This window comes from Cryptomeria japonica, chromosome 8 (genome assembly GCF_030272615.1).
Source record: "Cryptomeria japonica chromosome 8, Sugi_1.0, whole genome shotgun sequence".
Lineage (NCBI taxonomy): Eukaryota > Viridiplantae > Streptophyta > Pinopsida > Cupressales > Cupressaceae > Cryptomeria > Cryptomeria japonica.
The window spans coordinates 732,787,237-732,859,325 of NC_081412.1; the positions used below are offsets into that span (position 1 = coordinate 732,787,237).

General features: G+C 37.7%; 1 protein-coding gene and 1 long non-coding RNA gene across 3 annotated transcripts; one reads left to right on the forward strand and one right to left on the reverse strand.

Annotated features, from left to right (window-relative positions):
• Positions 1-46,083: 46,083 nt before the first annotated feature.
• Positions 46,084-47,447, forward strand: LOC131028514 (uncharacterized). Its single transcript, XR_009102599.2, has 2 exons — positions 46,084-47,107; positions 47,229-47,447. It is a non-coding gene; the product is annotated as an uncharacterized LOC131028514 (long non-coding RNA).
• Positions 47,448-50,075: 2,628 nt separating this feature from the next.
• On the reverse strand, positions 50,076-51,880 carry LOC131028506 (feruloyl CoA ortho-hydroxylase F6H1-1). Of its 2 annotated transcripts, none has more exons than XM_057958788.2 (4): positions 51,601-51,880; positions 51,048-51,292; positions 50,639-50,951; positions 50,076-50,557 (listed from the first exon to the last, which is right to left on the reverse strand). In XM_057958788.2, the coding sequence occupies exons 1-4, from the start codon at positions 51,817-51,819 to the stop codon at positions 50,309-50,311; spliced, it is 1,026 nt and encodes a 341-aa protein (XP_057814771.2). In that variant the 5' UTR covers positions 51,820-51,880; the 3' UTR covers positions 50,076-50,308. The 2 variants fall into 2 exon arrangements, with proteins under 2 accessions (XP_057814771.2, XP_057814770.2); XM_057958787.2 differs by having other exon boundaries at positions 50,076-50,560.
• Positions 51,881-72,089: the final 20,209 nt, after the last annotated feature.

Sequence of the window (72,089 nt, forward strand, 5' to 3'; positions counted from 1 at the left end):
CCATGATGAACTCCATTTCAATAACTCCTCCCTACATATTTACACTGTACATAACCATTTCCCAATAGGTCGTGATGGTAGCAAGGAGGGATTTTATGGGGCAACCATTTTACAAGAACTTGCTATTTATAAGCCAAAATTGGTTGTTTGGAAACAAAACAATGAAAGTACTAACACACCCTATCTACAAAGAATGAAATGAAGAAAATAGTACTAGAACACACCAAAGAACTACAATCCAAAACTAGATCAATGGATTCAATCCACTAGTGTTCACATTTTATGCAAAAGAAGACCAAAATAGTGATAACAGTCCGAAAATGAGTAGTTTCAGATTGTCAATTATACAAAAACAAACTTCCAACCTTGGTAACCATGAAAGAGGAGGTTTAAATAGTATTCCCCAAATGTGGAGGCATTCTAGGTCAATATGCTAACCCTAACTCCACCGCTAAGCACTTTTAGGACCAAAGTTGTCATGCCAACTTTCAAAAGTTGTCATGACAACTTTTACAACTTTTCACATTTTTTCTTTTCAACTTAAGCAGCCTATTACAAGTCATTATTCATGAATTTTTAAACATTCCTAATAATATTCTAAACCTCTCTAATTCTCATACCAAGTTATGCCTCTTTTGACCAACAAGAAGGCCATTTACCTACTCAAACTACCACCTACTCACAAAGATGCAAACCTAGGAAGAAAACTAACTCAAATAGGCCTACACTTGACTCAAAACAAACTTTAATCACACACCTTGGACCCTCCTAGAGTCCTTATTAGGAACCTGACTTGGCTAAGGTCAGTACAAGCTAAAATTGAGGAAGGACTATGAGGCTAAGTCCTAGTTGCTCCTGCACCATTCTCCCAAACAAAAGAAAACCAAGTCACCTCTTTGGGGATCATATTCTAATCAATGCCTAACTTCTTAAGCTCTATCTCAAGCACCCATGTAGCCTCAACATCATCCATACCCTTCCACTTCATTAGGTTCTCCCAATAAATTTGATGCCTTGTCTTCTTAGAGATCCTTGAACTCAATACTTTTCATCCTTTGGACTTGGTCTTGCTAGTACTTGAAGGTTATTTACATCACCTGATACCTCTGAGTGACTGTAATCTGAACCTAGAATTGGCCCTTTGTAAGCAACTAAGTCTGCTATGTTGAAAACTGGTGACAATCCTATTTCACTGGGTAGGTCCACCTTGTATGCATTTTCCCCATACTTGGCTAGGATGGCACATGGACCCAACCTTCTCATCTGCAACTTATTAGGTACTCCTTGCTATAGCCTTTCTTTGTTTAGATGCACCATGACAAGATCGCCTACTTGGAATTGTAGGTTCTTCCTTCTCTCATAAGCCTTTTTCTTGATCTTACTTGTGTTCTCCATCAATGCTTGCTTGACTGATTCATGTACCTCCTTCATTGACAACAAAATCTTCATCATATCCACTCCTTGTTGCTGCATTAACTAAATCCCTTAACTCCAATATACCCCTTGGGTGAAGACCATAGACCACCTCAAAAGGATTTTTTCTGGTGGTTCTATTTATTGTGTCATTGTAAGCATATTCAGCTTGTGATAGCATTTGATCCCATGTATGAACATACTCCTTGGTAAGGCACCTCATTAAGTTTCCCAAGCTCCTATTCACCACTTCGATCTGCCCATCTGTTTGTGGATGATAGGCTAATCCAAAAGATAGGTTGGTGTGAAGCTTTTTCCAAAGTGTCTTCCAAAAATGACTCATGAACTTTGAGTCCATATCTGAAACATTACTCATGGGTAAACCATGTATACTTATCACTTCCTTAAAGAACAACTGAGCTATATGACATGCATCATGAGTAGTCTTGCAAGGTACAAAGTGGGCCATCTTACTAAATTTGTCCACTATGACATAAATATTGTCAAATCCCTGCTTTTTCCTTGGTAATCCTACTACAAAGTCCATACTAAGGCACTCCCAAGGTCTATTTGGTAAGGGAAGAGGTTGGTATAAACTGACATTTGAAGAAGTTCCCTTGGCCTTTTGACAAACAATACAAGTCTCCACATACTTTTTCACATCTTGATTCATCCTAGGCCAATAATAATACCTTTGAACTAACTCTTGAGTCTTGTTGACTCCAAAATGACCACTAAGACTTCCATTTTGCTTCTCTTGTATGAGATTTTCTCTCCTCTAGGCACACAAAGTTGTCCTCCTCTAAACAATAACCCATCTTGCAAGGTAAAATCTGAATACTCACTATGAAAATGATTTTGATACTCTTTTCATACCTTGTAGGCATTTGAGAAGTCTTCATCATCCGGGTATAGGTCTCTAAAACTATCAACACCTATACTTCTCAACTGAATTTCTTGGACTGTCAAGAGTCTTCTGCTCAATGCATTAGCAACCTCATTTAATTGACCTTTTTTGTGCTTGATTGTGAATGTGTAGGCTTTCATATACTCCACCCACTTCATGTGTTTGTGACTAAGTTTTTCTTGTGAGTTTAGAAAGCTTAAAGCTTGGTTTTTGTGTAGACTACAAATTCCTTAGGAAGGAGATAGTGTCTCCATTTCCTCAAAGCCTACACTAAAGCATATAATTCCAAGTCATATGAGGATTATTTCCTCTTTTCATCACTTATCTTCTCACTATGGAAAGCTATGGGTCTTTCTTCTTGGCTTAGGACAACACCTACTGCAACATTTCTCGCATCATATTCCACTGTGAAGAGTTTCTCAAAAATAGGCAACACTAACACCGATTGAGTAGATATATTTTCCTTCAAGGTTTCAAAACCTCTATTTTCTTGTTCATTCCACTAAAACTTTGCCTTCATTCCACCTCTAATAGTGTCCAACATCGGTGCACATACAACACTGAATTGCCTAATGAACTTCTTGTAATACTGAGCTAGTCCATGGAAGTTTCTCACCTCTGTTGCTGACTTAGGAGTAGGCCAATTTACTATGGATTCAACCTTTCTAGGATCCATCTTGAGGTTTCCTTGAGACAACACAAACCCAAGGTAAACCAACTCCTGCTTAACAAATTCACACTTGTCCAGGTTCATGGTTAGCTTTTCTTCATACAATCTTTATAGCACAATTTGCAAATGATTAACATGATCTACCCTATCCTTACTGAAAATGAGAATATCATCTAAATATACCACCACAAATTTACCTATAAAGTCCTTCATCACCCCATTCATGAGTCTCATGAAGGTTCTTGGAGCATTAGATAAGCCAAATGGCATTACAAGCCATTCATAAAGACCCTTTGTTGTCTTGAATGTTGTTTTCCATTCATCATCCTCCTTAATCCTAATTTGGTGGTATCCACTTTTAAGGTCAATCTTGGTAAAATATTTGGCTTCCCCTAAACAATCCATTAGGTCTTCTATTCTAGGAATTGGAAACCTATATCTAATGGTGATCCTATTTATATCCCTAGAGTCAATGCACAATCTCCAAGTGCCACCTTTCTTTGGGGCTAAAATGGTAGGTACAACACAAGGGCTTATTATTTTCCTAATTAGGCCTTGATCTAAAAGCTCTTGGATTTGTTTAGCAATCTCAACATTTTTTGGGGGAGTCATCTTGTAAGCTGCCTTGTTAGGTAAGGATTCTCCAAGAATAAAGTTTATTTGATGGCTTATGGCTCTTTTAGGAGGTAAGGTGGCTGGCTGTCCATCACTCACTATTCCTTTGAACTTTTTCAATAGGTCTTGAACCTCTATTGGCAAATCTGGCTTCTCTTTCTTGTCTTCCTCTTCAGGCTTCATTACTAATTCAAACCCTATACCTTCACCTTCCTCAAGTGTCTTCAAGAACTATTTTTCACTCACTAAGAGGACATTAGGACCTGCTGCTCTTTTTTCACCTTCCTCAAGGATAGATTGGATCTTGAATGTGACTCCATCTTTCTTGAATGAATATGCATTCTTGGCTCCATCATGAATATCTTGTCTATCAAATTTCCATGGTCTTCCCAATAGAAGAAGGCATGCATCGATGGGTAGGACATCACATAACACTTTGTCCTTATACCTCCCAATGGTGAAATACACCCATGCTTGCTCATTGCCTAGGACATGTTGGCCTTTGTTCAACCAAGTGTCCCTATATGGGTTGTTGTGTGGCATTCTTTGCAATTTAATCTTACTCACTGCCTCTTCTAACACAATGTTGTATGTTGACCCTGAATCAATGATCACTTTGCAAACTTTGTCCATAATCTTGAATTTGATCCTAAATAATGGCCTCCTTCGGCTAGGCTCTTCTCTGACAGGTTCTTTTATCAAAGTTCTTCTTATCATCAAGTTGTCACCTACCTCTGATTCTAAGGAAACCTCTGAATTCTTGCTTCTTGAAGTGTCTTCTTGGTGCAAGATAACCCTTCTAAGGGCTCCCACCATTTGTTTTTGTTGTGATTTTGCTTCTTCATGAAGCCTTGTAATGTAATAAGAGCCAAGAGCTCATTGGTTTTGTTTAGGTCCTAGTTTAGGTCCTAGGTTCACAAGTCTAGGTTGAGTTTTCCCTTGGGGTTCAGGGAATGGGGGCCTATTGATGAGTTTGGGGTCCTTTTGGCATGGTTGTGTCCAGAGGATAGCCCAATAAATGCCTAAAAGCCAAAAAAAGCAACATTGCAAAAGTTGCTTAAAAGTTGCAAAAAGTTGTCATGCAACTTTTCAAAGTTGTCATGCAACTTTTCCACCAAATTGCTCATAACCTTAGCCTAGAATTAGGAACCCTAACTTTGGCACACAAAATGAGGCAAAGACATTATAAATTGTTGCAAACCCTAAAATGACGGGTTAGATGTCAGATTGTACGGCCAAAGGAAGAACACCTTGACTGTGACTGTGTTTTTGTTGCCAGTCGACATAAATGGAGCATTAAAGGATTGATAATGGATTGTTATAGAAAATAAACTATGTTAAGAGTCTTGTATAGTGTTTATACTTTCATTTTGAGCATTTAGATTAGGTTATGTTTTGCAGGTGTTGTGTGTTTTGTAAATATTTTGTAATTACATCTTCACTGTCCAGTTTTGGACTGTTTTGACAAAATGGGTTAGTAACTCCTATCCCCATCGTGGCCACACCATGAAACCATGGGGTATAGGAGTAAAGACCCTTTATAGTATCTTAGAGGAAGCAGGGCCCTAGAGAATGCAGGAAAACCTTTCAAAAACCCACTCCTAGGCGAGACTGGTCTGTGCCAGACTAGGAAGGGTCAAGGTTGCAGAGGTCCGTGAGAGCAAGGAAGGACAAGGAAGGAGGAACCCTTTGGAAGTGTTGAAGAGGGGTGTGTGGAGAATCATTTGTGAGAAGGAGGAGCTTCCACCAATCTAGACAAGGTGGGGAAGACAACAAACCAACTCTGTGACCCTGGCAGGCCTAAAAACCCTTAAAAACCCTTAATTTCACCTAGGGCAGTATACGGACACTTGGGGGCCCAAAACCAGGAAAATCCTTGAGCCTTTGATAAATGAATAGCAGTCCCTTTGGGAAGTTTTACAAGTTTTGGAATTGTTTGCAAGAGGAAGCCCTAAAAGTCCAGAATGGAGACCTAATAGGGGCTCATTCCTTGTAGCCCTATTTTGTAGGAAAAAAGAAAAATTGTGAAATTGGTAACAAGAAGGAATATCAAAACCTCTTGGGGGCACATGAGTGGTTAGAGAAACATGTCAAAGACTTGTCCTATCCTTTCTAGGACCTGAGAAGGTGTAGGAAGAGTTAAACCCTTATGAGCCTATGTAAGGGTTTTTGAAGCTTGTGAGTAAGTCAGAGATTAGGAGAAGAATCACATGTTGTTGGTGGGTGGATTGGGAAAGGTCAGGGAATCCCAAAGGAAAGGGAATACCTAGAGACCCTAGGGTGTGGTTGAAACTCCTGGTGATCCAAGGAAAGGATCAAAGAGCATAGACTAGGCTAGTCTATCTCATTGCCATTCCCATCAGATTGGTATCAGAGCCAAGGTAAAGATTTGGTGGACCGTGCATGTCTTTATATTCTGGTGAATCATTAGGGGAGAACATAATGGTCACTAATGTAGAGCTGGCTAGGGAGGTAGAAGAACAAAAGGAGAAAAATAGACTCCTTGAAGATGCTATGAGTGAGATAAGGAACAAGTTGTAAGAAGTGGTTGATCAGAGAGCACAAGAACTCTAGGGTGCGGACACCAATGATAGAGGCAAGAAAGCTATTGATATAGATGACATCATACCTGAACCAGACCCCTTAATCAATGAAGAACCTTTTGTAAAGGCCATTAAGGCTTTGAATAAAAAATCTTTTGAAGGATTGCCACTTTTCAGTGGAAGGATGGATATTGACACCATCATGGAATGGATTGAGGGTATGGAGAACCATGTTGAGTGTGAAGGTGTGACAAAAGCCCAAAAGGTTAAGGTTTCCAAATCAAGACTAAGGGGAGCAGCCTTGACATGGTGGAAGTACTTGCAAGAGGAGAGAATTAGCATGGGGATGCTACCTATTGCAAACTGGAAGGCCATGGTGAGTAAGATCAAGGAGAACTACTTGCCAGAGGATTATGAAGTCCAACTTCATAAGAAGAGATAGGGATTGAAGAAGAAATATCTTGATGTGGCCTCTTACATAGAGGAGTTTCAGAAGCTTTGTCTTAGATCCAAAGTCTAAGAAGGGGAATCTATCAAGGTGGTTAGGTATCTAAGTGGCCTAAACTGGAACATCCAAGAGGAGATAAGCCTATGGACTCCTACCACTATCCAAAAATGTCATCAGCTTGCTACTAAGGTGGAAGAGAGGAACAAAAAGAAGGGAGACTCCAACAATAGGGGTAGAGGTAGAGCTAGAGATCAAATGAGTCATCGAGGTGGTTACCAAAGCAAGACAAATGAGAAAAGGAATCAAGGAGAGTCTAAGTTGACTGAGCATAACAGTGAAACCACTCTCAAAGGAGGCCATTCTAGAGGAAGAGGTGCACAAGGGGGTCCAAATAGGGGCAGAGGTACTGGCAGGGGTAATTCCTACTTTCCAACCATGAAATACTACAATTGTGGTCAATTAGGACACTCAACCTATAGATGCCCTGACAATCCTACCTCATCAAACAGTGGAAAGAGGGTTGCTTATGCCCATGAAGACACATCAAGTAGCAAAACACCTAAGGTTGACCATATTGAATCAGAAATTGGAGAAAATCTGATGTTCAATAGGGTCTTGATAAGATAGTCGGTTAAGGATGAACCTAAGCATAGGAGAGCATTGTTTAGGGTGAGATGCAAAATCCTTGGTAAGGTTTGCTAGGTGATAGTTGATTTAGGGTCAACTAATAACATCATATCAGATGAGGTAGCCAAGAAGTTGAAACTCAAAAAGATACCCCACACTAGTCCTTACAAGGTGACATGGTTGAATCAAGAGCAGAGTGTGCTTGTCAATGAACAGACTTGGGTGGAGTTTTCTATTGGAGGGTACAAGGACAAGATCCTTTGTGATGTGTTGCCCATGGATGCTTGTCATCTGCTGCTAGGTAGACCCTGGAAATTTGATAGGAAGGTGATCTATGATGGAGAGGAGAACTCCATTTCCTTCAAGAAGGACAGCAGAACGTTTAAGATTCAATCTCTGATAGAGAATGATGAGGGAACCTCAAGAACACCATAGTGTCTTACTTAACAATGGTAAAGAGTTCTTACACCTGCTACATGAAGAAGAGATAGTGGGATGTGCCATCTTTGTGAAGCCAAAGGAGGACGAAGGTAAGTTGCAGACAGAGGTACCTAAGGAGGTAAAGCAAATGTTGCAAGAATATAAAGATATAGTGAGTGATGGAGCACCTGCAACACTTCCACCAAGAAGGTCTATAAGCCATCAAATAGACTTTGTCCCCGGTGCATCTCTGCCCAATAAAGCAACATATAAGCTCACACCTGACCAAAATAAGGAGGTGGAAAGGCAAGTGCAGGAGTTGTTGGATCAAGGACTGATCAAGAAGAGCATCAGCCTATATGCAGTCCCAGAAGTGCTAGCAACAAAGAAGGGAGGCAAGTGGAGACTTTGTACTGATTCATGGGCAATAAATACGATCACCATAAAGTACAGAATCCCTATTCCTAGAATAGAGGACTTGATGGACTATTTAGGGGGTGCCATGTATTTTACTAAGTTGGACCTTAAAAGTGGTTATCATCAAATTAGGATTAAGGAGGGTGATGAGTGGAAGATCGCTTTTAAGACCACATAAGGGTTCTATGAATGGATTGTGATGCCATTTGGACTTACCAATGCCCCAAGCACCTTCATGAGGTTGATGAATGAGGTGTTGAAGGACTTCACAGGCAGATTTGTGGTGGTGTACTTAGACAACATACTCATCTATAGCAGAACCAAAGAGGAGCACCTTGAACATTTGAGGTTAGTCCTAGAGAGGTTGCATGAAGAGAAGTTGGAAATCAACTTAGAGAAGTGTGACTTCTTGAAGCAAGAGTTAGTCTAATTAGGGTTTGTGGTGTCTAAGGGAACCTTGAAGATGGATCCAAGCAAAGTGGAGGCAATCTTGAATTGGCCTGCCCCTAAAACAAGGACTGAAGTTAGGAGTTTCCATGGTTTAGCCCAATTCTATAGAAAGTTTGTGAGGAACTTCAGTGGTATATGCGCACCAGTACTTGACACTATAAAAGGAGACCTTAAAACTAAGTTCAGATGGACTGAACAAGTTGATGAAGCATTCCAATTATTGAAGCAAGAAGTAGCCACAAAACCCATCCTACTCTTACCTACTTTTGACAAGCTATTCACATTGGAGTGTGATGCAAGTGGAATTGCAGTAGGGGGTGTATTGAGTCAAGAGGGAAGGCCTGTGGCATTTTTCAATGAGAATCTTAATGAGGCAAAGAATAGGTATTCAACATATGATCTAGAGTTGTATGCACTAGTTCAGTCTCTCAAGAAGTGGAGGTATTACCTACTCCCAAAAGAATTTGTGGTGTTCACAGATAACTAGGCTTTGAGTTACATTAACACTCAAGAGAAGCTTAGTAATAGACATTTGAAGTGGATGGAGTACCTCCAATTCTTTACCTTTACCATCAAGCGTAAAAAGGGGCAACTCAACAAGGTGGCAGATGCTTTAAGCCGGAAGTTATTGACTGTCCTGTAGAGCATAGGGATAGAATGTTTCAAGGATCTTTATGAAGAAGATGAAGACTTCTCATTAGCCTACAAGGTCTGCAAGGAGTTTGAGAATCATTTTCATGGTGAGTATGTAGATTATACTCTTCAAAATGGTCTCTTGTTCAAAGGCAATCAGTTATGTGTGCCTAGAGGATCCATGAGAGAAAATCTCATACAAGAGAAACACAATGGAAGCCTAAGTGGACACTTTGGAATCAATAAAACTTTGGATCTAGTATAGAGATATTACTATTGGCCTAGGTTGCCAAGGGATGTGAGGATGTATGTGGAGCAATGTGGTGTGTGCCAAAGGGCAAAAGGAGGATCAAGCAATGCAGGCCTCTATCAGCCATTACCGGTCCCAAATAGGCCTTGGGAGTGTGTGAGCATGGACTTTGTGGTAGGACTCCCCAAGACAAAGACAGGTATGGATAGCATCTATGTGGTGGTAGATAGGTTTTCTAAGATGAGCCACTTCATTCCATGTAGAACTACTCATGATGCTAGTTATATTGCACATCTCTTCTTTAAGGAGATTGTAAGGATTCATGGACTCCCATTAAGTATTGTTTCAAATAGGGATAGCAAGTTCATGGGCCATTTTTGGCAAACCTTATGGAGAAGAATAGGAACTAATCTATCATTCAACTCAGCTTACCATCCAAAAACTAATGGTCAAACTGAAGTCATTAACAGGGTGTTAGGCAACTTGCTAAGGTGTCTAACCAAGGAGTATGGCCAGAATTGGGATCTAGTTATTCCACAAGTTGAGTATGCCTACAATGATAGTGTAAATAGGACCACTGGAAGGAGTCCTTTTGAGGTTGTCTATGGCAGACATCCTAGAGGGGTGTGTGAACTAAGAGAACTTGGTTCAATGGAGATGAATAGTGGGCAAGCAGAGGACTTCACTCAAACCATCAAGGAAGTACAAGAACAGGTCAAGAGATCCATCCTAGAGTCTACTCAAAAACTGAAAGCTAAAGTGGATGAGAAAAGGAGGGAGGTTCAGTTTAAAGTGGGTGACTATGTGATGGTCCATTTAAGTAAAGATAGAATGCAAAGTGGAAAGCCTACTAAGCTGCAAATGAAGAGGGTAGGACCTTGTAAAATTCTATCCAAATATGGTGAGAACGCCTACAAGGTGGATCTTCCTTTAGATTTGGCTATATCACCAGTCTTCAATGTTGCTGATCTGATATTATACAAAGGTGAAATAGCAGGGCAGAGTGAGAATCAAGCCAAGGTACTACAGGACTTAGATGTGAATGCCTTGCCTCAAGTGAAGAAGCCCATAACAGAGAAGATCTTGGAGTCAAGGGTGAAGAAATCTAATAGACACTAGGTCTACATGGAACACTTGGTGAAGTGGGCAGGTCAACTTGTGTCTGAAGCTACTTGGGTTGAAGAGGGCAGGTTCAAGAAACTTGGTATTGACCCTGGCTCTCATCTCTCCCCTAGTTCCTTAGTTTTGTCCAGAGGGGGGAGTATGGTGTAGGAGCACCCTTCTAAGGGCTCCCACCATTTGTTTTTGTTGTGATTTTGCTTCTTCATGAAGCCTTGTAATGTAATAAGAGCCAAGAGCTCATTGGTTTTATTTAGGTCCTAGTTTAGGTCCTAGGTTCACAAGTCTAGGTTGAGTTTTCCCTTGGGGTTGAGGGAATGGGGGCCTATTGATGAGTTTGGGGTCCTTTTGGCATGGATGTGTCTAAAGGATAGCCTAATAAAGGCCTAAAAGCCAAAAAAAGCAACATTGCAAAAGTTGCTTAAAAGTTGCAAAAAGTTGCATGACAACTTTTCAAAGTTGTCATGCAACTTTTCCACCAAATTGGTCATAACCTTAGCCTAGCATTAGGATCCCTAACTTTGGCACACAAACTGAGGCAAAGACATTATAAATTTTTGCACACCCTAAAATGATGGGTCAGATGTCAAATTGTACGGCCAAAGGAAGAACACCTTGACTGTGACTATGTTTTTGTTGCCAGTCGACATATATGGAGCATTAAAGGATTGATAATGGATTGTTCTGGAAACTAAACTATGTTGAGAGTCTTGTATGGTGTTTATACTTTCATTTTGAGCATTTAGTTTAGGTTTTTTTTTGCAGGTGTTGTGTGTTTTGTAAATATTTTGTAATTACCTCTTCACTGTCCAGTTTTGGACTGTTTTGACAAAATGGGTTGGTAACTCCTATCCCCATTGTGGAAACACCATGAAACCATGGGGTATAGGAGTACAGACCCTATACAGTATCTCAGAGGAAGCAAAGTCCTAGAGAATGTAGGAAAACCTTTCAAAAACCCACTCCTAGGCGAGACTGGTTTGTGCCTGGCTAGAAAGGGTCAAGGTTGCAGAGGTCCATGAGAGAAATGAAGGAAAAGGAAGGAGGCACCCTTTGGAGGAGTTGAAGAGGGGTGTGTGGCAAATAATTGGTGAGAAGGAGGAGCTTCCACCAATTCAGACAAGGTGGGGAAGACAACAAACCAACTCTGTGACCCTAGCAGGCCTAAAAACCCTTAAAAACCCTTAAAAACCCTTAAAAACTGTTAATTTCACCTAGGGCAATGTATGGACACTTGGGGGCCCAAAACTAGGAAAATCCTTGAGCCTTTAATAAATGAATAGCAGTCCCTTTGGGAATTTTTACAAGTTTTGGCTTTGTTTGCAAGAGGAAGCCCTAAAAGTCCGGAATGGAGGCCTAATAGGGGCTCATTCCTCGTAGCCCTATTTTGTAGGAAAAAAGCAAAATTGTGAAATTGGTAACAAGAAGGAATGTCAAAACCTCTTGGGGGCACATGAGTGGTTAGAGAAACATGTCAAAGACCTATCCTATCCTTTCTAGGACCTAAGAAGGTGTAGGAAGAGTTAAACCCTTATGAGCCTATGTAAGGGTTTTTGAAGCTTGTGAGTAAGTGAGAGCTTAGGAGAAGAATCACATGTTGTTGGTAGGTGGATTGGGTAAGGTCAGGGGATCCCACAAGAAAGGGAATACCTAGAGACCCTAGGGTGTGGTTGGAACACCTGGTGATCCAAGGAGAGGATCAAAGAGCATAGACTAGGCTAGTCTATCGCATTACCATTCCCATCACTTCTTGAAGGTAGTTCACTCTCCTTTCACTATTATGTGATGATGATCCCTTCTCTGGACACCTATATGCTGGATGACCAAGTTGGTTGCAATGGTAACACTTGATTGAGGCAAAATATGAGGAACCTCTTCCTTGTCCAGAAGACCTTCCTCTAAAACCACAGTTTGACCCCCTTCCTCTATTGAATCCTCCTTTATCAGTGCCACTTTCTTACTGCTCAATGAGTTTAGACTCACCTTGTGTTCTTTGCTCTAAGTTTTTTCCTCCAAATCCTCCCCTGTGGCCTCTATTTTCTTTTCCTCCACCCCTGCCCCTATTACTACTTGAATCATGTTTTCTTTTCAGTTTTTCTTCCACTTTAAGGGCAAGATGATAGCTTTTATGAACTATTTTTGGGCTCAGGCTCATTAGGTTGATTTCCTCTTGGATGTTCCACCGCAGTCCATTTAGGAACCTAGCAACTTTGAGACTTTCTTCTTCCATGACATGAGATCTAAGACTAAGTTTGTGAAACTCCTCTGTATAACCACTTACATCAAGGTCTTTTGTCTTAGGTTTTGTCTCTTCCTATGAATTTGCACTTCATAGTCATCAGGGAGATAGACTTCTTTTATTTTGACTAACATCCTTTTCGAAGAAGAGATGGGTGTTTTACCCATTTTCTTTCTCTCATCTTGCACAAATTTCCACCATGTGAGAGCTGCTCCTCTCATTCTAGACTTGGCCACTTTGACTCTTTAAGCTTCAGTTATGCCTTCACACTCAAAATGGTTCTCCATGCCCTCTATCCATTATAGAACCTGTTTATGGTGAAAATGGATAACAATAATAACAATATTGAAAGGCTAAATGAATTCAACCACAAAACCCTAGCCTAACAACAACAAAGATCCACCATAACATATTAAGATTACCTAAGACAATGCAAATCAAATGAAATCACAAAGATTATACCATCACATGTCCAATAGGGTTTGGATCTCCATTCTTCCTATCTCCATTGATCTTGCTTGATATATTTTCTCTCAGATTTTATGTGCACAAGAGCTCAACAAAGAACGGAATGTGGTTGCAAGTAGGATCGCATATGAAGGTGCAAAGTGTAGTGTAGTCAATTGATCAAGTAGTTAGTTAGGGTTTGATAATGAAGGAAGCATCTCCTTATATAGAAGACACAATATGAAATGGAGGGATAAGATTGAGAGGTGTAAAAGGAGGTCGGCTATTATTAGAGGGTAGGTAAAAGAAATAATAAAATAATGAAAGGGGTAGGTAGTGTATGAATTAAGAGATGAATGACGTGTCATGGGTAGAAAAGGTTAATGAATTAATTAAATAAATAAAGATTTATTTAATTAATAGAAGAAATGGGATCAATTAAATAAATAAAATATTTATTTAATTTAAGAAAAGGATAATTTAAATAAATAAATGTATTTATTTAAATGAGAAATAAGGCTAGAAGAGGATAAATGAATTAATTAAATAAATAAAGATTTATTTAATTAATAGAAGAATTAAGCTTAGATAATTAAATAAATAAAATATTTATTTAATTAGACTGGACAATTTTGGGTGTCTACATTTTGCCCCTCTTTGAGACAATGCGGCTTGTCGCGTTGTTTCAAAGAAGATAATATGAACTGATACAAAGTTGCCCCAAGATGGGAATGATATGCCCCCTCAAGAAATTGGATGAAAAATGTCTGGAAAGATCGCAGACAATCTCTCGATAAGAAAGACGGGATAGAATGGACTAACCGGATAAAGTGACAGAGTCACGGGATAATGAAGACTGACTCGGGAAACGAGGGCTAGGGCAATCTATAAGATAAACCATGAGGGAAATACATCCTCATTGTCATCCACACATCCAAGAGATCAGAGTGCAGAGTGAGAATAGAGCAGCAACAGTCAGCAGCAATGGCCTTTGTTCACAGATTCAACCGCATTCGCCGATTCTAGAGACCAGCAGAGACAGGAGAGCCGGTAAGTACCACAAAACCTCCTTGTACTTTGTTGCAATAAATGTTGTCATTAATGCATGCTAGATAGTGTAATAAATGCACTTAGAATAGGGTCCAAAAAATGTCAAAAATGCCCAGGCGCGTCTGTGTTGGTGCCAAGCGCGTCTGTGCTCAATAGGCACGTCTGTGTTTGTGCCAGGCGTGTCTGTGCTGTGTAGGCGCATCTATGCCAAGAAGGCACGTCTGTGTCGCCCAGGCGCATCTATGCAGAGTATAGGCATGTCTGTGTTCTTCAGGCGCGTCTGTACAAAATAGGTGCATTTATGCAGTCTTCAAGCACGTTTATGTCAGGAAAGTGCGTTTGTGTCAAAAAATGTGAATTTGTGTCTTCTAGGTCAAATTGACAGTTCTGTGATGAACATACGCTGTCGATTGGATAAGCTGCTGAGAGGATACACTCAAGCAGGTCCTCTAGGGAAGACTAGAATAGATCAAGGCACTTTGTGATGAACAGGGAGTACCAAGATATAGTACTTTGTGATGAACAGGGAGTACTAAAATATGAGCAGCACTTTGTGATGAACAGTGAGTGCAAATGTGAGGAGCACTTTGTGATGAACAGTGAGTGCCAAACATGTAGTACTTTGTGATGAATAGGGAGTACCACTAGGATAGAAGCAAAACTTTGTGATGAACAGTGAGTGTCACTAGGATAGAAGCAACACTTTGTGATGAACAGTGAGTGTCACTAGGATAGAAGCAACACTTTGTGATGAACAGTGAGTGTCACTAGGATAGAATACCATATGCACTTAGATAAAAAGTAGCATTTTGTGATGAACAGTGAATGCCACTATGATTGACATGATTGATTTGCTTGACTGCAGGAGTATTTGCCTATGTTGGAATCACGGGAGAGATTCCCATCGACGCAGAGATTGCGACCTGAGTTGATAGCCGAGGACCGAGCTGCGATTGAGGCTATGGGTCTGAGACATATTCTGTATGTGCCTGAGTTTCGAGCAAACATGGGACTTCTATATGTATGTATGAAATGCTTATATGTGGTAATGCAGGTGCAACTACATGAAATGCAAATATTTTTGGTGTGTCATTATACTCAGTCATGTGATAGCAGGCTACGCAGACTCGAGAAGGACGATGGAAGTCAATCAATAAAGGGGGATGGAAGACAAAAGATATGAAAGTGAAAGAGCTTCTTGTGCATTATCATCATTGAGCTTTATTATGGCAAGTAGGTTATGACAATCAAGGCATATGTTCGACCCAGAAAGTCATTGTACCTGTTTGCATGGAGATAAGACAGTCTCAAACAAGGAATGCCCCAGTTCATACTAGACTCACAATGTCCTCATATCCTTGGACAAGTCATAGCATTACTAAAAGACAATCCACAGACAGCAAATACAAATAGGTGACGATACTCCATCCTCCCCTTTCTAGTCAAAGACATCCTAGAGATAGAATCTCTAGTCAGAGACATCCTGAAAAAGCTAAAAGACATGTCACCAAAAGATAAAATCAAAAGAAAACCAAGACTCGACACCAACATCCACTGTAGTCCTCAAGTTTAGTGTCTCTTGTCACCTGTATAAGTCTTATTTGATTGTGGTCACAATGTTTACTTTCACAAAATGGATAGATCGCACTAAACCATAATGTTGTCTGAGTCTATTGAAAGATTTGATTTGTTGAAGCCCATTGTTGCTGCTGTGTCTCATCTGAAACTAACTGAATCCATGAAACTGATACTTTATTGTGGAGAAGATGAAACTTTATTGTGGATCTGTGATGCAAATGTTGCTTTATTGCGAATTATGCGTGGATAGACTGAAGGAAGCTGGAAGAAACTGTACTCCTCGAAACATGTGATGTTCTCAGTTCCACACCCATCACTAGACGTAGGATTTACCTTAGCCACAGATAGGATCTGATTTATTATGGATGGAAAGGAGTGAAAAGGGGGTTTATTATGAATGGCTAACCAATCTTGGGTAGATCAATAACAAGCCATGATGGGAATGGGTAAGTTTATTATGAACGAATAGGTTGTGAGTGTGTGCAAAGTGAAAGGATGAAAGTGAATCCTGAAGGAGGGAAAAGCAATGTCTCTACGCATGGCATTGGTGACCCAGTTTTCACCATGGTACTTGCCCAGGGTGCCACCGAAGTGGTTTTCACCGTTGGACGAAAATATTTCTCTTTACTTTTTTTGATTTTTTCAATGTTTTTGTGTCACAAGGTGCATGTTTGCCAGGTTTTCACCAAGTAACGATTTTTTTGTTTTATAATTTTTTTTGTATTTTTGAATTTTTTTTATTTTTTTGTATTTTTTGAATTAGGATATTCCAAAGAGCTATGTGTAGAACCTGTGAAGGTGCATGCTGTTGATAGGATCCTCCAAAGGTTCACCTTCTGTAGTTGAGAGCTGATATGCCCCAGATCCATATGCTACTGTAATGATGTAAGGACCAAGCCAATTTGGTTCAAACCTGCCCTTCTTCTCTCTGTCTTGCTGATTTTTGGGGTTTTCTCTGAGAACCAAGTCACCTACCTCAAATGTGCGAGGCTTGACCTTGTGATTATAGCTGCGACTCATTCGTTGTTGGTAAGCCTTGAGATGATTAAAAGTAGTTTGTCTTCGTTCATCCAGTAGTTCAAGCTCTTGTAAGCGAGAGACCCTATAGTCTTCATCACTGATGATGTTTTGCAAAGAGATCCGTAAAGAGGGTAGCTCGACCTCAATAGGCAAGATGGCTTCAGTGCCAAAGACAAGTGAATAGGGTGTAGCTCTTATAGGTGTGCAGACACTTGTGCGGTAGGCTCAAAGTGCAAGATTAAGTTGGATATGCCAATTATGGCCAGTGTCGTCGACTGTCTTTTTGCGGATTTTAAGGATTGTCTTATTAGACGCCTCAGCTTGACCATTACCTTGGGGGTAATATGGCGTGGAGAAATGATGGGAAATATGGAAGTAGTCACAAAGTTCACAAACATCCTGATTTTTAAAAGGACGCCCATTATCAGTGATAATGGAAATAGAAATACCGTATCGGCAAATGATATAGTTGAGGATGAACGTAGCAATCTGTTTTCCAGTGACTTGTGTGAGAGGTACAGCTTCAATCCATTTTGTGAAATATTCTATGGCAGTGATAATGAATTTATGACCATTGGAAGAAGGAGGGTGAATCTTGCCTATGAGATCGATTCCCCACTGACAAAAGGGCCAAGGAGACGCAATTGGTTGAAGTTCTTGTGCTGGCGCATGTATGAGGTCTCCATGAATTTGACATTGCTTACATTTCTTGACGAACTGATATGAGTCTTTTTCCATATTGGGCCAGTAATATCCAATCCTGATGAGTTTCTTAGCCAAGGTAGGACCACTAGCATGTGGACCACATATCCCTTCATGTACTTCCCGTAATGCAATTTGAGCTTCGTAACTTTCTAAACATCTAAGAAGAGTGCCATCTAGACCTCGCCGGTATAGAATATCAACTAAAATGACATATCGAGAGGATTGGCGAATGAAAGTGCAATGTTGGTTATTTGATAGATCAGGAGGTAGGGTATTGTCACGAAGGTATGTGAAAATAGAACCATATAACTAGGACTCGGGACCAACAACACATATCATCTCAGTAGGAATGATCTCATATGAAGGAACCAAAAGGTTATCCACCAAGAACTCATAGCGGGTCTCATTTGGAGGTAGATCGATCAGTGAAGCAATTGTAGCCATGGCATCTACGTCGCGATTCTGCTCTCTTGGTATCTGCTCAAAATCTATCTTTGTGAAGTGTTGTTTCAGGTCATCCACCATTTGTTTGTAAGGCATTAATTTTTCATCTTTTGTTTGGTAATCATCAGTTGCTTGACGGATTACAAGTTGAGAGTCCCCAAAAACACGAAGTTCCTGGATCTTCCACTGAATTGCGATCCATAATCCAGTTGTTAATGCCTCATATTCTGCTATATTGTTAGTGCAAGGAAATGATAAGCGGTATGATTTTGGTATATAATCCCCTTGAGGAGTTATAAAGAGGATGCCAGCTCCTACCCCATGCTGTGTGTATGAGCCATCGAAGTACAGTTGCCATGGCTTCGCATGTGACATTGTTAAAATGGATTCATCTAGAAATTCTGAACTTAGAGGAACATCATCTATCATGGGAGCATCTAATAATTGATCTGCGATGGCTTGTCCTTTTATTGCTTTTCTGTCAACATACTCAATGTCGAATTCACTCAGGATCATTACCCATTTAGCCAGTTGCCCAGTAAGTGTTGCTTTATTAAGAAGGTATCTCAGTGGATCGATTCTTGCAACCAACTTATTCTTATGAGTGAGCATTTAATGTCGTAATTTCTGTGAGGCAAAGACCACGGCGAGACATGCACGCTCAATTGGTGTGTAGTTTAGCTCATATCCCACAAATGTGCGACTGATATGGTATACTGCTTTTTCCTTGCCCTCAACAATTTGTTGTGCTAAGAGTGCCCCCAGTGCTGTTGGAGTAGCTGATATGTATAGTAACAGAGGCTGATCTGGAACTGGTGGCATCAGAACTGGCGGATTCAGAAGATAATCTTTGAGTGTCTAGAAAGCCTATTGACAGTTATCATCCCATTTGAACTTGATGTTTTTATGTAGCAGGTGCTGAAAAGGATTACACTTATCTGCAAGTTGTGCTATGAATCTTTGTATGGACTGGAGTCTACCTTGTAAAGACCGAAGTTGACTGATATTTCTTGGTGGTTGCATCTCTAGGATGGCCTTGACTTTTGCTAGATCAGCTTCGATTCCTCTTTTGGATACAATGAATCCTAGGAGCTTCTCGGAGGTTACTCCGAAAACACATTTCTTGGGGTTTAATCTTACTTTGTATTTTTCCAACCGATCAAAGATGACTGAAAGTATGTCCAAATGTGTATTTTTGTCTATTGATTTACCCAAGAGGTCATCGACATAATCTTCCACAGTTACGTGCATGAGATCATGAAAGATAGTAGTCATGGCTCTTTAATATGTAGCACCTGCATTTTTTAGTCTGAAGGGCATGACATTCCAGCAGAAGGTTCCCCAAGGACAAGTGAATGATGTTTTATGTTGATCCTCGGGCGCGATCTTTATTTGATTATAACCAGAGAATCCATCCATCAACAATAACATTTCATGACCTGCTATGAGATCGACAATCAAGTCAATATTTGGTAATGGGAAGTCATCCTTTGGACAAGCTTTGTTGATGTCTCTGAAATCTGTACATATTCTGATGTTGCGATCTGGTTTACTGATAGACACTAAGTTGGAGATCCATTCAGGATAATCAATTGGGCGTATGAATCCAACATCCAATAATTTCTCAAGTTCTGCTTTGACTAGTAATGCAACTTGTGGATGCATCTTTCTTAATTTCTATTTCACTAGTTTTGCCCCCAGTTTAACTGTCAAATGATGCATTACCAAATCCAAATCCAATCCAGGCATATCAGTGTATGACCATGCAAAGTTGATTTGTCGATCTTTGAAGAAACTTATGAATTTTGACCTTTCTAACTCCGTCAATGATTAAGCCAGGAATATGTTGTGTGGAACCTCTTCTGTACCAATGTTTGTTTTGACAGTCTCTTCTACCAACATGGATGACTTTTCCTCATATGATGCTGGGAGAATGTCGAGCCTTCCATCTTTGGGTGCCTCAGAGAGGTTTTCGCCCTCAGATACATCCTTTCTTTTTACTTTTTTGGGGTTAGACAGCACCACAGTGTGGTTTTCGCCATAAGACCCTTGGTTTGTTCTTATTTTCACATTTTTGCGACTGGAAGGTCCAACACCCTCACCAAAATATGCCACGCTATTGAGTTCTATAGTGTATCCCACTTTATGGTCCCCAGGAGGAAGATCATCTCGTATGCCAAGATAGTTAATAAAAGCTTCATAATTTTGAAATGTGTCAAACTGTGCAGGTCCTTCATGATCCCAGTCAATGAGTTGGTGGTTAACAAGGGGAAGGCCTTTAATGTCTTCGAAGTTAGCGGGGCTAAGAGTGAAGATGTCGTTATATTTGGGTATGTCAAGGTAATTATCGAGGTCATCGATGGCACTCTCCTCATTAGTCTCGATCACGAGCAAATCCAAATTATCATCACTGGTAGTGCATTCTGGGACAGGTGTTCTCATCCTATGTGATTTCAACCTAGAACCTTGAGATAAGGACTGTGTGGAATCCTCATGGGTTGTTTCTTGACCAACTTTGAATCTTTTATAAAATTCCTCTTCTTCTGTGGGTTCATCTGGCTCTCTGAATGTTTTGGTGAGCTCGTAGTCATTGGAGGATTTATCTGAACCCCATTCCCATTCATTGGTGTCTGTGGAATAGTGATCCTCCTATTGAATTTTGGCAACTTTGATTTGTAAGGCTTCTTCTGTCCTTTGAGTGTGGACCTTGGAAGTCAGGAAACCAAGTCCTTTCGAGCGTTCCTTTTTGAAAGTCAATTCAGGTTGTAAAGGTTCAATGATGCCTTCCTTTCATAACCCAAGAGGGCTTTTTCCATCATACCCAAATTTTTGTAGAATCTTGAAGCCTTTGCCATATTTCTCACATGGTAGACTGATGTGATCTTGTGTATCATCTTCAATGTCTTTGTAAAGCATTTTGTATAAGTCTTCCTCTTCCAGTTTGCCCCATCTTTGAAAGGTAGTAGGGTCCCATTTGAGTACCATGATGGATACTTGCTTGTTAGGATGTGGTCTTCCGTATTCTTTTGGTGAACTCATGACTTGTTGTAAGTACATGGTTTGATTTAAAGTGTATTCCCCCATGCCTTTAAGCTCACCTTGTTTTGATGTCGAAGGTTTTAATGACTCAGGATCAATGTATGCCGAAGAAGGAACAACTTCGCGATTACTAGGAATGATGGTCTTAGTTTTTTATCTTAGGTTATTGCAGTATATGAATGGATTAGGATCACCGTTAATTGTTACCTCCACTCCATTGTGAGGAAACTTAATGCATTGGTGATATGTAGATGGGACTTCCCTCATTTCATGAATCCAAGGATGTCCTAGCAATATGTTATAAGTGAGATCTAGATCTAGGACTTGACAAACCACATCCTTCGTAACTGGCCCAACTCTGAGAGGTAAGGTGACTGTGCCCTTGGACGAACGCTCTTCATCATCATATGCCTTGATGGTGATTTGATTTGTAGAATTCACAGCTTTATTAGAATATCCCAATTGTTTAATTGTGCTCAATGTACAAATGTTTAGACCAGCTCCTCCATCTATCAGGACTCTTTTGATTCTATGTTTGTGTATGAAGGCTTCAATGTGTAATGGTGCATTATGTGGCTGACTTACGGAGGCATCATCGGCTTCTGTGAATGTAAGGTAGTGTGGAATGGAAAGGTATCCCACCATGGCTTGAAACTGGTCCACATTCAGATCACTAGGAATGGCAATGTCTCTCAAGATTTTGTTAAGAATAGCTTTATGTGTGGGGGATATGCGTAAGAGCTCAAGGATTGAGATGAGCGTGGGTGTCTTCCCTAACTATTCTACAAGGTCGTACTCAAGTTTGGTTGATGAAGAAGTGATGTTTTTAGTTGGAGCACCTTGCAAAGTGATTTTACCTCGACGAGTTGTGACATGACATTCAGAGGTAGGTTCGGAAGAAGATCCAACACCTTTTAGGACAATCTTGTGTCTCTGGGTAGAATTCTCAGGGTTTTTGTCCTTGATGATAATGGTAGAGACGTAATTGTCCATCGAAATGTGATTGATAGTTGAATCATAGTTATAGGTTGCTCTGGTATAGTTGGTTTGGTCATCTGTGGCTTTAGCTTTTCCCTTGTCATGTTTTGGCAATGGTTCCTTAAACATCTCATGTTCTTGATTAGATGAGTGTCCCTCAATCTCAATGTCACCCCTATCAATGAGATCTTGTATGATGTTCTTCAATCGATGACAATTTCCTATTTTATGACCTTTTCTCTTATGAAATTCACAATACTCATCATCATTCCACCAATTTGGTTTGACCTTTGGCTCATATGGAGGCAAATCTGGAATTGTTATTATCTTGTTTGCCACTAGTTTCTTGAAAACTGAATCAAGTGGTTCTCCCAATGGGGTATACTTCCTTCATGATTTAGAAGTTGTTTGAGTATTCACCTGATTTGATCTAGAAAAAATGAATTTGGATCGCACTGTATTAGCATCAACAACACCATCATTGACTGTGTTCTTGTTTTTATTCCAAAATCTTGGCTTGTCTTTTCCTTGAATATCTTAATGACTCCTTGTTCAATTAGGACCTTCTCTGTTGCTAAGCCTTTTTCAATGACGTCCTTGAAGGTGGAAAAACAAGCTTTCCTTAAGTCATAACCAATCTCTTTGTTAACATTCTGGGTGAACATTTCTACCATTTGTTTTTGTGGAATTTCACAAGAGCATCTGTTGGCTAAATTCCTCCATATTTGTAAAAATGATGCAAAAGACTCTCCCTCTTTTTGCTTGGTGTTGCACAAAGTAGTGACTAATATGTCTGTCTCTATGTTGTAGGAGAAATATTGAATAAATGCCTCTACTAGGTCACCCCATGACTTAATGCCAGGTGGAAGTTAGGCGAACCATTCCATAGCTTGATCACCTAAGCTTTGTGGGAATAATCTCATCAAATATGTCTCTTCTGCTGCTACCTCAATGCAAGCTGTGAAAAACTGTCTTATGTGTGCCTTAGGATCCCCTTTTCCTCTATACTTATCAAACTTAGGTGTCACAAAGTGTGTAGGAAAAGGAGGCATTGGAATGCTCTTGTCAAATGGATAGAGACATATGTCTCTCATTGTGTATGTTGGCTTTGGTGTATTTATATCCTCCATTTTCTTTTGTAAGTCCCTGATTTGTTGCTCCAAGTTGCTCTTAAGTGGAGATCGACTTCTTGGACCATACCTGATGCTTGAGGCACCAATTGGAGGAGGAGCATGTTGCATATATGGATGATATTGATCATACACATGTTCATATGGAGGAGGTCTATAGTGATGCTGCGTATATGGACCACTTGGTATAGATTCATGTTGAGGAACACCATATCTATTTTGTGCATGTATACCATACTCTACAGGCATGTCATGTTCTAATGTGTTGCCCCCAAATTTGACATGGGGTTTCCTTGTGTCCAAATTTTGAGCATGCCTTTGAATATCCCATTGCTTTGGTGGTTGATCCTTAGCATTGATATGTGATTGAGCATATTTTTCTCCATAAGACTTCCATAATGGTCTGCGAAGGTGAGTATCATATGTTTGACCATGTGTATGTGGGACCTCTGGTTTTTGAAGCAAAGCTGGTGGTTGATTTTCCATTATTTGAGACATGTCAAAATCATGAGGGATCTTGGCTCCACTTTGTGCCATCATTTGTAAGAAGTATTGTCTATCCCTCCTCATTATTTCCTCAATTAGTCGATTGAAGTGGGGATCCATAATGGATTCTTCCACATCTGCTGAATGTACAGAAAAGTTGTCCATACCATCATTGTGTGTATCATTGTTGTTTTTAGTGTCCATGTTCTCAACATTTGGAATGTTTCTATAGGCATCCATGTCAGGTAATGTGTTATGATCAGTATTGAAAAAGACATCATTGTCATACTCATAGACACTCATGTTTGCAGACTCTTGAGCCTCTTTAGTTTCTCTCCTAGATTTTTGAAGATAAGTTTCAACCATGAACTAGGTATCGACCGAGATGTGTGAGACTAGATGAAAAATGTAAAAAGTATGGAAGACCAAGAGTTGGATGGAATGTAAATGAATTTGAGGTGTACTTGCAATGTCCAAAGTGTAAGACCAAGTATGTATGTAGTAGAGTAGGTGTGACTTCCAAAGAGAGGATAGTTTCTCTTGATGAGGTAAGTTGACCTTGACTCTAAGTATGACCAAGTGAGACCCAAAGGTGATAGACCTTGATGAGGGACCACTTAGCAAAGTGTTGTTGTATGTAGTGTATTGACAAAGTATGATGAGGACAAGCAAGTGACCTTTTGACTCAAGTTTAGACAAATGTGAATGTAATGTGAGATGTGAAGCAATGATGGACTGTGTGAGACCCAAAGACAGGTTGAATGCTAAATGAAACCTAGAGAAATAACCTAGGAAGCTCAAGAATTCTGAAACTGACTGTGTTTGTTTGCTGGACTATAACAGTTTTTTTTCAATGCTAATCATAGACGCGCCTGTATACTTCATAGACGCTATTTCCTAACACATACGTGGTTCTGTTTAACACAGACGTGCTTATGATATTTTTTGTAAAGTGCATTGTTGATTCTGGAAACACAAACGCGTTTCTGGCTTTCACAGATGCGGTTATACAACACAGATGCTATTATGTCAGACACAGACGCGTTTCTGCAAAATTTGTGCAATTTTTTCCAATCTATAAAGTCATTTTGTTGTGACCAAATCTGACTGTTTGACTTTTTTTTTTCGTGACAAGAGGACACAGTGTTGATGAAGACCCAATGTTTGCAAGTGTCTAGACTCCAAAATGACTCAAAAAAAAGTGTGTTGTTTGATGTAAAATTATTTTGCATACACTTGAAGACACAAAAGACACAATGTTTTGCTATTTGGTCTTGAATGTTTTGAATGTTTAAAATAAGTCAAGCACAATTCTCATGGCTGGCCAAGACAATAGTTGTTGATCCCACATGGGGTTTTACCCCCGAGGCTACGCTATTCAGAGTGGATACTTAGATGCTTGACCTCACTGGCTCCACCCTTGGCACTCACTTCTTGGGTCAGCCAAGCATCAGTCCCCACGAAAACTCCCCGTGGTGAACTTTGTATCTCTACTAAGAACCATATGTGTGTGGGCCGCTACCAGAGGTTCAACCTCCTGCCTCAACAACTAGAAGGATTTGGGCTTCTGAAACAAAAAGGTGCTAGTAAGGGCATTCACTCGTGTGGCCATACATGTGGCACTTTCAGCTTTGTAAATACAGAAGGCTCCCAGCCGGTAGGGGTTATGCCCTACAAATGATCAAATAAATTTGATCAAACGGGTTTATGGGGAGACATAGTGTCGGTATGAACTAATCAGCACACGTTATCCATAGTTTTCACCATGAATACAATTGTTTATAGTGGTTCAAAAGAGGTGGGTTTTCCTTGCTACCACTTGGGTCGTTCTCTTCTCACTAGTAGTCCTAATGACCACACGGGAAGACAGGCCCTCTAAAGATTAAACAAAAAGAGCCTATTACTGAAGACACAAAAGACAATGATTCAATTTTAGTGCACCAACTGAAGTGTTTGCTAGTCTATGAAAACAAGGCACACAATAAAAATCCAAAAAAACCCTTGCCAAGGACCTGCAACAAAGATTTATTAGTAGTTTGGATTGTTTCAAATGATCACCCCTTCCTGCAAGCACACAAGTTAGGTAAATTTTAGGTCCAAAAGACTTTGTGAAATAGGGGGCTTCGACAAAATGATTTTTTTGACCAATTCAAAGATCTGATTGATCATAAAAAAAGACCACTTGTAAAATTTCAAGATATTTCCAGAAATGTAAGAAAATCCAAAAAATTTGCTAATTTGCTCCAAAAATTAATTTTTTATGAAAAATCATAAAAAATTCATATAAAATGTAAAATCGATCCAAAATATCTAAAATTTTTACTGGAGAGTCCTGATGGTCTTCCAAACCTGCATAAAAACATTTCTGTAACAAAGCCAAGCAATTTGTGAGATATGAGTAAAATAATGCAAAACCCTAATTTTCAAAGATCTATTTTTTGAGGAGTTATTTTGCATCAAATTTAAAATCCAAAAGAATGTATCCTATGTATAATTATGAGATATTTCCAAAAATGTAAGAAAATCCAAAAAATTTGCTAATTTTCTCTCAAAATTAATTTTTTATGAAAAATCATAAACAATTCATATAAATTGAAAAAATGATCCAAAAAATATGAAATTTTTAACAAATCCTTTTGATGCTTGTCGTGACCTATACAAAAAATTTGATGCCAAAATTTGAATCGATTTGTGAGATCTGATCAAAATAAGGAAAAACCCTAATTTTTAAAGATCCAATTTTTAGGGAAATATTTTGTATCAAAATTAAAATCACAAAGAACAGATCCTGTGTATAATTTTGAGTGATTTCCAAAAATGTAAGAAAATCCAAAAAATTCTCTCATTTGCTCTCAAAATTAATTTTTTATGAAAAATCATAAAAAATTCATAGAAAATGAAAATGTGCTCCAAAAATTATGAATTTTGTATTGAGAGCTCCTGATACTTTCTTCAACCTGCAAAAAAAAAATTTGGTGCAAAATTTTTTAGCTGTTTGTGAGATATGATCAAATCTCTCCAAGATCTTGATTTTGTGTCCAAAACCCTAGCTGCACAAGATTATTCTCAAAATTGGTTTACAAAACAACAATATAGGGTTAGAAAAATCTGCAAAAAACACAGATCTAACAAAAATACATGTCCCACCAGGCGTGCCAAAATGTTTATGGTGAAAATGGATAACAATAATAATGATATTGAAAGGCTAAATGAATTCAACCACAAAACCCTAGCCTAACAACAACAAAGATCCACCATAACATATGAAGATTACCTAAGACAATGCAAATCAAATGAAATCACAAAGATTATACCATCACATGTCCAATAGGGTTTGGATCTCCATTCTTCCTATCTCCATTGATCTTGCTTGATATATTTGCTCTCAGATTTTATGTGCACAAGAGCTCAACAAAGAACGGAATGTGGTTGCAAGTAGGATCGCATATGAAGGTGCAAAGCGTAGTGTAGTCAATTGATCAAGTAGTTAGTTAGGGTTTGATAATGAAGGAAGAATCTCCTTATATAGAAGACACAATATGAAATGGAGGGATAAGATTGAGAGGTGTAAAAGGAGGTCGGCTATGATTAGAGGGTAGGTAAAAGAAATAATAAAATAATGAAAGGGGTAGGTAGTGTATGAATTAAGAGATGAATGACATGTGTCATGGGTAGAAAAGGTTAATGAATTAATTAAATAAATAAAGATTTATTTAATTAATAGAAGAAATGGGATCAATTAAATATTTTATTTAATTTAAAAAAAGGATAATCAAATAAATAAATGTATTTATTTAAATGAGAAATAAGGCTAGAAGAGGATAAATGAATTAATTAAATAAATAAAGATTTATTTAATTAATAGAAGAATTAAGCTTAGATTATTAAATAAATAAAATATTTATTTAATTAGACTGGACAATTTTGGGTGTCTACAAAACCACTTCTGCCTCCATCTTACTAGTAAACAATGACAATCCTTCTAGTGATTTACCACTTAAGGCTTTCAATGCCTTTAGGAAAGGTTCTTGTTCTAAGACAGGATCATGTTCAAGTATTTTGTCTACCTTTGACACCTCTTTACCCTTCCCTTCTGCTCCTTCAACCTTTACCAACACTTCATCTACCTTGGTTTCAATCTCACCAAGCCTACCTTCTAATTCTATCAACTTTTCCTTCAGGAGTCTATTCTCTTCCTCCTGATCATCCACTTTCTTTGCCAACTCTCCATTGGTCACCATACTGTTGTCTCCTATAGATTCCACTAAGGACATCTACTCTCCTAGCCCAAATCTTATAGGCTCTGATACCAATTTGATAGGGTTTCCATAGCTTGCACACACTTCACCTAGTTGGTGTTGCTCAATTCCACCAACCTCTCCAGGTCTAGCTATGCTCCAAGACCTCCAATTCCTTCCCAATCTCTTCTAGGACTTACTCTTTTCCAATCTCAAGGTGTTTTCAACAAGTGTTTGACTAGGAGCCCTACCATTTCAAAGTATTTCCCATTTGCTCAATCTTGCTATCTTGTCAACAACTTGTCAATTTCAGCCCCATACTGTTGTGAGTCATTTCAAAGGTGTGGAGGTGGCATTTACCATGGAATGAATTCAATTTGGCCCATTTTTGGTTTTTCATTCACTATCTTCCTTACCGATTTCACCAATTTGCCTAGAAATAGGGCTATAAGGATGATCCCCTATTAGGCTTCCAAAATCCCGTTTTCAAGGGTTTTGAGGGAATTAGTCCAAAAGACCCTACAACAAGGTTTATTTTTCTTCTAACACTCACCCAACCCTAAGAGATATTTTTGGTTTTATTTTTCCAACTCGTCGTACAGTACCCTAACCCAAAAATGAGGGTTTGCTAGGGTTTCTAGGCCTTTAACCGGTAGTGACTATTCAAGTTTGTGAAATGGGCATCTAAATGACTTGTCGAGGTTTAGCCTTGCTACTAAAACTCTGTATGGACCTCATGAAACATCCCAAATGGATTGGCTAAGGTTTGGTATTTACCCCTGCAATATGCATTCAATTTTCACCCTGTCTTCTCTAGCCAGGTTGCTCCTAGACTCGCTTAGAACAAGGTGGTAACCATGATGAAATCAACTTCCAAAAATCCTTGTATATTTACACTGTACATAGGGTTTCCTTCCATTTCCCAACAGGCCATGATGGTATCACAAAGGGATTTTATGGGGCAACCATTTTACAAGAACTTGCTATTTACAAGCCAAAACTGGTTGTTTGGAAACAAAACAATGAAAGTAATAACACACCCTATCTAGAAAGCATGAAATGAATCAAATAGTACTAGAACACACCAAATAACTAAAATCCAAAACTGGATCAATGGATACAATCCACTAGTGTTCACATTTTATGCAAAAGAAGACCAAAAAGTGATAACAATCCGAAAATGAGTAGTTTCAGAGTGTCAATCATACAAAAACAAACTTCCAACCTTGATAACCATGCAAGAGGAGGTTTAAATAGTATTCTCCATGTGTGGAGGCATTCTAAGTCAATATTCTAACCCTAGCTCCACTGCTAAGCACTTTTAGGACCAAAGTTGTCATGACAACTTTCAAAAGTTGTCATGACAACATTTACAACGTTTCACATTTTGTCTTTTCAACTTAAGCAACCTATTACAATTCATTACTCATGACTTTTTAAACATTCCTAAGACTATTATAAACCTATCTAATGCTCATACCAATTTATTCCTCTTTTGACCAACAAGAAAGCCATTTGCCTACTCAAACTACCACCTACTCACAAAGATGAAAACCTAGGAAGAAAACTAACTCAACTAGGCCTACACTTGACTCAAAAAAAAGTTTACTCACACACCTTGGACTCTCCTGGAGTCCTTATTAGGAACCTAACTTGGCTAAGGCTAGTACAAGACAAAATTGTGGAAGGACTATGATCCTAAGTTCTAGGTGCTCCTGCACCAGTTTTTGAGGCTTCTACAACAAGCAATGCAGAAGGCAATGATGACCCAAATGGATGGGTGCTTCCAAATCTAGTGGGTAAGGTGATTTTTCTACTTTTTCTCCTCCCTTTCTTTGGCCCTCTACTTGTTTGCAGAATGGGGATTGGTTGTGTGCTAGGGTTTTATTTGCCCCTATTTTTTCTATATGAGAGAACTATTGTCGAGGTCCCCCATTCTAGGTGGCTTATGACTACTCATTCCATGTTTATTATTTTGTTGTATTGTTGCAGATTTGTTTATCTTTGTGTGTCTTTGTTCTTCTCTTCTATTGAGGTTTATCATATCTTTGGTCATGGTGTCTAGGGATTCTCTTCCTCTCCGTCCCATGGTGCTCCTATTGGTAGGAGATGCTGCTTGTGTTGGGTTTAGTGGCTGGTGGATTTGGGTTGTCTTTAGGCCCTATTCCTGTCAATCTGTAAAGAGAGTCCCTCCTTCCATTTGGGTTCTATTGTTTTGTCTGGTGCAGGGATGTGGGGGTTCTGGTTGAGGTGGAGTTGCTTTGAGGATTATCGTTCAATGCTGGGCACTTGAGCCAGATATCATTGCGATCCTCCCTTTGATTAGTTGTCTCATCTTTACTCTACTTGGGCTAGTGCTATGAGGGCTTCAAATGCAAAAGTTTGGGGATGGATTCAATTTTTTTGTTCTCTAAATTCTTCGATATCTAGGGTTTTGGACCTATTTTAAGGGGTATGGCCTCCTCTCTACCTTTGGTGAGGCTCTCTATGCATTCACCAACTCTCCTTATTGTGGCTTCTTTTGATGTGGATTCTACTCTATGGGGGGTTAGTTGAGGCCGCCTTTGGGATTTCTTTCGCTACACATTTTTCTATGGAAGATGACATTCTTTTAGGAGTTAGATCTTCGCTGGCAGTTGTGGGTTGGCTTTGGTTCCTATTGAGGGTTGGTTACCATGTGGAAGAATAACTCGAAAGGGATTTTATTCCATTGTGCCTACTCCTACAATGGTCATTGGCTTCTTTTGGGTGTGTTATTTTTTCCTTGGGTCTCTACATTTGCCCCTTTCTCCCCTTGTCCTCTTGTGTGTCCTCTTGAGGTGATTCTCTCAAGGTCTCCCCTTTTAGAGGTTGGGAAGGGATTTTCTCAGATCTAAGTTTCTAGTTGGGACCTCTTCCCTTGTGTCTTCTCCTACTAGGCTTTTGGCTCTTAGTGGTACTTTTGACAACAAACCTATTGAGGTGATCCATGATGCTATGTTTGCAAATATTTCTAACAATAAAAGGTTTAGGGATATCTTTCAAAACCCTTTGGTCTTTTTGTGCTTGGCCATTCTTTCAATATATGGTTTAGTGTTTTTTGGAATGATTTAGCGATTCTACTATCAGAAAGTTTCTAGGTGCCTCCAATTCTTTTTTTTGGTCTCCTTCCTTGTTTGATAAAGTCTTTGTTCAAGGTGGTCCTTCAGGTAAAAGGTTGTGGGAGGCCTTTCAAAATTCATTGATAGTTGATTGTTCCCTTGCTTGCATTGGCTCTAGTGAAGGGGGCCTTTCAAGAAGATGGTTCAAGGTTCCTTCCTAAACTCCTCAGTTATGAATATGTGATTCTCTTATGGGGTCGAGAATCTTGTTCCCACTAGTTTGTTGCTCCAGTCAAAAGCCTCTCTCTCAAAAAAGGGTCTTCTCTTTTTCAATTTTGGTGGTCTCACTTCTTGTGAGTTCCTCTCTCTTGTTTGCCTGTTTGGATGTTATGTAAGGGTTCAAACCCCCTCCAGCTTTATCTAATCAAAACTAATTGTTAAAATTAAAAAAAATCATATTATTTTACTTAAATGAAAATAAAAATTAAGGTCTATATTTAAGTTATCATTCCACTTTTATTATGTAATTAATTTAAATTTTCATAAGAAAATATTAAAGGAAGTGTAAGACATAAGTTGATGTCCACAATAATAATGCTAAATTAAGCCCATAATAAGCATCATAAATTAAGTTCATACCTTTTTGTACTGATTTATTGTGATAAATTCATCATTGCCAACCTCATGATTCACCTAAAACACCTTTATTTTCTTTAATTTTCTTACATATACTCATAATAATAATTAAATATAAAATTTAACAATAAGATGTTAAAGGATGGTTGTGGGAATTAAAACATAAAACATAAAATAATAATAATAATATTGAATTAGAAGAATTTTAAAAATCATAATAATGAGGAATTATTATATCTTTAATATTATTTATAGAAAATTCAATTAAAAAATAATAAAATAATTTCATAAACTTATAAGGCATGATCTTATCAAGCATGGAGGTGCTACATGCAGATCATTTTATTGTTGCTTTCCTAATAGTTGTAGTAGTCAAATCCCCTAATCAGATAGGTCCTAATAGGCCTGAAATTGTAAATCCCCTAATAGGGTTGCTCATTAACTTGAGTCTAAATCCTCTTGCGAGGTTGCTCCTAATAGGGCAAATCTTTTAACACGGTTGAGGTAAATCCCTTAATCGGATGACTCCTAATAGGGTCTACTCCTAACCGGGCATGTTTGTAAGACCTTAACCGGTCAAAAATTTATATTCTACAGAAAGTGAATCTTGTGGGTATTAACTCCCACATTAGTTTTTCCCTTTTGGGTTTCCACACATAAATCTTTGCGTTATGTGGAGCTTGATATATTGGGTGTTAGCTTATGTGGTGATATTTCTTTTATGTTTATTAAGCTTTAAGTTATTTAAAGTGGTGATCAGATTTGTGTTATTTTTTTTGCTTGCACTGATTCACCCCCCTTCTCAATGCCTTATAAGTTTATCAATTGGTAATAGAGCTTCTTAGATTACTACACAATCAAACTCTCAATATTTGCTCACGATCTCATACAACATCTAATAAATCATCACACTTTTTATAAACATCAACTTAGTCGGCTAACAACCTTGGAACAATTTCCCAGGTTCAATGAATCTAGTCAATCTTGCACTACACACTTTACTTATGTCGACCATCGACATAACAACTCAAAAATAAAACATTATGTGTATCTATTTACCGATCTTAGTGACTTTGTTCTATCGGTTAGTTGTTCTTCATGATTGACTACTCTGTACAACATAACTCATTCATCCTGTTGAATCTACTACAAAGGTATGAAACATAGCTACCTGATACAATCTCCAATACTCCTGCGAAACCACATCACTTAACTCTTCATTGATTTCTTATACCAGTTGCCTTGAATACAACTCTGTTCCTATTTACCGGTTGAAGTCCTATTTGTCGATTCACTAATAAACTACCTCCTCTACCAGTTATGCTTTACCAGTTGGCAAAGACTTAGATGACTATGAAAACATAGTTGCCATCAATGACAACATAAAATAAGTCATCAATCAACCTATTACATCAAAACATCATCATCAAGCCAACATAATTAAAGACATATTAATATATTATAAAGATTAATTTTTTAATTAATAAAAATTATATTAAATTTCTAATAACTTAAAATATTAAAGTATTATAATAAAATAATATTATAAAATGATAGTCAAGGAATAATAATATTATTTAAAAATAAAAAGAATATTGAATTAAAAGAATACTATAGTATAATATTGTTTTAAAAGAATATTAGCAAATAATAATAGATTATATTGAAAGGAGTATAATATTATTTAAAAATAAAAATTTGTTGTATCAATAAGAAATAAATAAATGAAAATTAGTTTTAAAATAAAATTAAATATTTAATTTAGTTGATAATATTATTCAAGTGTGTATGGCTTCTTTAAAGTTACTTTGTTTTCCTAATTTGAAGATCATGGGTACTACAATAGCTACTTTTTTTTCTTTAATTTTTTAAGTTTTTTTTTTTTAATATTAAAGATCGAGAATAAACAAAATACAATCAGCTGTAGACAGGGGAGGCTACGCCTCAACCATCAAAACCACCGAGGATTTGTGTTACATCACTAGAGAGTAGTTCGATATCAAAAAAGGAACAGTGCAAAAAGGGAAAGTCTAAGCACTACTGCAACATGTGATCGAAAGGATCGATCCAAGTGGTCCACCCTTGGGCCCCTTCCATCCAAACCACCTTCTTTAAGTCCTGGATCTGGGTCAACATGGCAATGTGATCAGCCTCGGGCATCCTATTGTTGTTGATCTCTTTATGCAGTTTCTTTAGAGCCTCTTCAAAGGAAGACTGGTTTTTCATGACCATCCTCCATTCGTAGCCATACTTCATCTCATGTATGAACATAGTTGTGTGACCATCTTTTAGGAACCAGAGGAGCTTATGCCTTTCGACATTCATAATGAAGGAGACCTACGAGGTAATTTTAAAAAAAGTGAGTCTACAAAGAGACTCAGTAAGAAACCTGCCATTGCCATTAAACTTGTCCTCATTTCGCATCTTCCAAATGAACCAAAGGATATAAGAAGATAAGATAAACCAGAATAAATTAGCATCTTTTTTTAGCCCATCAATATAACCAGAAATAATGTTAAGGGTATCCACATGATTAGGAATGCAAAAACCAAACATTAACCAAACCTCCTTGGCGAAGGAGCAGTCAAAAAGAATGTGTCTACTGGTCTCAGGTAATCTGTAAATGGAACACATATCAATATTGAGAGGATTTCTCCTTAATGGGAGTCTGTCAATAATAAGCTGCCATTTAAAGCATTGTATTTTAAGGGGAATCGGGCTTTTCCATAGACGAGTAAACCATTTATACCAAGAGTTTTCAGGTAGATCCAAGTACTACAGAATGTTAACATGTTTAATAATAGAGTCAACATTGGAGATTAGGTCACAGATGGCACGACATTTGGAATTGGGAAGGAGAGAGCCATCTTTCCATTTGAGGGTCAGGAATCGGTGGGAGTCTAGATTAGTACTAGAAGGCAGGGAAAGAGTAGCATAGGCATTCTTTATCATATGGTAAGTTCTTTTTAGGGTGGGAGAGAGATTATAGGTAGGGCTGAGCTCTTCCTAGCTGATTAGGATAGCACTCTCAAATAATTTCTCAAAGATCCTGATGCCGAATTTGGCCCAAAGTTTGGTCGAGCAGCCTTGAGTGAGGGCTAAAGGTTTACTAACATGAAAGAGATTCCACCAAATCGACCTTTCCCCAAGAATGGTGCCATTGCTGCTAACACTGGGGCTGTCAATAAGATGTCTAATATGCTCCTAGGCCTTCTAAATGGATTTAAAAACATATGAGCCTTGCACGGAAATAGGAAAGCGACCTGCCACCAGGTTAGCCAAGGGAAGGGCTTTCCATGACTTTGGATCTTGAGATCCTTTAGCCCAAGGCCACCCATTTTTTTAGTCATGTGACACCATTTCCACTTAACCGCATGCATTTTTCTCCCACCTTTGCCATCAGACCAAAGGTACTGCCTTATGGTTTTCTGGATATCAAGGATTTGGTAGTTATTGAACATCCAGGCAAAGGAGTAGTAGACACTATATGAGGAGAGAATTTTCTGACAGACTTGGATCCTACCAGCAAGTGAGAGGAATCTATTATCCCACCTATGCAGCTTTTTATCAATCTTGTTCTTTATCTATTGCCACATCTCTTTAAGAGAGGGAGAAACAGAGAAAGGGATGCCAAGGTACCGGATGATTTTGTTGGGGCCTCCCCACTGAAACCTGTTGGTGTAAATAATTATTCATCATGGATATTATTACACTTACTTAAGTTTACTTAGGATAATGCATTTCATAGTAGTTTGGATATGAGACACTTGGGTGTTTGTGCCACATTGGGATAGTGTGTGTAGGAGAAATTCCACCTCTTATGGTGTTGATCTTGTTATTACACTATCATATCCACTTATTGTGGAGTAATAATTCCACCTTCGGTGGGTGATCCACCTCATGTGGAATATTATATTATTTTTCCTACCTACCCACACCTATTTCCTACCTACCCTTGTTTCTTATTGAGCCACATGTCATATTTGTGTGCTCATACATATCCCTAGCCTTGCCTATATAAGCAGGCTCATCTACATTGTATGTAACAACAACGATAATCCAGTTGATTATTGATCATTTTCTATTGATGAGAATACAGTTTATTCTTGTCCCATATTATGTCTCTATCTTGTACATTTCATTGACCTCTTGATCTTGGCAAAATCCAACATGGTATCAGAGCTATTTGGGGCTTCATTGATTCGTCTTGAAGAGGCATTATTGTGACGTCAAGAGGCAGATCTGAGGAGCATCATCTTTTGGAGGCGTCCTAGACCAGATCCGACCTTTCCATTGCGTCCGGAAGGCCATTTCCATGAATTTTGGTTATAAAGTTGGCCTATTTTGGTGAGAAAAGTTTTTTCTCCATTTTTGCCTATATCGTACGGATTTCGAATTTTTTTTATTAATATTCGCAAAAAAAATAAAAATTCATTTTTGCTGAAAATTGTTTGAAAAAAAAATCAAAAAAAAAATTGAAAAAGCGAAGCAAAAAATTGAAAAGTGAAAAAAAAAAAGCAAAAAAAAATCAAAATTTTGGTTTGGGGGTCCGCAGACCCCCGTACCCCCGTCATCCGCAGGCTTTTGCAGGTTCCCGTACCATCGTACCTGTCTGCCGCGCCATCGTACCTCGCTGCAGACTGAGACCCGCGCCGCCGCAGGTTTCCTGTACTCTGCCGAGCCTCGGCCTCCGCTCCCAGCACCACGTCCATCTGCCACACCAGACTGTCCTCGCCGGCCGGATCTCCCACCGCCTCCGCCCAGCAGGTTCTCCGCCGGCTCCTCCAGACTGAAGCACCTATCTGAGCGGCGCCTTCCATTCGCGTCGAGCCCGCAGCTTCTGCGCACCTCCCGCTTCCCGCCGTCGCAGCCGCACCTCCAGCGACGCCCGCCTCCTCTCGGCCCGCGCCGCCCACTCTCCGGCAACATCTCGGTCAACCTCCCGCCGACGCGCTTCCAGACCGCAGCTTGCCACGTGGACACAGACCGGAGACACCTGCACCCACCACGTGGCAGGCGGCCACTGGCCCGCGGGGCACCTTCCGTACGAACAGTCAGCACTTACGTACGCCACATCATCAGTACGGACTGCCACATCAGCCTACCCAGTCAGTAATATTCCGTACAGTACGGACTATACAGTCAGCATGCCACGCAGATCCTCCGTACAGTGACACGCAGCATTCCATACGCACAGTCACTCGGACACGTCATCCGTCCGTACAGTACGGACGCCCAGTCAGCTAGGCAGCGAAGTTTTGGCGACGGTCATACGGCCGTCAAATTTAACACAGTGTTTTTCTGACGTCAGCGCCACATTAGCAGGGTTTGGAAATTTTTTGGCCCCCTCTCATTTGCATTTTTGATTTTGCAGTTCAACTTCAAATGGCCATAACTTGCTCATTTTTGCTCCTTTTTGGGTGCAATATTTTTTGAAATGGGCTAGAATTTCGTACTCTCCGCAGTGGTGAAAGAATTTTTTGATTTTGATACATGGATTTTTCAGAAAATGCAGTTTTTGGTGACTGTCCCTGAGTAATCCCCGTTTTTGCAACTTCAGAGGCTTCGTTTGGGGTCATCCGACCTCCTTTTTAGGTGCCGTTTTTTTTGAAAGTGCGTATTTTTTCGTCTACTTTCACATGATGCTATCAAATTGATGTCATTGTAAGTAAAAATTGTACTTTCAGATCTTGGCCATTTTTGGCTCTCTTGGTACTTGTATATTTGCTTGAATCTCAGTTAGATTCATTGCACTATTGATTGAAGTCTCTTGTATCTCATTTGAGAAGTTGTAAAATTTGCATCATAAGCCCACTTTGCCTTGTTTTGCAAGTGGCTCATTGTAATCGCACTAAGTATAAAGTGCCAAAATCATCACTTTTGGGGGGGTACTTTGATTGATTGAATTTGGGGGGGTGTCTCTTGTGCTTTTGTGCTCTTGTGTTCCTTCCTTTTTGTTTCTAAGGGTTCTTCTAAGTTTCCTCTCTTAACTCCACATAATTATGCTACTTGGAAAATTGATGCATGGAGTAAACTTATGGAAAAAGGACTCACTCATTATATTGATGGAACTATTGTTGCTCCAGCTGATCCTAAGGCTGATCTAGTTGGTCACTTAGATTGGCTCACTAAAAATATCATGGCAATTGGTACCTTAAGAAAGTATGTATCAAAGGATCTCATTTTTCATATTGAGAAATGCACTCTAATCAAGGATGCTTGGCAAAAGTTTCAAGACTTGTATGGTCAAGTTGATGAGATTAGGGGATATCAAATTGATAGTGATCTCACCATGTTAGATCCCAAGAACTTTGATACTATACAAGATTATGTCACTAAGGCAAATGAGTTGAGGGCACAACTCAAAGATTGTGGCATTGATAAAAAGGATACTCAATTGATATTCAACTTGATAGGGAAGCTTCCACAAGAATATGCAGCATTTGTTTCTCGTTTCCAAACTCATAGGATGACAATGGGTTCAAGCTACAAAATGCCTACATTTGATGCTTTCAATGAAATGTTGATGATGGAACAAACTAAGTTGATAAGCATGGGCATTCTTAAGGCTTCTTCTAAGTCTCAAGCATTAGTGGCAAATCAAGGAAACAAAGGAAATCAAGGAAAGGACAACTCAAACAAGAAGAAATGGCAATCAAAGCCTAAGGAAAAAGCACAATCTTCTCCACAACAAGGAGATTCATCCTCTTCCAAGAGAGATAATTCACCAAAGAGAGAGAGACCTACTTGTGCTTATTGTAAAAAGATTGGTCATGAGGAACATCGTTGCCATACTAAGAAGATTGATGAGCTCACACATATCATCAAAAAGCATAACATTGATTTGCCTAAAGTCTACAAGAAGGATGATTCATCAACTTCCACTTCCTCACATTCAAAAGGAAAAGGGCAAGCATTCATGGCTTCTACAAGTGGAAAAACTCACTCTTTTGGAACAAGAAAAGGAAAAGCTCTATGTGCTACAACAAATCATACTTCAGAGAGATGGCTTCTAGATTCAGGGGCTTCTCATCATATGGCATCTTCACAGTCTATGTTCTCTACATTTGAGCCTTGCACCATGCCATAGATTTTGATGGGCAATCATACATACATGGATGTGATTGGGAAAGGATCTATTGACATTGGGGATAACTCCTTCAATGATGTGTTGTGTGTACCCCACTTGACAAACAATCTCCTTTCTATCTATCAAATCACACATGGCGCAACTAAGAGAGTTGTGGAGTTCACACCTAACTCAGTTTTTATTAGAGACATGGAGACTAGAGCTATCATTGCAACTGGGGTGGTTGATCATGCATCTCGGTTATACTCCTTTTCAGATTTTGTTGATGATGATGATTTCACATTTGATGATTCTACACATGATGATCACACTTATTGTGATGATTCAGATTTTGAGGAGAACTTTGGACACTTGAACATGGGGATTCTCACATGTAACCCCGTTCTTGATTCTTGTATTTCATCTCCTCATATTGATATCACATCACCTATTGCACCTGATGATGCAGATAGTGCGACAGTTTTGCCTTCATGTGATTCAGTGCAGCAGGATATACATTGTCTTCCAGCTTCAGATTCATGGGATGATTACTTGACAGATATTGCAGGTTTGTTTGTGGAATCCTACATTGCAGATTTGGGAGACATCATTGATGACATTCATCTTCTCTTTGATGAAGATGATCCTTCTTCGATTGTTGCGAGGGCACACTCTGACCCTCTTGTTCATTCTCTACATGATCATTCTTTCGAGGTTGACATGATTGTGGATACTTATGTACAGCAGTTGGAGGAGGTCTCTTTATTCTTTGAGGAGACACATGAGTCTTTGGACATTGTTCTACATTCATCTTCACTAGATGTTGGAGTTCCTTTTTCAGTAGTGTGGAGCAGTTCACCACCTTTGGAAGGGGTATCTTTCAGCATCGACATGGGGACACTTGAGCAGTTTTCAGAGATTCCTTTCATCATGAGTTTTCTTCATACATCTTCCCTTCATGATTGGGGAGACTTCATGGATACACCTTTGGTTTTGTTTCTTCCTAAGGGGAGGAATGTTGTTCGACGTTCGTGGAGCAGTTTCTTCATACATCGAGCTTCTATCATTGGTGCAGATTCTTCATTGAGGGAGGATCACAGTTTGACTTCTCTTCTTCTCTCATATGGGGGGGACTTTTTCCTCACATGGGGTTTTGTTCCTCACATACTTCTTTGAGAGTTCTCTTGTATAGCTATCATCTCTCTTTTTGGGGGAGGGTTTTTTCCCATTGGGTTTTTCTCTCTTTCCCCACTTTGTGAGAGATTTCATTGCATTGGTTTGCATGCATTTGCATTTGTGCATGGGTACCTAACATGGCCTCGTAGCCGGGACCCATCTTGCATTGCTTAGTTGCATTGTAGACTTAAGTGCATTCCCCTAAGTTGCACTTAAGGGGGGGTGTTGGTGTAAATAATTATTCATCATGGATATTATTACACTTACTTAAGTTTACTTAGGATAATGCATTTCATAGTAGTTTGGATATGAGACACTTGGGTGTTTGTGCCACATTGGGATAGTGTGTGTAGGAGAAATTCCACCTCTTATGGTGTTGATCTTGTTATTACACTATCATATCCACTTATTGTGGAGTAATAATTCCACCTTCGGTGGGTGATCCACCTCATGTGGAATATTATATTATTTCTCCTACCTACCCACACCTATTTCCTACCTACCCTTGTTTCTTATTGAGCCACATGTCATATTTGTGTGCTCATACATATCCCTAGTCTTGCCTATATAAGCAGGCTCATCTACATTGTATGTAACAACAACGATAATCCAGTTGATTATTGATCATTTTCTATTGATGAGAATACAGTTTATTCTTGTCCCATATTATGTCTCTATCTTGTACATTTCATTGACCTCTTGATCTTGGCAAAATCCAACAAAACCCATAGGGAATAAGCCAGTCCGGGGGTTTCTCTTTCCAGCCAAGGAGAGTAGATTTGGCAAGGGAGATTTTAGCTCCAGACATGATACCAAATGTTTTAAGCTTTTGAACAAGGTTGTCAATATTCTAGGGTGAAAGTTCAAGGAAAAGGGCATATTCATCTGCAAACTGGATGTTGAGGAGGCTGGAGTCATTAGGGAGCTTAATTCCTTTGACACAGGGGGATAGAGAATTGTCCCTGAGAAGATAGTATAGAGCATCCAACGCAATGACAAATAGAGCAAGTGTAAGCGGACAACCTTGCTTGATGGATCTACTAAGTTGAAAGTTCTAGGATAAGGATCCATTGACTTCAATTTGAGTCGAGGCGTCCTGGAGAAGGACCTTAACATATTTGCAAAAGTTAACCGGAAACCCATAGCATCATGATGACAAAGTCCCATTCCACACGGTCATATGCTTTTTCAAAATCTAGTAGGAACATAGCAGTGTCTTGGTTAGAGGCTCTAGCCCAATCCATGGCTTCCCAGCTCGTAATGAGGTTTTCGAGGATATATCTGCCCTTGATAAAGCCTGTTTGGGTGGGGTAGTTCAATTTAGGGAGGTGCTTTTTAAGTCGAAGGGCAATAACCTTAGCCAAAATTTTGTAGGAGACATTGAGGAGGGTGATAGGCCTCCAGTTCTTGATTAAGGCCCTATCCCCATCCTTGGGTGTCAGTTTGATGGTCCCCTTGTTAATGTTAGCACCAAGGGTGCCATTGTCAAAAGCTTCAAAGTAAACACCATGTAGGTCAATGGCAATCCATTCTAGATTGGCCTTTTAGAATTCAATAGGGAGGCCATCCAGGCCCGGCGCTTTGTCAGATTTCAGGGAGTTGATAGCAGTAGTGATTTCCTCAATAGATACCCTTTGGTTGAGGAGGATGGAGTCCTCAAGGGAGATCCTAGTGGGGATCATGGTTTTGCACTTGTCTCTAATGTCCTTAGCCTTGGCATTGTCTTAAGAGGTGAATAGGTTTTTGTAGAATAGTTCAAAAGCATCTTTGATACTGGGGAGGTCAATAATTTCTTTATTGTCGATAATTAGCCTATCAATCTTTTCCTTGGATTGTTTGTGCTTAAGTAGGTTAAAGAAGAATTTGGAGCCCTTGTCCCTAAATTGTAGCCAGTGGGTGTGAGCCCTCACCATAGCCCCACGGATCTTAACTTGCTAGTGTTTTCTAAGAGCTTCTCTAGCAATTGCAACATGAGCAACCTTATGAGTGCAACTAGAGTTGTTTTGGATATTGAGTTCTGAGGACTGGAGCTGGCTAATGAGCGATTTTTCAGCAAATCTGAAGTCTTTTGCCTTTTTTTGCCCTATAGTCTATAGGGTTTTTTGCCAAGAATTCACATTAAAGTTCCATCTATCAATATGAGAGGGGAGGAGTTTGTTCCGACAGTTGAGGAGTCTGATGAGATGCAGGGTGATCAAAACATCCTGATCCTTGAGGAGGGAGGTGTTAAGCATAAATTTACAGGATTTGTTGACCTGGGTAGTCATAATATTTATAACATTAATAAGAGCCATAACAAGGTGATGGTCGGACAGGGACGTAGGCCAAACAGAAATAGGCCTACCTTGGGCATCAGGCGAGAAGGAAAAACTCTCTTTATTAGTGTAGAATCGGTCCAGCCTAGAGTAGATTCTACTCTCCCCCTTTTGATAGTTACACCAGGTATGCCAGAGGTCAAGGGGGGAATGTCCAAGCTCCTCTAATGGATCAAACAAGGATTTATGCAGTTTGAGCCCATACCAGTGCTCTCTTTCCGAATTGTTCCATGCAAAGGGTAGGCCACCAATTTTTTCAAAGCTATTACAACCATATTGAAATCCCCCACAATTATCCAGGGGATGTCTGGGAGAGATCTAAGCCAATCCCATAAGGCAATCCTATCTCTATAATCATTAGCAGCATACACAAAGCAGATCCCAAAGTGAGTGCCTTTTTGATTGATGGAGGTCCAGACAGCCCTATTGCATGGGGAGATACCCTTGTCAGTAATGAGATTAGACCACTTGGGGTTGATAAGGAGCCCAACACCTCCCTTGCCTCTAGGGTGATTAGAGCAGATTTTAATGGCATCCTTCCAGACATAGTTAAGTGTAGTTTCAAGAATAAACTCAGTAGCTTTTAGTTCTTGTAATAGTAGAAAATCTGTATCCTTATGTAATTCAAGGAATCTTTTCACGATAATCTTTCTGTCAGGTGACTCCAACCCTCGCACATTCCAAGAAATAAATTTCATCATTACTGAGAGGGGGTTAAGGAGCAGCTGCCAGCCTTAGAGCTGGAAGGATTCATGGGAGTGTCAGGAATTGTGGGGGGATTAGTCCCCTTCTTCTTATTCTTGGAGCCAAAGGGCCTCCCTTTTTTCTTGGTCATGGAGTCATGATCCAACTGGTCTTCCTCCTCCTCACTAGGGGAGGAACCAGTTAGGGGATCAATAATCCCTTCCCCATTCTGTCCCAGAAGACTCAATTTACTGTATCCTGTGCAAGACTCAGATGTTGATTTGTAGGAGGGGAGCGCATTAGGGAACATCTCAGGGGCAGTTGTAGTGTTAGCAGGAATGATTTGGATAACGCAAGAGTCATCGATTTCATTAAACACCTTGGGGACACCACACTTATCAGTAGTGTTATCAAGACCCAAAGGAGGTGCTTGAGTGGGAATCGTAGAGGAGGAACTTAGGGGAGTTCCAGGTCTATGAACCATCTCAACAGAGCTAGATCCAGAATCCGTAGAAGCATTGCCAAGGATGGTGCCCTCAAGGTTTTTAATAATAGACTTGACATTTGGATGGTCTAAAGGATGGGAGGAGGTATTCTTCCTAGAGTTGCTCTGTTTAATTCCAGATCGGATTTTATCAACTGCCAATTCCTGCACATTTTTCCTTCGTCTTTTTTTGTCGATAGCTAATTGGAAGCCATCATCAGAGTAGGCTTTGGTGGTGTCCATGGAAGAGGCCTTAGGGGGGATGGGCATGGGTTGGAGGGGGCTTATATTGGCACAGCCCAGGCTAGGATATCCGTTGCTCAGGCCCGAGGCAGAGTTTCCACACCCAACCATCCCATTAAGTGGATTGTTCATGCTAGTTACAGGGGGGTTGTTAGCAGACGGAGGGGTGGTATCGGTTCCATTCACCGACGACATTGAATCGGTGCTTTTAGAATTTCAGGGGTCACCCTTGGAGGGGTCGGCCTTGTTTTCAGTAGTTCTTTTTTTAAAAATAGGGCAATTCTTTTGGTGTCATTCTTTCTTGCATAGAAAACAAGCATTTAGCCCTCCTAAGGTTTCTAAAGGGCATGAATATACCTCATTTTCTATCTTAATATTCAGGGTATCGGGTATATCAATTCCTGGTTTGATTGAAACCAACATTCTTGCATCAAGATGGGGGATAAGTCTATTAGAATCGTCCATCCTGACAAATTTGCCCATAGGTTCGATTATTTGGGGTAGGAAGCGCCATAGGAATGGCGGGATGTTTTTAAGAAGAAGCCACCTGGGGCATGAGAGAGCCATAATTTCCTCGTTGATGGCTTTGGGCGACAAAGCAAGGGCACAGAAGGAAGTGTTTCCTATGGCACAATATTGTTTTTTCAGAACCTCAGCCTGTGTTTCTGGTGAGGTGAAAAAAATGATAAATAAACCCTTTTGAATTTGCCTACAAAATGAAAATCTAAAACCAAGCTTTAAATTCCAAAAATTATGAAACCAGTTGTCCAAAAATTTGCGAGGGGGGGCATTTTTCAACATCTACAGCAGTAAAGAAGATTGTTGTGTTTCTTAACCTATCTTTCTCACACAAGATTTATTTAGCCATAGCATCATTTGGCGAAATGGAGGAGAGATCGATGGAGATGGCTAAGGTCTTACCTTCTCCATCGAGTCGAGCGAAGCCAGCCACGAACTTAGCATTCCTATCGCAGGTAACGCCATCTCTAGGACCCGTGACGACGTCTAAGAAAGACCTCTTAGGTTTCATCGATGAGATTTTAGGGTCAGGTGGTACGTCTGGGACAATAACATCCTCAGGCTCCATCAAAGGCCAAGTGCAGTGCTCACACGAGGGCGGTAGAGTATTAAATGCGAGCATAATCAACTACTAAAACATCTAGCGAGCAAAAAATAAAATTAAAAAAAACACACAACTGAAATGAAGTGGATGTTTTAAGTTAGGAGGCTCAAACCACGTGGAGGAGAGCGGTCTCCTCCACCACCTTCACTGGTCTATGTGCGCAGGGGGTGTCCACATCAACAGGGGTGAATTGAGAATCGTCATTGACCTAGCTTGCAGTCTCCAGATTCGTAGTAATTCACAATCTCCAGATTCGCAGTAATCGTCGTTCAATCTTCCCAACTTGTTCCTCTTAAGACATTTTTAAGTTTTCTATAATCGCAGATTCGCAGTAATCGTCATTTCAATTAATTGTCGTTTCAATTAATCGCAGTAATCGTCATTCCAATTAATCGTTGTCTCCTCCATTTTAATCTCCAGATTCGCAGTCCTAGATTTGCAGATGCCTTTAAAACATCTTTTTTTGTAGATTTAATTCGTTGTTTTCAATTTTTTAGGTTTTCAATAATATAGGTGAAAGTTTATAATAAATAAGAATAATACCTAAAATATTGAATCAAGTCAAATTCTTAATAATTAATTTCTAATATAATATGAAATATGTATTTTTGAAAATATAATTGTATGAAAACAATTACTAATAGTTAATTAATCAAAATTGATTATAATAATATCACAAATACTAATTTGGGTGATCCATGTTAGCACAACGATTAGATCATTTTTTGATGAAACCACCACCAAAGTTCGAATCTCTATTGGACTGCTTGGCTCACAAGCTTGGTACTTTCGTTGGCTAGATAATACACTATCACTTCAAAAATCTATAACAAAAATTTATAAATATAAATTTATTTTTTTTTTTTAATCTTTTTTAATAAAAATACTTAATGAAACTTTGAAACACTTTAAAATTATAGATAATACACTATCACTTCAAAAATCTATAACAAAGATTTAAAAAATACATTAAAAAAAATGTTTTTTTAATCTTTTTTAAATAAAAATACTTAATGAAACTTTGGAACACTTTAAAATTATGAAAGAATGACGTGGTTGTTACTACTTAATCTAATCAGGAGGTTCTTGTCTCATGCTTTTTCTATTTTCCTTGTATTGAATAACAATATAGCATGACAAAAACATTGACAATGAAGGAAAATAAACTTAATTTAAGGAAATCGACTATTTTCAATAGTCTGGTATAAATCAATCAACTGAACATATGGAGAATCAGACAGTCAATATAAACAACTCTCTAGTTTCTCATTATAAAAATTGTTTCAAGCCATATTTGCTGAAATTGATGGCGATTATTAAAATGCCAAATTGAAGGGGAACCATCAACATTATTTAGGCTTGGAGAACATTTTCGATGGTGATTTACAGCTAGAAAGCAGATTACTCTTGACTTATATGACGTCCATAAGCATTTGGATTGCCATGCTCTAAAATCAGTGACCCCACAAATTAGAATTAAAGTTCGAAAAAGAAATCACACATTGATACTGTACTGCAGATAATTGCAGCTTTTTGTAAATTAATAGTTTTTCCCCACTTGCTTTGATTGTTAAAGAAATCCCCCTCCGTCACGAGAGCGGCAGATGCCAGCCTGTTCAAACAAGAAACTTTTACGTAGCCTACTCTACACCCATCAATTACTATAAATAATTGCTATGTAAGCCAGTTATCTCACACCAAGGAAGATGGACTCCAGAGGAAAGATGAAGTTCAGTAGCAAGTCCTTGGTGGTTTTGATTGCAGCCAGCATTTTTGCTGTTGTAATGCCATCTGATGCCACATACCACGCTAGCAATCCTCCTCCAAAGGCGTACTATTACAAGTCTCCTCCTCCACCGGTCCATCTGTCATCTCCTCTAAAGGCGTACTACTACAAGTCTCCTCCTCCACCGGACCACCTGTCATCTCCTCCAAATGCATACTACTACAAGTCTCTTCCTCAACTGGCCCACCTGCCATCTACTCCAAAGACATACTACTACAAGTCTCCTCCTCCACCGGTCCACCTGCCATCTCTTTCAAAAGCGTACTACTACAAGTCTCCTCCTCCATCGGTCCACCTGCCATCTCCTTCAAAGATGTACTACTACAAGTCTCCTCCTCCACTGGTCCAGCTATCATCTCCTCTAAAGACATACTACTACAAATCTCCTCCTCCACCAGTCCACCTGAGATCTCCTCCAAAAACATACTACTACAAATCTCCTCCTCCACCGGTCCACCTACCATCCCCTCCAAAGGTGGAAATGAAGCCCCCTCACCCTCCTGTTGTAACTCCTTCCCTACCTATAGCAATGCCTGTGTACCCATCTCCACATTCTAAATCCCCAGTCTACCATCACTTACTCATCACTACTCTTACAAGTCCCCCCCTCCTCCATACCAATTGATATGTGAAACAGCTGATAAGGTATCCAATTCATTGGCACTTTGGGTGGTTGTCTTTCTATCACAAGTAATAGTAACCTACTTTTATTGCATAATGTGTTGCATAAATACTTGTCTTACTCTCTGTTGTTTACTCACTGCAGGATGCCAACTTGCTTTTTGGAAGTTGAAGTTGTAAAGAGGTACTAGCTATAATACAATAATGGATTCAGCTTTGGTCTGTTTAAGACAAACGCTTTCAGCACATTGTGATCGCATTGATCTGCATATGGACCTCGATTGCTATTCTACATTCGATGCAATAAAGCATCCTAGTTTTTTGTTTTTTTCAATAAAGTTTCTCGCTCTTGATTTTATTCTCACTACGACTCTGTATTTTTTTAAAGATGGTTATTTATAATTTATGGTAATAAAAAGAGTATATATGATCTCTTTTGCATAAATCTAGGCTAATAAGATAAATGTACGAAATTTAATTTGTAAGAGTTGGAATTGATAAAGTGATAGATATTTGCATGAGAAAGATGGATGTATTTAATTTTTAAATTTATGATGGAATATTGATAATGTACAGTATTTATTTGTTAATATTTAGAAATTGATGCTATTAGGGTATATACCATCTCAAAATTTATATAAATTTGGAATCTTGGGTCACTCTTGATTAGCTCAAAACTTAACTTTGATGCTTGGATCTAATTCCGTAAGCAATGGATTTCTGAAAAGAGTTTCACCATAATCTTCAATTTTTAAATTTGTACAAGGATAAGCAGAAATTTTAAAGACTTTAAGGCAAGCTACTGAACTATGAGGGTCAAGTTATCTTTGGTCAGCACTTTTATGGGTCAGCTTTATAGCCTTGGGTGAATGTTGGAAGACAACAAGCAAGCATGCAAATGACTTATATGTAGATTCTAACGTAAATTATTCTTTCTATGTTCCAAATTGATGTGTTGCTAGAATGATTGTTCTTTGTAATTTGAAGGTTTCTATGGTTATTCATTGCATGCATCCCTTGATGTTTTTAATTGCATAAATGTATGCCTTTAAATACAAAGACAACAATTAGCCACACAAATGTGTACCAAGCCCACTTCTAGTAGCTAATAGAAAAAGGTAGGAGTCAACAATTTTGAATTTGAAAAGCTAAATTTTATGGTCAATCTTGAGCACTACATGATTGATCCAAGTGTAGGATTGACCAAAGAGAGGAAATACAAATTTTGAATTCTTGCATAAATGTATAATTAGGAAATAATAATGAGGTAAATGTGAGGGAATAGGTGCATGTAAGGCTAGGATAATGTTGGATGTATCAAAACTTGTGTAAATATTGATAGATAAAGGATTGAAGAATCAATCAACTTGATATAAGAGTGCGCCGTTTTTCAATATATACTTTTATTAAGACATTCCATCAATATGAGCCTAAAACTAAATAGAATTTGTCATGGGTATGAAAAATTTATAATTTCATATTACCTAGTCTAGTTTGAGTTATATTTCAATTTAAGATGAACTTTCAAAGTATGTGAAATTCTCAACCAAATTGAAAAGTATATATTCAAAGAATAAAAGGATATGTGGTCCATGCAAAGTAATGGGTCCATTTTGAAATCTTCGGGTGGTTTTTCAATCTTGGCATGAATGTTTCATAAACACTTTTAAAATAGAGAAGATAAAACAATGAGTAACATCTATCATATTGGAAAAATAGGTACAAATAGGATTTTTGTTTTAACTTTATATGAAACCTTTAAAATACATAAAGAGAATTGTTAGAAATTTCACCTATATAGAAATGTATACTAGAATAGTCCTCCCTGTGTAGTGGTTGTAATGAGAAATGACACTTCATGCATGACCATGAAATATAATTAACATTCATCCAAGTAGATGAAGAATATTTTTCTAGTATAATGTGAACTTTGCTTGAAATCTCAAAATGAGACTATTAACTATTAGTGGCACTATACATTACATATCCAATTTCTTGTGTAGATGTGCAACTAATTTGTGGAGAGGGGAAAATAGTGCATAGAAGATAAGTGTAATATAGGGAAATGTAAGAATGCAAATGCATATGTCATGCAATTTATCATTTAAAAATTGTCATAAAAAAACTATGTGACAATCATAATAAGCATAAAAAAGTACATAAATTAGAGATAATTATCAAAGGTATATAAGCCAATGTCTAGGTTAACACCAATATAGGTAAATGGCAAAGTATATGACATTTAGGAACATAGAATATAAGAATTGAAGCATACAAATCTAAACCCATTATATGCAAATAACAATGTTAAAAGTGGTCATAAAGGTGAGATAAGGATTGTGTAGTTATATATAAAATAAGGAAGGCATGATGACCCTAATGTGGATCTTTAGAACAAGTTAAGGCATGTGAGCACACAATAGGATGAAGAAAGAATGATGTTGCTAATGTGATAGGATATTTCTTCAAAAAGTGATAAGGTATATAATAGTATCATAGGTCCTATTTTTCTATGGTGTGAGAATTATAATACTATTTAGGTAGGCAAAATTTATTATTCTATGCAAAGATGAAGGGCATTGAATTTTTTCGTTGTTATTAGATAATTTATGTAATAATCAGTATTTAAACTTGAATAGTAATAAGATAATAATTTGTGGATAGCTTCAGCAAGATTTCAACTAGATGAAGTTTATCTAATTATTTATATTTATAGATGTATTTAAAAATCATGTAAGATTATCACTATTTAAGATCGCTATTTATGAATGTCAACCAGTATATATAAATAATTTGAATATTGTTTTTTCCCTATAAAATTTATTAAACCATGATATTAAATGAATTATATGATGTATTCCTTAATTATGCTAAAAGATGTTAAGGTATTTAATGTGGACAAGCCAATATTTAAGTTGTCTTGGCAGCAATATAAAATCACCATTATTGTAGTTCGAACAAGTGGACAATAATAGAGTTCGTACACATGAGAGAAAAAACTATCTACATTTATTTCAAAGGATCTCTCCATCAATAAACGATAAAATTTTAAGAAAACTTATTCCATATTTTGATAGATATAAAGGACCATCTTACAGGGACCTACTACATAAAAATCAAACATCGGTAGATTCCATCTTGTTCAGTAGCTTTCAATAGACATGTGATTTAGCATTTTGTTCTATCATCCTAAATAATTCTAGTAGAACCTACTTGAATACACCTCTACTCAAGTCTTGCATAAGCCAAATTATCAGCCTTTCCAGAATGAGATCGACTATGAAAGTAGGTTAAATAGTCCCCAAATGTAAATGGTCTGTATTTAGATGGGTTGTGCTCATTAACAAGCTCAGGGACAGGCTTGATAATGGTGGACCTGGCTGGAGCACAAAACAATGGAACGGATATGCGAGCTTGACTGTAATTGGGCACAGCACGATGCTCCACGCTCTGAAACTTCCCATTGCTTAACACCTGCTATAAATTTGAGGTCAATCAACTGATTATAATATCTCAATTTCATTGCAAAAAAATATAGATTCTAGTATTATATACCTGCAAGACATCAGCCACATTAATCAGAAGAGCATTAGAAATTGGCTGCACTGCAACCCATTGGCCATTATGTGATACTTGAAGCCCTCCCACATCATCTTGCAAGAGGACTGTAATTAAACCCACATCAGAATGCTCACTCACACCAAATGTCATATCTGGGTTAGGGCATGGAGGATAGTAATTCAAGAGCAATCGCTCATGACCCATTATGCTCTCAAAAATACCAGAAATGCCAAGGCTTTCTGACAAAGCAGAAAGAATCTCTAGTGCCACCTTTCTCACCTCAGTCATGTATTCCAAAGCTGAATCTCTGCACACCATAGAATAGGTCAGAATGATTAACATATGAATGCCAAAATATCTATAAGACAGAATAGTTTTATTAAATTTATGAGATATTGCTTACCGAATGATTGGAGGCCAGTCCTTAAGTGTTTGGGCATCAATGGTTCCTTCAACGATGAACATGAGAAAGTCCCTCCATTCGAGAACCTTTTGGTCTTTTGCAGTAAAGCTGGTTCCATATACAACAGGCTTATCATGGCGTTCAGCTTTGTACTTGGCCTTTTCCACTTCTGGCAGCTCAAAGAACATGTGGTGAGCTCTCATCATGTTCTCTATCACCCTCTCTGGAACCCCATGATTTATCACCTGTACAAGAAAACAGTCAGCCTTAAACATCACACATTACGCAGCAGATTAAGACTAGAGATTGTGAATCAATTCGAAGTGTAACACTTTCAAGTCTAAAAGTGTATTCTTAATATGATTACATACATTAAGCAACATATTAAACCTAAAAAATGTCATCAACTCTGATTGTTTAACACTTCGAGTCTAAAAATATAAATTTAATGTATATGATTTAAGTTGTTCCAAAAAAACAAACACCCCCACAATATGGATTTACCACTCAATCATTAAGTCAGAAACAGCATAGAAAGAGTGCATGTTTAAACCTGGAAGAAACCCCATTCCTCACAAGCTTTGCTAATGGCATTGATTGCCTCTGTTCTATTGGGCCCATATATGCCACTTAGATCTATCACAGGAATGCTCTCTGTGCAGACTGCAGTGGTTTTTGAGCGCTCATTCTCCGAGCGAATATAAGACTTGGGAATCTCCCTCATGCCAGTATCTACTAAACTCTTTACACTTCTGTTTGCTAGAGCAGCCATTTTAAGCTCTTCTTGACTCTGCAATACAATGCAAACTAATTACTTAGACAATGCCAAACTTAAGACTAGAAGCAGAAGGAGGCGTATTAATAGAAATTAAGAGCAGTCGTGGACGAGGGATCACCGCAAGGCAGTGACAGAGTTTGGTTTGACTTCTTGTTGGGATTCCCACACAGGAGTGAGTCAAAGTTTGGTTTGAGTTATGGTCGAGGTTTCAGTACGTCATACATTTAAACCTGTCAATCAGCATTTAAGGATTAATTTGACATATCATGTACTATAGTACTTAAAGATTGATGTTGGTTAATGTCAATAGGATGAGTGTTGACTATTTTGGTATAGATAGATAGGTGTATAATTACCGTTGATTACTTTATCATCGAGTTTTATTATGTTTAAACAGAATAATGATGAATATTATATAGTCGAAATTATAATTTTAATTATAATCTTTTTTTTAATAATTTAGGGGTGTCACTATGATATATCCCAGCCTAAGTCTTTTGGGGATGACAACAACAGTCTATAAGCCACTATCATTGGGTAATCTCGGGTTAAGAAAATCAATCTTGGGACCTATATGGGAAGAATCCAAAGCCCTTAGCCAATCATGCTACCCATTTATGCTAATTTCAATTATAATGTTATTCATAATTATGAATTAAATTCGATGATCTAATAATTATGATTATATATTTTATCAATTGTTGCTAGCCTTGATAAGAGTTGATATCAAAATTTCAATTATAATGCTATTCATCATTAGGATTTGAATTCCATGACCTAATAGTTGTATTTAGACGATTTATTAATTCTTGCCAGGCACGAATACTAATGTGTGTGTTGCATTCAATTTATTTTATCAGTTTATTAAATGAACACATATAGTTAAGAAGCTCGAGAAATAATATTTAGTCTACAGAATTTACTTTACTATCATGTCAAAAGCATTCAATGCAAAAATCATACTTTTTTTTAATAATAAATTAAACATGTCCAATACATTGAATTCGTTGAATAAAATTTCAACTATATTAATATCTTGAATGATATGTGTACTACTATATACATCATAATAGTCATTATTTTATTGTGAGGTGGTAGAGTAAATTAAAATGAGAATGAAGTTTGGCTTTAATAAAACTACATTGTTGACTTCAAAATTATTTTATCTTTTTGAATGACATTTGTAACATCACTAAATCTATACATTAAGATATGCACAAATAAAAATATTTATTTGTTAGCCTATAACTATATTTTGTAACAATTTTCACCTCAAAACGTGTCTCATGTTGGAATTATATTGCCCCTTATAATACCCTAACTATATGTGATTCTTTACACTATTTTTCCAAAACTAAAAATCAATTACAATAACAATATCTTAAAAATATAGCTCACTACAATTTACATATCAAATTAACACTAAATAACCATATTTACAAAATCATTACTTAATACCTCTTTTTCTATAAAATATGATAATTTTTTTAAAAGATATACATGTAAAAGAGAAATTTTAGAGAAATATACATTTAAATTTGAAATGTTTTACTTCCTATTTTAACACAATGCAATTATTGTGGTAAACAAGTGAGAATAGATTATTAGTTAATATATTGCTTGAACAATTAAAAATATATATATTTTGTAGACGTATAAAAATGATGATATTACTAAAGGAATATTTAATGTTCATTTTATTCTCATTCCTCTATTTAGTTAAATCTAATTTAATTAAATCAACCACATTCTTCTATTTAATTAAATAAATTATTCAATTTATTTATTTAAATTCAGTTAAGCCCTTTACATCATTTAATTGAATAAATCATTTTATTTAATTAAATCCTTTCTCCCTATTTTTTTAATTAAATTTATATTTAATTATATAGTTTACGCCAATTAAATAAATCTAATTTATTTAATCCCCAATTTGCAACCAAGTTGAAATAAAGCAATTTATTTTAATTAATCCTATTATTCCTCATCCACTTGCATTTTCCTACATCTCCCACTTGCATCCTAACCCTATTCCTAATTTCTTCTAGAATCCATCTAATCTTAATCAATTAGCCTAAACCCATCCATTATCCCTTTTCCCAAAATTTGAGGAGGTCACTTCTCAAATTTGGAGTAAAGTCTTCAAAAGGCATTAAAGCCGTTATGCCTTCAACGAGCTAGCTTGTTGAATACCCCCAAACTTGGAAGGACTCTTACAAATTTGCCTCCAAAGTCTTCAAACCATTAATGGTTAACTAACCCTTAGTGGCATGGTTAAAGACTTTTTGACTAACTTAACCCTCATCTAACCCAGGGGTCTCATCAAGCATTCATTGCTTTGACCATGGTTATCCCTTTAACCTTTGCACAAGAGTTTATCCTTTGGATAAAAGGTTTATCCATTGAATAACCCTAACCTAACCTTAACCCTTATCTTCTAAGGTAACCATGAGGTCTTCTCAAGCATTTAATGCTTCTTACATCTCCTCTCAACCAGTCTTATGTTGATAATTGTCACCATTTCATTGGTGAAAATTGTAAGCATGGATTGATAACTTTCAATCCCGACCCTTGATAAGCTCATCCAATCTTGACCTTCCATTGCCCTATTTTCCCTATAAATAGAGCTCTCATTCCTCCATTAAAAAGATCATCCAAGCTTTTAGGATCTCACTTATGCTCAATTTTATCAATACATCTAGCCTCTTTTTGTAATAGGAATTAATCTAATAAGCATTTTAGAGTATTTCTATTATCATTAGCTTAAATCATTAACTAGTATATCATGTTAGGATAGTATTGCTACTAATCTTGTCATCTTATAATCTACTTTAACTCATTCAAAGAATCATGAATAAATAGGTTGTATTTCATGTTAAAACCAATCTAAAGCATCCCTCATTCTTGCATTCGTCATCCCTGAGTCACTTTTCTCAATGATCTGAGAGAAAAGGCATTGGCTTGAGGGATCTTGTGAGATAGAGAACCATGGAACCTACCTTGGGAAGTTGAGTCATTCTTCATGACTCCATAACTTCCACCGAGAAGTCATGTGGGTGTGTGGACAAGTCCCTTTGAACAATATTTTCACATTTTAAGTTTCATTGACCCGCTTTTCCCGCACACATATTTAATTAATAATAATATTTTTATTTAAATATATAAACATATAAATAGATTAATTAAAAATATTAATATAATAATTAAAAATGTTTAATACAATAATATATTTAAATGTATATTATTTTCATGAGGGTCGTTTATGTCTTTCTTACTACAAAAAGATGAGAATCTTCTTTGCTCACAACAAACATTTGGTATAATAAGATACCACTTATATAAACACATTTTCAATGGATAGACAATCACATTGTTAAGATAACCAAGAGAAATAATGATCTCTTCATTAATATAAACAAATGTTGAAGCATGGTCCCATAACATTAATTATGTCATGCTCTCGCCCATGGCCTCCCACTCCCAAATTTTAAATTCCTCTACCCTACCTGTGGTAGCCTGTGATGACTCCCCTGCTGACAACTCTTCTGCAAAAGGTTCCCTGGTCTAAAAATCGTAGTGGACGTTTCTGATACATGTTTTAGTAAACTACCCATTTAAAGTTTCCTTTGCAGACAAGCTCAAGAAGCCCCCTAACAGCTCTTCAACTTCTTTGGTTAAATACCTTCCCCATGCTTTCACAATCCTAGAGGTGATCCTTGGTAGTGAGGTGTTGGATTGCATTGCGTACTTTGAGAAATATGTTCTTATCGGATGCTTCAACCATCTCTGGCAATCTCTTTCAGCACTCTACTCCTAGATTTCAACCCACTGGAACCCTCTGGTTTCTGGTAAGTTAGAAATATACCCTTGTTCTCAAGTTTTTTTTGTTGTTTGTTTTGATTACTCTAACTTGGATAAAGAATCTATTATGTCTCGGGGCCTCTAGTTATGAGACTCCCATCCCTTAGCTCTCTATCCCCGGACCCCTTCTTATGGACCCCATCCAAGTCTCCCCTGCATGGGTCAGGCTTCCCCACCTCCCTCTTCACTTCTAGTGCAAGGATATAATGGTAAGATTATTGACAACTTCGTTAAAGTAGATTCCAACACTAGTATCTTTTCCCACACATCCTCCACCACATCTTGGTGGAATTCTATTTCTCCAAGCTACTTTTGGCTGAGATTAATCTCAAGATCAGTGAGCTTATGTGGCATTAGTGTGTGGATTATGAAGGGCTCCTATTTCATTACAATCATTTCCTTTCTATTGGACCTCTTGCCTCATCCTTTTCATGTGTTCCTCAACCTCGCTTGTCTACCACTTGGTGGAAGGATCATACTAAGAGGTGTCATCTTACTATTTCTCTTGCTGACTCTATTTTAGACTCTTTGACAACTTCAGAGCCCCCTTCCTCAGTGGCTATTTCCACCTTTACAGCTCATGGTAGATCTTCCTCTATGGCCCCTGCCCAAGAATCTTTTGTCTCCCTGATGACTGGTTCTTTCTTGATTGATGTTCCATATGCTCCTTAGGATCTCTCTCAAGTATGGGGTTTATTAGTTCATTAGTCCCAAATTATATCTCTCCTCAAATCTCTAGGTTCCTATTCTGGGTTTCGCAAATCAACTTTTAGACTCGGCCTCAGCCTCATAGGGTTATGCTAACACAGTTTTACTTCACTCTTAGGATAAGGACTCTTCATGGATGGTTGTGTGTCACAAGAAAAAGGGTCACTCCCTTCTAACCCAGAGTTCTCAATTTTCTCCATTAAGCCCACATCTTGGCCCTTGTTCTAACCCTTAGTGGGGTTTTTTATTTTATTTCAGCACTGTTATTTTATTCTTGAGTTATCAGGGTGTAAGTTTGCTTCTCTTTTTGGTTGATTTGATGTACTTTGTCTGATCTATAATGGGTTGGGGCCCTTACCCACTTAATTCAATAAAAAAAAGTTGAAGCACTCTTTATAGTGTAAGGAGTAACCTAGAATAAGGTGGTCTAAAAGGGTTAATTTTTCCTTCAACCTATTGCACTATTTATTATATTAATAATAGAAAATAATATAATTATATGTTACTATTATTATATTAGTCATTCCTAATTAAAAAAGAGATAAATAAACACAAAAAATAATTTTAAAAATAACCATTGCATAGAAAAGAGAGGCATCATAACAGCTATATGGTTCACCATCTCCTCTATAAATGTTATTGAACTCTCTCATGGTGCTCAAATTTCTTCTAGAATTCTTGTCATACCAGGAGATGACAATCCTCTTACCCCCTCCCCTTCTAATGATAGACCTATAGATGATTCAACTGCTCCTTTAGATTCTATTCTCTCAAATTTAATAGTTGTTCCCTTTGGAAAACATGATTGTATCTTGAGAAATGCCTCTGTGATTAATAATGCCCATGAAAACCTTAAAAAATGGTCCCCTCCTCTTTTGGGCCTTCAATAGTCTAAGAATCTCAAAAAGGCCACTTTGGAGAAAGGTAGTAAGGTTGGTAGAAAAATTAGCCAAGAGAAAGTGAAGTTGATGGTTGAATATTTGGTGGAATCAGGTACTATTCATCCTTTGGACTCCTATTTCATTGTATCTGATTAATGATAATCATGTCATGGAATGAAAGAAGTTTGTGTCGGAACACTCAAATTAGAATAAATCTCCCACCCATGACTGTTATAAATGGCTCCCCTGGTAACAACTCGGTTGGCAATGGTTCTCATCTGAACTATTTGTGGATATTTCCAACTCAAATCCATCCCCCTATACAAAACCCAACCTGCTACTGTTAGGTCCCGGAGACAACTGAGAGGGGGGGGGGGGGTGGTGAATCAGTTGTCTAATAAATTCAAACCAAAAACCAATTAGCCAGCTTAATGCTTAATACCGATAAACCAGTTAAGTATGCTGGTAGACAATGTTAACAATAAATTGCTATACCGGTAAGGATTAATTCATGAAATATAAACATAAAGTCATCCACAACACATGACACCAATATTTGTACGTGGAAACCCTGTAAGGGGAAAAACCACGGTGGTAAACCTTACCCACAATTAGGTGATACTACTATAGATAGTAAGTGTACATAAATGGGGTTTGCACATGCAAAAAGGCCAACAGCCTAGAGCTCACTGCTCAATCACAAAATGGGAGTCACACTGACTACAGTTGGATGGTTAAATCCAATAAGAATGTATTGCACAAAATAGCATCTTCATATGCTGGATTCAGTACCGGTGTAATGCTGATATGCTTCTACAAAAACCTAACTTCACCTTCAAATGATGTCTTCATGTATTCCTCTGCTTGATCTCGCATATACCTTCACACAATTCTTTTTCGCATTCCACACTTCATCTTACAAATAAGATCTTACATTTATACCATACCCTAAGACCAATTTTAGTAGGTCGGCTCTACAAGATATTACAATAAAAACATTTTACATATAATATAATATCTGATGCAATAAGCGATTGAACATGTTGGCTTAATGCATTTACAACACTAATAAATCATTTCCATAGTGTGCCATGCTGATCTGGAAAAGATAAACCTGCCGGTGTAACCCTAGATAACCTGGACCTATTTGTCGGTAAAAGCAAATATGCAAATATGAATATACCAATGATTAATTCCTCATAACAAAGTGTCCACATGATGTCTTCGACATTACCAAGTGTCTTCCATATCATTTTAGGTGCCGGTGAACATTATATCTTGCCAGTGAACCATATACCAGTAACTGTTGTACTGTTTACTTGATTGCCGATGAATGTTTTTGGATCTCCAAAGTGCTTGTTTTCAGTAGGTGTTGACATCAATGACAAAACCATACCAAAATACCAACAATCTCCCCCTTTGGCATTGATGGCAACACAAGATGGAAAAACCATCAAAGTGCCAAAACAGAAATGCCAAATACCAAAAACCAATCAATCTCCCTTAAACAACAATTTCTCCCCCTAGGAGAACCATGAGTTTCCTCAATTGCGTTTTTCAAAATCTCTCCCCAAATGTGTTTTTTCATAGATATCTCTCCCCCTTTGACATCAATTGCCAAAGTTACAAAAATCAAGTCCATACAAAATACCAACTACTCCCCCTAAGAAGTAGCTTCCTCATCAAATATCGGAATAAGATTTGTCTTTTTAATTCTGCCGGTTGATGACAATCATCAACTGTCTAAGTCTCTACCGGTGGTGGTATGACTCCAAGCTGATCTCTGAGATATTCAAAAGTCTCTTTAGGCAAAGGTTTTGTGAAAATATCTGCAAGCTGTTCTTTAGTGTTCACATAAACCAGTTTTATCTCTTTTTCTTCAACTTTTTCCCTTAGAAAATTCAGTTTGATAGAAACATGTTTTGTTTTAGAATGTAATACCGGATTCTTAGATATATCAATTACTGCAGTGTTATCACAATATATATTAATAGGTTCCTTGCATTTCACCTTTATGTCTTTCAACATTTGCTTAAGCCATAGTACCTGTGTATAGTTAGTTGCTGCTGCAACATATTCTGATTCTGCTGTTGATAAAGATGTACAACTCTATTTCTTACTTAACCAAGAAACTAATCTCTTTCCAAGAAAGAATGCTCCTCCAGTGGTGCTTTTTCTATCATCCACATCTTCCACCCAATTTGCATCGGTGTATGCACATAGGTCAAAATTTCCATCTCTAGGATACCATAATCCAAGATTTGTTGTGCCTTGTAAGTACCGAAAAATCCTTTTTACTGCTGATTCATGATTTTCCCTAGGATTACTTTGAAATCTAGAAACAATACATACTGCATTCATGATATCAGGCCTGGTTTGTGTTAAATACAGTAAACCTCCTATCATAGATTTGTAACTAGTTGGATTAATAGGTGTAGATTCATCCCTTTGAGATAATTTGTCATTTGTAGTCATAGGTGTGCTTACTGGTTTAGAATTCTCCATCCCAAATTTCTTTAGTAGTTCTTTCAAGTACTTGGATTGACTCAAAAATATACCTTTATCAGTCTGTGAAATCTACAAACCTAAAAATAATTTTATTACTCCAATCATAGACATTTCAAATTCTTGCTGCATTTTAAGAGAAAATTCCTTACATAATCCATCTTCTCCTCCAAAGATTATATCATCAACAAAAAATTCAATAATCAAGATGTCATCATTAGTTATTTTGTAGTATAAATTGCTATCTGCATTTCTTTTAGTAAAACCAATCTTCAAAAGATACTTATCCAACCTTGCATACCAAGCTCTTGGGGCTTGTTTCAATCCATACGGAGCTTTTCTTAAACTGCAAACCATATCATTGTCATCTGTCAAAGGAAATCCATCAGGTTGTTCAATGTATACTTCTTCTTCAAGATCTCCACTCAAAAATGCAAAAATGTACATTTAATATCCATTTGATAAACTTTGTAATCCTTGTGAGCTGCAAAAGCCAAGAATAATCTAACTGCCTCAATTCTGGCTATTGGTGCAAAGGTTTCATTGTAATCAACTCCTTCTTTCTGATAATATCCCTTACACACTAGTTTTTCTTTATTTCTGACAACCTTACCATCTTCATTAAGTTTGTTTCTAAATACCCATTTGGTTCCAATTACATTTTTATCTTTAGGCCGGGGAACTAATGTCCAAGTATTATTTTTCTCAATTTGTCCTAATTCTTCTTCCATAGCTTTAATCCAAAATTTGTCTTCACATACCTCATTGATAGATGATGGCTCAATTTGAGAAATAAGACATACCTCTTTATTTGCCAATCTTCCTCTTGTCATAACTCCTTTAAATTTGTTTCCAATTATCTGATCTTCAGAATGATTCAATCTTACATACCAGGGTGTCTTAGTTTACTGTTGTTCTTCAATTACTGTGGAATCCTCTGATGATACCAGAGTAACTAGATCTTCATTATGTACCGGTGGATTCAGTGTAGGTTCATTTGTCATAATTTATGTTTCCGGTTCAGAGTCTATATACCTTGAAGTTCCTCTGAATTGTTCATCAATCTTTACATTTTTACTCTCAACAATTTTCTGCAATCTCTTGTTAAAACATCTATATGCCTTGCTCTTAGATGAATAACCAAGAAATATTCCTTCATCACTTCTAGGATCAAATTTGCCAATATACTCATCTCTTCTAATATAACATTTACTTCCAAAAATTTTGAAATGCTTAAGAGTAGGAGTATTGCCAAACCATAGTTCATGAGGGGTCTTACCAGTTTCACCTTTGATGTGAACTTTGTTGAATGTACAGACAACAGTGCTAACTGCCTCTCTCCAATACACATGTGGTAGATTTTCTTCCGATAACATACTTCTTGCTGCATCCAAGATAGTTTTGTTTTTCCTTTCAACAACTCCATTTTGTTGTGGTGTCCAAGGTGTTGATAACTGTCTTCTGATTCCATTCACTTCACAGAATGTATTAAAGTCCTTGGATGTGAATTCTCCTCCTTGATCTGATCTTAAACATTTGATTTTCTTACCGGTTTCATTCTCAACCATTGCTTTGAATAGTTTGAACTTTCCAAGTGCTTCTAATTTTTTTCTGAGAAAAGTAACCCAACACATTCTAGAATAATCATCAATAATTAGCATGAAATATCTATCACCTTGTAAGCTTCTAGTTCTAGTTGGACCACATAAATCAGTGTGAATTAAATCAAGAGCATTATTGGATTTTTCTAGAATACTTTTGAAACTAGCTCTAACTTGTTTTCCAAATTGACATTCCTTACAAATTGTATTCTGAGGTTTCACAATTTTAGGTAGATCTCTAACTGCCTTAGAAGTACTGATTTTTACCATGCAATCAAAGTTTACATGACATAGTCTCTTATGCCATAACCAACTTTCATCTATATGTGCAATTAAGCATGCCTTTTCACTGTTATTCAAATGAAAGATATTACCTCTAGTCTGATTACCAATTGCAATTTCCAAACTAGTTCTATTCATGATTTTGCATTTTCCATTTTTAAATTGTAACTGAAATCCCTTCTCAACTAATTGACCAACACTTAAAAGATTATGCTTTAATCCTTCAACATAGTAGACATTGTCAGTGTTATGCTTACCATCAAGAGATATTGAACCCTTACCTTTTATTGAATAGGCTTTGTCATCTCCAAATCTTACTAAACCTCCATTTTATTCTTGAAAGTTCAAGAATTTACCTTTGTCTCCTATCATATGATGTGAGCATCCTGAGTCAATGATCCATTCATCCTTTGTTTCAACTTTAGCTGCTAGGGCTTGTTCAATCGGTAGAACAGTAGGTGCCAGTTGATCTTCTGTTATAGCAATAAAAACCCATCCATTGTCTACTGGATCCTCATCAGAATCATCAGTCACACCTTCATCAGCAATGTAACAAGATTTGTCTTTGTTCTTCTTAAATCTGTATCTCTGATATTCAGGATTAGGCTTGTATGTTCTTCTAGCTTCTTCTCTTAGTCTAGCATGTCTATCAGGGCATCTTGAAGCTATATGACCAATCTTATTGCAGTTAAAACATTTGAAGGGTGCTTTACCTTCATACTTACTTCCAATTGGACCTTTTGGCATTTTTCTTGCGAATAATGCTTCAAGTTCTTCAAGCTCTTCATTCTCCTTCCTAGTTTCTTCAAGTTCTCTTGCATAAAAGGCTCTCCAGTCTGATTTGTCAAATGATGGAGCAGATGATGTTGATTCTTTAAAGGCCAAATCTGACTTTATAGTAGCAACAGGACCAAATTCCTCAATTTCAAAGGCTAAAAGTTTTCCAATCAATGTATCCCTAGTTACTGATGTATTAGGCATTGTTCTCAACTCATTTATAGTAGTAGCCTTCATTTTATATGCCGGTGGCAAACCTCTTAAGATTTTTGAAACAATTTCATCCTCACTCAAAGTTCCTCCACAACATTTAATACCCAAAACAATTTCATTTACTCTTTCCATAAAAGCAGAAATCCTTTCATCTTCTTCCATTTTCAGATGTTCACACCTGACTCGAAAGCTTTCAAGTTTTGCAATTTTGACTATGGAATCTCCTTCATTCAGTGTTTCCAAATGATCCCAAATAGCTTTAGCAGTAGACCTATCTGATAATCCCATGATTTGTTGATCTGATAATACGCTCAAAAGTGCTTCTCTTGCTTTGCAATCATTCTCTTCATCTTTAGCCAAGGTAGTTGGAGCAGTCTAACCAGCTACAACAGTAGTCTAACCATTCTTAGTAACTTCCTAGATGTCTTTACCAATGCAGTTCAGATGTGTCTCTATCTTGATCTTCCATATCCCATAGTTGGTTCCATCAAGTTTAGGACTGTCCTTCCTGAAATAATTAGTAGACATTGGATCTCCTCAAGTTGTTAATCTTCTGCAAAAGAGAACTTGGCTCTGATACCAATTGTTAGGTCCTGGAGACAACTGAGAGGGGGGGGGGCGTGAATTAGTTGTCTAATAAATTCAAACCAAAAACCAATTAACCAACTTAATGCTTAATACCGGTAAACCAGTTAAGTATGCCGATAGACAATGTTAATAGTAAATTGCTATACCGGTAAGGATTAATTCATGAAACATAAACAAAAAGGCATCCACAACACATGACACTAATATTTGTACGTGGAAACCCTGTAAGGGGAAAAACCATGGTGGGAAACCTTACCCACAATCAGATGATACTACTGTGAATAGTAAGTGTACATAAATGGGGTCTGCACATGCAGAAAGGCCAATAGCCTAGAGCTCACTGCTCAATCACAAAATGGGAGTCACACTGACTACAATTGGATGGTTAAATCCAATAAGAATGTACTGGACAAGATAGCATCTTCATATGCTGGATTCAGTACTGGTGTAATGCTGATATGCTTCTACAAAAACCTAACTTCACCTTCAAATGATGTCTTTGTGTATTCCTCTGCTTGATCTCGCATATACCTTCACACAATTCTTTTTCGTATTCCACACTTCATCTTACAAATAAGATCTTACATTTATACCATACCCTAAGACCAATTTTAGTAGGTCAGCTCTACAAGATATTACAATAAAAACATTTTACATACAATATAATATCCGATGCAATAACCGATTGAACATGTCAGCTTAATGCATTTACAACACTAATAAATCATTTCCATAGCGTGCCATGCTGATCTGGAAAAGATAAACCTGCCGGTGTAACCCTAGATAACCTGGATCTATTTGCCGGTAAAAGCAAATATGCAAATATGAATATACCGATGATTAATTCCTCATAACAAAGTGTCCACATGATGTCTTCAACTTTACCAAGTGTCTTCCATATCATTCCAAGTGTCGGTGAACATTATATCCTGTCGGTGAACCATATACTAGTAATTGTTGTACTGTTTACTTGCTTGCCGATGAATGTTGCTAGATCTCTAAAGTGCTTGTTTTCAGTAGGTGTTGACATCAATGACAAAACCATATCAAAATACCAACAACTACCTCAATGGCTAATGCTTCCATTAATTCTCCACTTAAGAACTCATTTGCAAACCTATTTCATAAACACCTAAGGGGTTGTTAAGTTCAACCTATGAAATTCCTTCCCTATGCATCCTATGTTTTGGAGGTGGTTTTGGGCAATGAGGTTTTGGACTGCATTTCATATTTCAGAAAATTGGCACTTATCGACAAATTTAACCATATTTGGCCATCTCTTCCAGTGTTGTGCTCATGGATCTCTGAACATTGGAACCTTTTGATGACAATTAAACTAAATTTACCCTTTTGCTCATAGTTTTTTTGTTATTTTCTTTGACAATGTGGATGATAGGGATGATGTTCTATTGATGGGATTTTGGGAATGGGGTTCTCATGTTCTATCTCTCTCCTCTTAGACTCCCTCCTTAGTCCTCTTATGGAACTGTATGTTAGGAATTTGGAAATCATCACAAATAGTATAAACATTAATCAATAGCTCAATCACAAAAGCTTAAATGTAATGATCTATCCTAAACACATTCAATAGAGACATGAAAATGAAACATTCAAAAGTAAATACTATGCAAACCATATGTGGATATGAATGCTTCCTTCATGCGGCTCCATTGTTTTTCTTTCCTCTTCAAATAGTTTTTTTGTGGATCTCACCTACTAGTGCACACACATATTTGAAAGCAAGTAGACAAGATTATTGATCAAGAGTACTCGAAATGTGATTGATTAGAAATTCGATAATCTGATTAGCGGCTTAGATTGAAGAAATTCATCCAATTTATAGACAAATTGGAGAGATGGATCAAATTAGCATGATTCAATTCAAATAGAAATTGCAAATCAAAAATGTCAATTATGACAATTTATGACAAATTATGCACTTTCTATGCAAAATTTGATTGATTGATAATTCATGACAATTTATGACAAATTTCTATGTCAAGAATTGATTGATTGTCAATTATGACAAATTATGACAAATTTCTATGTCATTCCCATGAAATTAGGAGAAAAATAGGAGAGAATTGAAATTAGGAATTAGGAAAAATAGAAAATTAGAAAATTAGGAATTAGGAAATAGGTAAATTAGAAATTGATGGAAATTAGGAAATTAGGAATTAGGTAAATTAATTAATAATTTGTCATTTATTAATTAATTCACAAAAAGAGGAATAATTAGCCAATTAAATGAACATTTAATTGCGATGAGAAGACTTAGGATAAATAAATAATTTATTAATCCTAGAGAGAGAAATGACAAACAAGGTTAAATGATTAAATCACGAAACCCTCGAAGATGAATTAACAATGCAAGAACGACAATTAGGTCTTGATGAAAGATAATTGATGTTGATTCGATTATGATCATGATTCTGACTGACAAAGAACCAACGCTGATAAATGATTTGATTGAGATAAAGGTGCCAATTGACGAGGAACAATGACTAATTGATCCAAATTGACATAATTGAGACAGACAACGATCGATGACAAATCGATCGCAAAATGACAAGATTGACAAGAGGACAAGAATCGATGACAAAATAGATCGCAAGACAACAAGATTGAAATGACAATGATCAATGACAAATTGATTGCAAAATGATAAGAATTGATGACAAATTGATCGCATGATAACAAGGTTGATAGAGGACAAAACCCTAATTAGGATTGACGATGTCCAAAATGATGACAAATGACTATGCACATTGATGCGACAGGATAAAATCGATCAAAATCATGATTGAAGATTGTTGTCGACAAGACCAAATTCGAAAGTGAGATGAATGAAGAATACAGAAGAAAGACTCGATGCTCGCAAATGATAAAAACCAAGTGCGTGACATAGGAGAAATGTTAATGCGACACAAAAACCTAAAATGACGCAATGCGCAAATGTTAAAGTATGATCCCGCAAGCGTTGACCATTTTTAGGTGTCTATAGGAACCTATTGAGTTTTACTTACTTGGGTCAGACTCCCTCACTTACCTCTCCACTTTTGGTGTATTGTTTCCTATGAATCCATTGACAACAAAATGGGTTGCTTCATCAAATTTGACCCTAAGACCAACCTCTTCTCCCATACTGATGGGGAGGGATAATCAAAGAGAGTAATTCCTTTTCCAAAAGGAAAAGAAGTGATGTCTTAGTGGGATCCCTTTATTTCACACTAGTCTATTAACCAAACTAAACATCCAAACTCTCTAGGAGTGCTCCCAATCAGTATGTGCTCACTGGTTGCTCAGGCATGGTTGAGATTCACAAGGGTAAATACAACCTTACTCTATCAAACTCCTAATATATGCTTGTAGGGGTTGTAGCAGGTGTCCATAAGGTTTTACAAGGCCAATCAACTGGTTTTGTGTTTGGGTTTCATCCATTTCTCCATCGCTCTTTCCTTTTCCTGTTTTCTAGGTCTAGTAGTCCTAGAACCCCAATTAGCCCTACCTAACCGGTTTTTGAGGAATAACTCAAAATTATTCCAAAGAACCAGACAAAATCATTTTTGTTATGAGTACCCTTTTGGGAGAAATTTAAGATTCATGAAGAGAGGAAACTCAGTCTAACCGTACATGTATGGAACCTGAAAATGGCTTGTTTTGAAGGGTCTTTTGGGTCTTCTTCCAAGGGTTTAGTATCTTCCCTGATCTGCCACACCTCCAAACTCTCACATAGGCTCTATCACACCCCAATTTATCATTCCAAACACTTAGCAACTCCAACTCTTCTCATCCCTGCAAGCACTTGCAAAATTTCAATCACTTCTTAACCGGGCTATGACTGAGCTTGCCTAGGAAATGATGTCCAATGGCTTTTCAATGACCTCAAAATCAAAACAAAGACTATTTAAACTATACAAAAGTTCCATGGCTTGATTCCCAGCGGTTATGAGATAAACTCAAAGGAACTCAAGCTAGAACCATGTTTGGGTCTCTCAAACCCTTGTTCAGGCCGAGAGCTTTCAAAATCAAAAACTCAATTCAAACCTACAACAAAGAATAACTCAATTTCTTCCTGAGCACTAGAAGAACATATACAAAGAGAATAGCTAAGAACAACAATGCAATCAATCCATGAAGTATGGACTGCTGCTCCAAATTTGAGAAAGCACAAGGTAAAACTTGGAAAATTGGTCTTCAAAATGTATTATGATCTGGTCAAGGCATTCACCAGCCTCATTACATTCATACTCAAGGAATTTACATGGAATTTTAGATCTAACTAACTCTCCATCAGTTTCTTAACGAACCCTTTGCTCAAAGTTGCAAAAATTTGCTCAACGTTGCAAAATATTGTCAAGCAACTTTGATAATGTTTGCCAAAAAGTGCATTTTTGCATTTCATGCTTTGTTTCTCATTCTAAACCGCCTAGGATGAGTAAAATCCACTAACATGAAATGTCTCAATGCCAAATAATGCTTTTTAATATTTTTTACACCAAAATGCATGTTTATTCCATTTTAGGCTTACAAGGGCTTACAAGACAAAATTGAGTAAACAGACGATCTCATTGACATCCAACCTACCAATGCATATCACAAACACATGTGGACCTATGAGTAGTCCCTTATTCACAATCAAAAACCAAACTATAGACTAACACACCAAAATGTAGAAAATGCACTCAAAACTAGGTGCTCCTGCACCATACTCCCCCAATGAGAAAGAAGTCAAGTGACTCCTTTAGGCAACAAAGAAAGGGGAGCTCAAAACTTAGAAAAGTCTACCTTAGATGTTGGAAGGTGCTTCCATTTGATCAAGTGCTCCATATAGGTGGTATGCCTTGTTTTCTTCAAAACTCTAGAGTCTAACACCTTCTCAGCTTAGGGAATGGGTGCAGGTGTTAGGCCCAATATGGAAAGCTAATGTACTGAGAGGGGAGGGGTGAATCAGTAATTCAAATCCTTTCTTCAACAATAACTTTACTATTATGCATAAACCACAAACTGTTGTAACATAACATAAAGCTAAAACAAATAAATAACAATCATACATGCTTCACTCCATAACACATATATTTTGGTTATGCAGAAACTCTTGGTTAGAGAGAAAAACTGTGGTGGGTATGGCACCCACAACTTCACTACTGCAATAATAAAGGTTGCTTGGTTAGAGCTACATGTTTAGATATTTCTGATAGCTTACCCTGTTAGGAGTATCAAGATCATTAGATCTACCTTGCTAAAGGATTTTACAACACTTATTCTAAATGTTGCACCTGGTTAAAGGCTTTACAATTTATAGACTTTGTTAAAGTCTTTTACCCTGTTAAAGGTCTCTCTTATAACTCAAAATATTACAATAAAATATTTACAAATATCTACAACTTCACATTTGAAATGTTATAGCAGATTCTATGTGCTCAAAATGAGATTACCTTTCTTATAGCATACCTCAGTAATCCATAAAGTAACTCGGTAAACCCTTTTGTTTACTCTGTTCCTTGACTGTTCTCTAAAATCCTTCTCGGTGACCTCTGTGTCTCTAACAGTCACAATACTCAGTGCTTCCTTATCTATCACACATGTCTTGCTTCATATATCCCTCTATTTGATCCTTAATTCATGTTGTATAAATAGATCTCTTATGTCGGTGATCTGTTTCATTGCTTCGATCTTAAAAACATGATTTATCGAATGAATAACCATACAAAATATTTCATTGGATAGATGACCTCAAGATCATACAAAATCTTTAAGGTGCAATTTCCTAAGTGATAATGATTCCCTGCTCCTCGATCTTATAACACGTTTCCCATGTGTGTCTAGGTTCAATGAATCTGGTAACACATTTAACTCGGTGTGTGTTAACTCGGTATATCATTTTTGCTGCTCGGTAGACACATTAGTGATACTCGGTAGACAGCTTGGTGTATACTAGGCTTTGTGACTACTTTCTTCTATAACTGACTGCTCTATGCTTACTGACTGAATATTTCAGTAGTAATAGTCGACTAGAGTATATAGAATGACTTTGGACATTAACTTATGGCAACTTAGTAAGTAGTAACAATCTCCCCTTTCGACATTAGTTGAGATGTTTGAAAAAACTTCTTTCAAAGTCATAACTCAAAAATCTATATACTTACAAAATTTGACTAATCAGACAGTATATACATTTGTCAATGAAATAGTATATTCAGATATACTCCCCTTATCAATATACTGTACAAAACTCTGATTATGCATGTGTTGTGATCAATATTCTGTATTAACTGCTCGGTTCACTACTCCCCCTGTCAAAATTAACTGGGCATTTGGATACTCTATTATGCTCGGTATACTCCCCCGCTATACTAAACTCCCCCTTTGATACTTTGATACTATACTCCCCCTTTTTTACAAACATCAAAACTTAGTTACCATTCGGTGGAGGCAACTGGTCAAAAATGGATTTGTACTTTGTCCTTGCATCGGTAAGAGTGGCAAAGAGGGCATCCTTGACACTATCCATGAGTGAATTCTGAGCTGTAATGTCAACTAACAGTGAAATTAGTCCATCTAAGGTGCTTCCCTCTGGTTGAGTGGATAGGGAGGTAGCCTTGTTGATCTGTTCTTGGACGGAGGACAAGTGTGGAATGAATAAGGTTTGAAGAGCCATAATGTCCATCCTTATTTTGTGCTCTTCATTCCTAAGTTCCAATTGTTGAGCCATGAGCTTTTGTAACTTTGTATAGAAATGCTGAATAGAATTTGGCTCAGTGGTCAACTTATTTGAGAGATTGGTGATCTCTTTCTCAATCACTTATGTTTTATTTTTTATATCATTAATGAATAAAGAGAATGTACAGAGTTTCTGAAATAAATAAAGAATGTGCTTGAGTTGAGGGGACAACTCAACAATAAATTTGACAAGTTTTACTTTGCCAATAGCAATGGCTTTCTATACCTCTTCAATCATTTTAGCAGTGAGCTCTTTGTCCTTCAATTTGCTCAAATTTTCAGATGCGTCTACTCCAAATGTCTCGATCTGATTAAGGAGTTCATCCAGTTGAATATGGATGGTTGCATCTTTTGACACTGTAGCTTCAGGTAGCATATCTGTTAATAGTGCTTTCAACTTCTGAAGTACTTTGTTTTCTTTTGAATAGCCATTTGTTTTTCCTATTCTGCTTTGGCTTTGCATAGTTCACCAAATTCAATGAGTGCTTCCCCTTTTAATTTGGATATGTCTACATTTGGCAACACCATTGGTTTTGAAAAGCCTAATTTGAAACTATGCTTCTTCATTTTCTTTTCTTTAGCTTTCACCGGTTGAACTAATACAATGGCTTAGGAGGCTTGTTGACTCTCGGTAGGTTGCTCGGTAGAGGCAACACTTTTGTCAATTTCTTGAATCTTTGATGTAGCCTTCAATGAATCCTTGCTCGGGGTCTCAGTTGAAACATTTTTCAGTGCTAGAAGGAGCTTGAGAGGTTTGTTCCCCGGTGGCCTGAGAAGTAGCTTCTTCTTCTGTAGACTTGTGACCCTCTGTTCCTTGTTCAGTGTCCTGAGGGGCCTCGGTTGAAACAGGTTGAGTGATCGGAGGATAGGGCTAAACTTGTTCCAAAATTGACTCACTAGATACCAGTTTGGCATATGCATTCCCTTCTATCATTTCCTGTTCTTGTGCCTCGGTGTACATGATATCCTCATCAATTTGTTTAGTGTCAGTAGGGTCTTGCTCGGTGATAGCAGGATCTTTCTCGGTGACATCAACTATTTCAACTTCAACTTGCTCACCAGCATTCTTGATTCGAAAGATTTCCTGCCACTTTTCTTTGGTCTCATTCTCTACATCCAAATAAAGGCCATTCATCAATTTCAAGGCTCTTTGCTTGACTAGGAAGTTTGTGTGGTAGTTTTTTAGATGTTCATTGAACTCATCTATCGACATGTCTGGAAAGAGATATACCAGACTTCTTTCTCTCATCTTCTTTTCTGAGTCCATGGCATACTTCCACCTGTTATCAATATGCAAATACAATTCTTTTGGAAGAGAATTAGTTACTTCTAATGGGACCAATCAAAATTTCAAAAGAGTGTAGATTACGGCTTCTTCAATTTGTCTCTTTTCTGCATCAGATCTGGAGTCATATTTTACATATCTGAATGCTCCAAATCCACCATATTTCTTTAAATTAGCGCAAAAATTATCAACACTATGTACATCTTCCTTTTTACTCTTGACAATCTAAAATTTACTTTTGTCTTCAGATTCGGTGTCACTGGACTCTTTAGTCAAAATGAGTCTCCAAGTAGATTTCTTATAAGTTTTTGTTACCTTTGGTGCGGCAACATTCTTTGGTTTCTTACTCGGTGACGCTGCAGATGATCTTGTGTTGGGCGCTTTACTAAAGGAGTCAGTGATACCTTTGATGTATCATGTTTCTTCCTTTTCAAAACTTTCCCTTTAGGCAACTCGGTGCTCAATGTAATAGCTACTTCTTGGGCTTCAGATTCCTCCTCAGTGATGACTAGAGCACCCTTGATAGGTGTGGAGGAAGAACCTTCTCCAAATTTCTTCGTTAATGCCTTGATCATTTTTGTTGCTTTCCTTGTAGCCTTTGGTACTACAATGCTCATCTTAACTTTCTCTTTAACTTCTTCATATGTATCGTATCTCAGCTCGGTAGCATGCCTTGGTAATGTAAGAAAAGCATCTATCTGCTATTGTGTGATGTCAAAATCAATCTCATAACCCATAGGTGGCAAAGATTGAGTTCTCGGTTCCACAGCATTGACATAGCAGTAGTCGGTGTCTACTTCAAAGCATATATCATCCTTGTATTTCTCTACTAACTTGGGT

Coding starts and splice junctions, on each gene's coding strand:
- LOC131028506 (XM_057958787.2), bottom strand. CDS start 51,819: ATGGCTGCTCTAGCAAACAGAAGTGTAAAGAGTTTAGTAGATACTGGC. Junction 51,293..51,600: donor AGGAATGGGGTTTCTTCCAG/GTTTAAACATGC, acceptor TTTCTTGTACAG/GTGATAAATCATGGGGTTCC. Junction 50,952..51,047: donor GACTGGCCTCCAATCATTCG/GTAAGCAATATC, acceptor TATGGTGTGCAG/AGATTCAGCTTTGGAATACA.